The following is a 71,558-nucleotide window of genomic DNA, read 5'->3' as shown; positions in this document are numbered from 1 at the left end:
GGCCATCAAGGCTCGACCCCTTGATTGACACAACGATCAGTCAGATTGACAGTGGTCAGTTATCTGGGGGATGCAAAGGATTCAGCTCGCAGACTCTCAGCAAGTAATGAATTCCAGAAGTAAATTCCATTGGATATTATGGTGGCATCCCAGACTCAGGTGAATCCAGGTGCCTAACTTTATATAAGATGGAGGAGGATATAAAAGTTAATCACAAAAAAGGAGCTTGATTCATTCCCACCCAAAATGAACAAAGGGAGTGGACTGATACCAGGAAGGACCTGGTCATTGAAGATTTTAAAGGAAACGAACCATGAGATGTAGCGTTGTGCAACAACATGATGAAGCAGGGAACACCACAGTAATTAGGATAAGCCAGAAAAATTTTTGCATCATCAAAGTTTGCTGAATACGCAACAGATATCAGTTGGTAAAGCAGCAGGTCCTCGTGGAGTTTAAGACAGTGGAAAACAAGGAGTTTAAGAAAGTGGAAAATAGTGTTCAATTGTCAAATCTTTTCTGGACACTCCTCTTGCTATATGATCCCTGTAACCTGGCAAAGATTAAATTTAGTCACTGGTTTCCCGAGTATTGAAATGCAGACAGAAGGGCAGCTTTACTTGCTAACTATATATTCTGTTAAAACCGTGATTCTTGTAAGAGTTTGGCATGAATCTATCTCCGAGGAAGCCTTTTTGACTTAAGACAGTCTGAAAAGTTGTTTGTAAATTATTGGTCAAGGACTTCTAGGACAGCAGAAGGTTGTTTAGGGTCCCCTGTTGCTCTGATTTTCACATGGGTTAATCTTTACACATAATTTTAAAATAGTTTTCTAATTCCTTAATCTGAAAATATTTTGCTGTAAGCAACTTTTGTTTTGTACATTCAGCTTTGCTATGAAGTTGTGAGTATCCTCAGCAAGACTTTCCCAGTTGGCTGACAACTCACAGCATCCCAGAATTTTCTACGTGTGTGGGGATGGAAGGTTTCTGTACAGCCATTTTGGAGTGTATCACCAGACTTTTTGTTTAAACTTGAATTTAAAATCCATACTCCGGTCATCTGAGGCAATTCAGGGGTGTGAGGTGGGTGTAAGCAGTTTGTAACCATTCAGGCTTTGTCTAGGTAACGAAGAAAATCGCAGAGATGAGTTGTTTGACCCACACCATGGACTTGTAACAGCTCCACTTGCAGATCTTTAACTGATGCTGAGAGATGAGCAAGGGAAAACTGTATCAAAATGTGCATCTAAGCGCTATTTCTACAGAGGTTTCATGGAAAGACAGCTAAGGATTACACAGCAGGAAATATTCTTTACATCTTCAAGGTGCTGAGATGGTTGGCTGGTGGTGGGGAAATCTAAGCAGGGAGCCAGTGGCCACAGTCCTGTCCCTGCCCTCTACTGAGCTGTAGTTTTGTGAAGAAAAATGGATATCCTTGCACAAATACCCCATGTTTTCTGTTTATTTTTCTTAATCCCAGTGTGTTTATTTTTTTTCTCGCTGATTTCATCAAAATATTTGAAGGAGAAGCGAGGTAGAAAAATAAACCATGAATAAGAAAACATAAACAGAATTAGCACAAGGCAGGAAGATGATGCAGGTGCAGGCTGTTGGGATTCTGAATGGTCTGATTTGTTTTTTTCTTACTTCTGGCTTCATCCTGACAGAATTTCTTGCTCTCTTAAGTGATCCTTGAGGACTTAATGGTGACAGATCATCTCCCCTGAGGGAGGTCTGGTGCATGCAATGTTTGGCTGCATCAGTAGCTTCTCCTTGCCCTTTGTGACCCTTCTGTAAAATTGTATGACCCACTATTTTTCCTTCCATGTTTATTTTATGTCTTCAGGATGGAGATGGGTTTTCTGCCTTTCTTCTGGCCTGGGAGGGCAGGACCTGCTGTAGAAAATCAAACCCACCCAAATTCTAACTGTAGTGCTGGCAGGAATTGGCACACCTGTAATTTCCTTCCCAGCTCTCCCTCTGAATCAGAAACTGATGTGAAGACAAACACTTCGCCCTGATGTCTCAATTGCCTTTCCTGTTACAACCGCACAGACCACAGGGGTGTTGTGAAAACGCCATCTTTTCAAGCGAGGGCTGCATTCCTAACCGCATAGTCCCCGGCCGGCAAGACACACCTGCACCCGCCCAGCAGCTGGCTTTGTGCAGGGCGAGGTCCCCGCGGGGCTGTGCTCCCAGCACTTCCCAGTGGGATTTGTTCCATGGCTGGTGTCCAAAAGGCAGGCAGATGTGCATGTCACCTGCATGTGTTTGGCTACCCATTGCCATGGCACGGATACCCCAGGAGGGTGCCCTGGGTGTGTTTGGGCCTCCAGGACTTTTAGGACATCACCAAACATCACCCATGGGCTAGGATGTAGAGGGAACAGAGCAGGTCTGACAAACCTGTTGGAGAGGTTGGAGAAGGTGCTGGAATTGTAGCCCTGTATCCATGATCTGTGCAGTGCACTGTGCTTGGCATTGCTGCCCTGGGTCTCTGACCCCTCAAAACAAGGCTGCAGCTTATGGTTTTGTCTTCGTTCATAAGCACGGCCACAATGTGGTTAGTTAAGTCCAGCTACACCAGGAGTTCAGGCACTTCAGCAGGTGGAAAACAATGTTTTCAAGGCTGCACAAGTCAGACCATCAGTGATTTTGACTGTTGTTTTGGGAGAGGAAGAAGCTAGTAAACCTCACCAGGCTTATTGTCCCAGGATGCATTTATTTCTCAGTTCAGGGGGAAATGCCTCTGTGATCTTGTGGCAAAGAGTGAATAGACATCCTTTTGCCGTACACTGAATCCTGAAGTATGCCCGTACCTTCCAGGCTCCCCTCACCCTTAATTTTTCAGTAGTGGTGCCTGACCTTCATTTCTTTCTCTTTCCAATGTCCTATTGGGATGTGCTGGGAGGAATGGTACGGTGGCTTGGATGTAATTGTTGCAAGGAAGGCTAAGGAAGAGCTCCACAGGTACCTCACTGGTTTGTAAGGTATTGGGGCTCACCATGCTCACAGGGACAGTAGCATTTACACCACCGGAATGCAGGAAATAAGGGGTGGAGGTAGTGTTCACCGTGAATGTGCCTGCATCAGATTTTTCCTTTGGATTCCAAGGCTGCCAAACACAGCAAAACCATAGTACTTGTGTCAAGTCCCTGGCTGTGAAACATCTAGGATCTACGTCAAGGTCTGGGATTTCTTTTGAACAGCTTAAGTAATGCAAAAGACTAGTCATCAGGGATTATTTTAGCATCAGTAGGTTGCAGATTTTGAAACCATACAAATAAAAGCAGAAAACATGGTATTGCAATGCAGAAAGGATTTTATTGGAACTGACAAATGGGATTGATCAGACTACAGCAATACTACAGGGAACAATCCAGAGGAATTAAGTTAAATTTGCATGAAGGGGTTGAGCGCAGAGACAGAATGTTGTGAGCAGAGATCTGATACAAGTGTGAAATACAGTATCTGGGCTTGTTTCCCAGGATGTATGAGCGTGCCTGCCTAGTGAGGACTCCACTGCCCCTCTGAAAGCCGTGCTCCTCCCATCACTCACAGATTTTCAGTTTGCTTTTGTTTCTTCTGGGTTTTGCCATCCAGGGAATCCTTGCAGGGCTTAGCAGGGCGGTATATCCCACAGCTGCGGGAATAGCAGGGGTAGGAGTACCTGCCACCCAGGGAGGCACCCGACCCAAAGGAGCTCTGGGCATCCCAGGAGCCCCCGTAGCCAAAGGAGCTGCCCAGCTCCACTGGGGCTGAGGTGCCCACGAAGCTCTCCTGTGGGCAGGAGCTGAGGATGGGGCCTGGGAAGGTGATGGTCACGGGTGGCGGGTAGACCACGGCACGGGAGTCCCCGCAGGAGGTGACGCAGGGCTGGCTCCAGGCGTTGGCATATGGCGCGGGGCAGCTCACGTCGCAGGGCGAGTAGCTGCTGGAGTTGCAGACCTGCCTGTAGGAAGACATCCTTCTGGCTGGAAGCAAGCCTGGAACACACACGGGGGGAGAGCGCGGGTCAGGGGCAACGGTGCAAGTGCGTTAGCAAAAGGGAGCCCTCATTTATTCACACCAGAGACAGTGAAGGAATACATTCAGTGAGCAAATCTGTTTCAAATTAAAGGTGAGAATGACAAAATGCATTTTACTCTATTTCCTATTACTCTGTTTCACATCTCGAAGTAGTTCTTGCAATACCCATCTGAATTTCTTAGAATTGAACTGACCTTTAGCTCAAAGCTTCCCCTGCCCCGCAAAGAACACGACTTACTTGGTTGAACAGCAGAAGAGAACTGAGTCTTCCAGAGAAGCAGTTTGAAGACTCTGGGCTACAGGTGCTTTTATACAGTTTCTCAGTTTGCCTGGGGGAAGTGAACCACTCTTGTCCTCATGTGTCCTCATTGTCCCTCAAATACACTTTTTTGCTTGTGTCACTCAAGGTAATTGTTGGGCTTAATTGTTTCTCCTAACTGAATCCACCGTAGATGGTTTTACATCTACATCATAGCCTGTAGACTTCTTGCATGTCAAATGTGAATCTATGAATCTGCAAATTAATTTTTCAGATTAATTTGCTGTCTTACAACTTAACCAATATTTCTGTCTGAGTTGGCCACATATTGGTGTTTGCTTATTTTTCACAGTGTTATAAATACTGTGTCAGAGATGGAGATCTCAGACCTTTGTCCAAAGCCACAGTAGTCTGTTTGATCCTTCTGTTACTATTTCAGCTTAACTTTTTTGCTTTTGCTAGCAATTCGTTTAGAGAGAAAGAGAAGTTGAGTTTTGGAAGCACTAATCGTAAATCCTTCTTTTTAAACTCAAAATCCATCTTCAGCATTGAACTGTTAGCTACAAGTTGTCATCATGGGACAGACTTTTGCAACACTCAGAAGTGAGCCCTGCAAAACAATGTAGTAGATTGTAGATTGTGCCCTGTTTAATGACAGGTCTTAACTTTTACGTATGAGACACAGAAATTAATATCCAGCTCTCCACGGATGTAACTGGGCTTAGAACTGAGGCAGAAGCATTGTCACGATGCTTAGCCTTGATTTAGGGAATACCCTTCGCTAATCCTAACAATTTCATACATCAACATGCATTGCTTACTGTATTTGGAAACAGAAGTGCGTGATTAAATCTCAGCAACTTGTATTAGCCACCATGTCCTCGTCCTATTATTTTCTTGGACTGAGACATGCCAGAAAGTCTGTGTCGGTTCTGTTGAGGGTACTGATTGTACAGCCTTGATTTCCCATAAATGAGCTTTTCTTCTGTGTTGTGCAGACAGGAATTTTTCTTCCCCTTATGTCTTGGAGGTGGACAATGTCCTCTTTTGTTTCCTGCAGTTCTCCAAATGGTGGTCCCTGACTTGGCGTGACAGAGCAGGAGATGAAAGAATGAGGACTTGATGTGCTGAGCGCTCCTCCCAGCTCTCCCAGTAATCCCCAAGTGTGGCTGAGAGCGCTGGTTAGCCTCAGCCTTTTAATAATCCCATCAAGAAATCAGCAATAAAATTTAGCCAATTCAGCTGGGTGTTGTACAAGTGAGTGGTTGTGTAGAAAGCGGTGAAAAAACGAGATTTTACATTCTCATCTGGCTTTTTAAGGATTTCATTCCAAGGCTTTTTCACAGAACCAAGGGGAATGTGTCACAAGACTTGAAGAGTCCGGTGTGAGGACACCCTGCCTTCCAGGTCTGACAGATCCCCAGGTTTGGGGTTTTGCCCAGGAAACTAATTTCATTTAAACCCATCTCATGGATCACTGCATGCTTTGGGTGCACACCACAGCCAAATTTTCATCTGATTTCTTCTGCCTCCAAGTTAACCTTTTCCTCTTGCAGTTTTGTGCTATATGATGCATTTTTTCCTAGCAGGTAAAATACTGCTCTGTGCCAGCCTGTGTAACACCCACGTGAAATGGGGAATCACTACTGATGATTTCTAGAAGAGATGACTAAGACAGAGGGCAAATAATTTACCAAACGTCTCTTGGCAATTAAGCGAGCCTCTGGGAGGAGATCTCGGGCATGTCTTGTACTTGTTAGTGTTATTATTTATAATTATCATTCTATCATCTCTTAGCTTATGTAAACGAGGTTGGCGCCCAGATACCATGAAAATAGAGAGCTCAGTCACTGCTGTCAGGAATCAATAAACGAAACCAACTAGTTTTAGGCATGGTGAAAGGAAGGATTACCATCCCTGCTGGTGAGAGCTTCCTGCAGTGAGCACAGAGGGCAGCTTCTCCTCGCCCCGATGCATGCAGGACAATGAGGGCATCTAAAAACCTCTCCCCAGACCCTTGGCGAAGGTTACGTTGGAAATCTGCCCCAGACCACTGGGTCTTAACTGGGAGATCTTTACCTTGCCTTGGGTCTGGACTTGATGCTATTTTCTATTTTCCATGTTGGAGTTTCCCTAGTAGGTTCAGGAGCAAGACCAGAGTAAAATCTCTGTTTATTATAAATAGCAAAGAAAACAATTTCCATCCCGCTTCATAAATCCAGAGGAGCATAGAATACAACTCAGAGTAGGGCAGGGACATGGTTCCTTAAATGAGTTTTGCTGCCCAGAGGGAATCATCATCCATAATCTAATTCAGCTCTCCAAGTACTGAATGGTACAAGTGATACTTATGACATATAAATCCTTTAGGATCATCAAATTTACACCTAGGTGCAGGAGGACCCCAACATCTGAGTGCTCACTTTCACCTGTGGCCTGTTACATCGGGGGAGGAGCTGGATACAATTTTCCAGTTGTAAATTTATTTATTGCAAACTCCTGTATGCAGCTAGACCTGTCTGAAAGGGTCCAAATGTCGTTTTTTAGAACAAAGTTGCTCAAAGCAGCACATTTTGGAGTGACTCATGTGTGAGGCTACTCCCTTCCTAGCATTTCGAAGCAAGGGTTTCCTTGCCCTTTTTAATATTTTTTTCAATTAGGGCAATATATAATTATACTCCCCAGGAATGGTGTGGGATCAGAAGGCACGTGCAGCACCTAAGTCCCGTTTCCCCTCTCTCCACCACCCTGACCCCTTCAAAACAGGCTGTAAAAAAACTTTAAAATAGGCTGTAAAAAAGGCCTTTGTCTCACAGAGCTGCTTCTCTGCAGCTGTCAGCAGGCTGATCACTAGACCGGAAGCACCAGAGGGCTGTGGGGTATAGATTTATTTCTTTTTTTTTCCCACCCCTTGAGGCAGAAGGGAGTGGGGATAGAAAGGGAGCAGCAAGGTACCCTGCGAAGGTGGTATAAAGGTCTCTAAGTTTCATCTCCCTTTGCAACTAAAAGGTTTGAAAACCTTCACACCAAGCCTGACAAAATCAATACATTGTTTAAAAAAATAAAGTCTATTTTGTGAAATCAGCAGTCCTCTGTTCTTCTGAGTTATGTTCTTTGAAGCTCGGACAAGTGGAAGAAGGAAGTTAACATCTGCAATGAGTAGAAAGGAACTAAGGGTGAATACTATCCCTATTTTGAGACGAAAGATTTCTTCAGGCTGCACTGTGGCTGTGATACCATTCGACTAATAATTGCTTAACAGCAAACAATATGCAAAGATTCCTCCACCCGTTGACGTGACAAATGCAGGAAAGTTTGTTTTGTAACTGGGAAGGACCGCATGCCCAAAGCGTGGCTCAGACCCTGGAGCTGCTCTGAGGAACCGTATAAAAGTCCTTGGAGCACATGGCTCTTCAACCTGCTCCTCCGGGCTTGCTTCTTGGCTTCTCCTCGGTGGCGAACTGAGTAAGTCTGACTTCAATTAATTCTGTTCTATGAGTTTAAGAGCCACTTAAATAAGAGTTTTAATGTACTTATGTCTGAGCACTTAATATGTCTTTGTCTATTATTGGAAGGATGTTCTTTTCATTAAAAAAGATCCTGTGACAACTTTCAGCTTGGCAAGCTTTGGAGGGATGGGATTTATGTGGAAAGCATGGGGCTTGGTGTTTCAGTGAAAGAAAGCTTAATGATTTTAACTATGCCTGGGAATGCTTTGCAAATGAAGAGAATAGGTTCAGGAACAGTTTTAAATAAATATTGCTTGATTAATCCTCGTCTTTCTTTAATGAAGCTTTGAGGACTACTAATGTTATCTAATCTTTGTTATTTCTGCGTATGAATTGCAATCACACGTTACACTTAGGTATGGAAGGGTAACTTTCTGGACGTTGTGTGGTGTGAATAAATGAGGGCTCCCTTTTGCTAACGCACCTGCACTGTCACCCCTGACCCATGCTCTCCCCCCGTGTGTGTTCCAGGCTTGCTTCCAGCCAGAAGGATGTCTTCCTACAGGCAGGTCTGCAACTCCAGCAGCTACTCGCCCTGCGACGTGAGCTGCCCCGCGCCATATGCCAACGCCTGGAGCCAGCCCTGCGTCACCTCCTGTGGGGACTCCCGTGCCGTGGTCTACCCACCACCCGTGACCATCACCTTCCCAGGCCCCATCCTCAGCTCCTGCCCACAGGAGAGCTTCGTGGGCACCTCAGCCCCAGTGGAGCTGGGCAGCTCCTTTGGCTACGGGGGCTCCTGGGATGCCCAGAGCTCCTTTGGGTCGGGTGCCTCCCTGGGTGGCAGGTACTCCTACCCCTGCTATTCCCGCAGATACACGACTTACAGTCGTGGGAGCTGTGGGCCCTGCTAAGCCCCACAGCAGCCATCCCCAGCAGGGACCAGAGTAAAGTCCCAGTCCATGAGGGAGCAGAGGGACATGGCTTTCAGAGGGGCAGCACACGGGGATGCAGTGGGGGTCCTCAGGAGCTGGGCACGCTCAGCCACCCTAAGAAACAAGCCCAGACACTGTCTTTCCCTTCTGTTGGATTAGGTACCTGGAAACAAGATCCCAGCTCTGTGGTTGAGGGGCTGTTTACTTGAGAAATATAGGAAAGACTTTAGTTTAAATTCAAGTGGTTTATTGAAGACTAAACATCACCGCAAATTAGATCCTGTATATTCTGGCCTCTCTCATGGACTGACGTTTCATGGCTTTTTGAGGTATAGTGGAAAATCTTCTCAAATTTCCAGTTTGGGAGCTACCCTGTTTCACATAGTCTGGGATTCAAAAAAAAAACAAAAAGTGAAAACCAAACTCTACTCTCAAATGCTGCAAATGCAACAAAGAAGATCCTCTTACAAACTGCAGCCCCAAAAGAAGACACATCCTTCCTCACCAAACCCTGCAAATATATTCTGTACTCTCCGGATTGCCATGTTCTGCTGTTATGAAGTCCTTGTCCCAATTCAATTAAAGTTTATATTGCATGACAGAATTTGCCTTCTGGTTTCCTTTTCTCCTCAGCTTAAAACTATTGGACAATGATGCTAAAATGATGCTTCATTTGAGGCCCAGGCTCCTCTGGGTGTTCACCAACAGAAAGGACAAGGTCTTGGCTGTTGTTTGTATATTGTCCACTCATCCATAAGACATGGCCATCCCCAAAATCTTTTGTAAGGATTTGTGGTCAAAGGCGTGTGATTAAACAATTGCACCAGCCTGTTTGGTCAGAGGATATCTTCATCCTCCCACCAGCTCACAGAGAGAGAGAGAGAGGAGTTGCCCTCAGTATCTCCACTAAATTTAAAAATGTATTTGCTGGTTAAAGTCTTCTGCTAATTGCAAATGCCATGCAAGGAACAGATTTCCATTTTTATCCTGGGGAAGCCCTGGCTACATCTGGACCCAAACAGCACAGAAGCAGCGGGGACACATGCAGCCTGATTTTCTCTGGCTACTAAGAGCATCTCTTTCTGCTAAAACTGAAGGGCCAAAGCCCTTGTTTCCAAAGTCACCACGTACTTGTGACAGGAAGAAAACTGCCTTTTGGCGACTACTGGAAACAAAAAGAAGGACAAAAAGTCTTTTCATTGACGCAGAGGTAAGTGGAAAACTGAAGTGGAATGAACACCAGGTCAGTGCTATGTAATATGGCTTTTAATAGGCGTGAGAAGCAGGGCTAACAGTTGCAATGACACAGGGAATAAAGAGAAACACTTCAGGACTCTTTCTACCACAAACTTTGTGATATCAAGTCAAGCATTTGGTAAGAGAATTGCTGCTTTCCTCATTACAGCTGTAAAACTTGAGTTGTGTCTCCTATTTTACCCCTTCGCAATATATTCATTTTAAAGCAGACATACCAAGAAATAAGTTTCCCAGTGCTCTTGTACCTGTGGAAAGCCACAAAACAATGTACAAACTCTTACAACACATTATACTGATCATTGTTTAACCTCAGGAGTATGGAGGATCCCTCAATATTTGCAGTGCAGATATTTTTTTGTTTTGTAACTGAGCACCAAACCTCTCCCCCAGAAACAGTGCAATAAATGCAGAGGCAGGAATGTATAAACAGAAGATGCCAAAAGCCTAAAGTGTAAAATATGCTTATAGGTTGAGCTCCTTATATTTTTCAAATAAATAACAAGTTTTCTCCAAGATGGAGCTTTAGGGCAATGAAAATCTTCAACCTAAATGGGTAGAAAATAAGACTTTTGAAAAGTGGTTAAAAACATTCTGAACTAATTTGGACAAACACCTTCTGCTTTTAATTTTAAAAGTTAAAGTTTCTTTCAAAAACTGTTTTCTAATGTGGATTTTTTTTTTTCTTCTTCCTTGAAAGATTTTCTTTAATGGACCTTGACTAGATTTTTTCAACCCCCATCTGTGTGTGTATTTATACAGTTTGCCCAGCTCTACCTATGTACCTGTTTTTCTGGGCACTGCTGAGAGCTCCCAGCTCCTGCAGGTTTCAGCCAGAGCTGTGAGCTCCCAGCTCCGCTCATGTTCAGACTCAGTTTCCCATCCATTATTTGCTGCCACGTTTTTCACACCCTGATTGCTCCGTGCAATGAGGTCTCAGGAATATTTAGCATGGCCCACAGCTTCCTTGGCTGTAGGTGCTGTCCTGGTGTTAGGAGTATGGGCTACAATTTCCCCTTCCCTATGATGAGCATCCAGAATTGTAAGACCCGCTGTCATTGCATACACCCCCATAACCACTGGAGCCCCCAAGAAGGGTGAAGCCCCTTAAGCCAACAACATCTCCAAAGCCCCTTTAGCCATGACAGCACCCAGCACCAAATGGGTGGTCAAAGCCAAGTGGTCCAGAGCTGCCCACAGGAAAGCGTTGTGGGCAAGAGCTGAGAACCAGTCCTGGAAAAGTCAGGACAATGGGTGGTGGGTGAACGACAGCTCTGGAGCCATCACAGGATGTCGTGCACAGCTTGTTGCAGGTGTTGGCCTAGGGCTGAGGGCAGGGCACCCCACATGGGCTGCTGTAGGGGATGCACAGGTCTCTGCAGAAAGGCATCATGCAGGGAAGCCAGTGAACCTGAAACACAGAGAGAGCAGAATAATGCTTTGATCCCTTGCAACTGGTGCGCAGCTCCTTGCAGTGAAGTCGCCCACCAGTCCCCTTCTACACCTGGGATGAACATGACATGAGTGACAGAGAAGCTTGGAGGGCAGCCGGGTGCTCCAAGGCTTGTGCCTAGATTGCTTTCAGTAAGTAGCCAGCTCCCCTCCAAAAAAAAACCCGAACACAAAACGGCAAGTTGCATCCCAATTCCAAGCTAGACCTGATTCTTTTCATTTTAAAGCATTGTTAGAAACCCTGGTTACTTCAGAGTTGGGCAGAAGCATTAACTGAGCACAACTGTATGACATTCCCGTGGTGACGCCTGGAGCCAGCGCCAAAGCAGCAGCTCTCTAATGGGATGCCCTGTAGGCATTAGACGAGTTCCTGTATCCCTTAGGGCACTGACTGCAGCATCCTCTTGCCTCCAGGCATAGACAAAATTAAGAATAAGAAGCTCCTTTCACAGAAATATTTACAGTCAAGGAGCCTACTACAGCAAAACTTAGCACAAACATGATGGTAAATGGCATCAGACAGGGTCTGGAGCTAAAAAGGCTTGTTCTGGAAAGGAGAGAGCTACTGTTTGAGGTTAGACCTGGGCTCAGCCTAGCCTACTGTTTCTCACAGATATTCTAGTTTCTTTTAGTTTTCTGTAAGAAATATTTAGTATTTGATTATGGAGTTATTTCTGTAGGAGAAAGTTGCGCCCTACCCCGAAACCTGAGTCTTTCTATATGTTTCCACGTGGCCAGGAGATGTGAATTTGTGTATGCATGAAAAAAAGAAAAAAAAAAAAAAGAAAAAAAGAAAGGTTAAAATTTTAAGTTTCCACAGTTGCGTATGAAAGCACAAACATTTGATTAAATGAGAGCCTGGCTAAATAACTATCCTAAAAAATAATCTCCCATATCAGAGTATTTCTATAGTGAAATTGTATAAAGCAAAAGGGAGAATTTAGACCCCTACATACTTAGTGGAAAGTATCTAAAGCTCACGTTGGTCTCTAAGTCCCACATTAGCTCCCCAAACCTGTGTCATCAAAGCCACCACAGATGACTTGCAGTAGGAGACTTGTTTCTAGCAGACAGCTATAACCATTCTGAGAGTAACAAAGCTTAACACTAAAATTAAAGATGTAACAGTCAAAAGAATAAGCCAGATCAGACTTACTTGATCACTAAAGAAAGAGTAGCAGGTAAACAGCCTTGAGCTGCAAGTGCTTTTATACAATTTCTCCAACTGCCTGGAGGCTAGAAGACCTGTTTGTTGGTGATTATCTCATTTACTTGCAAATCAGATGTTGTTGCTCAGATCATTGCTTCAGCTGCTGTAATTATCTTTCTTAGGGCTAGCTGTTCCTTCTGAGCCCCATGCTGTGTGATGCCCATCTGACAACGGGGGGGGGGGGGGGGCGGGGCGCGGGGAAGAGGCGGGAGGCTTCTGTTCTGTCACCATCACCAGTAGTAGCTGAGAACACAGAACCTTTATTTGCAAAGAAAGCCTGTGAAATTCCTCATTAGATTTTGAAAAAATTGGCTTCAATTCCCTGGTCAATGTGCTGAAGAAATCCAAATCTTCCAGTTGGAAGCAGAGCTGGAAACTAAATAAACCTGTGGACTCTCCATTTCCATGGAGAATTATAATTTCTTTACACAATGAAATAGCAAGCAAAGTCATCACTGGAGAAGGAGGGCTTCTGTCGTTTGTGCTGCATATGCTTAATCAGGAGAGTTTAATTTAGCACACTGTAAAGGCCAGTTTTCAAACGTTTTTTAAACAGCATAAGCCCAGATTTTATGTAGAGTAATCCTTTTAGGTATCTTTGCAATTGATAGGGCAAATTTATACCATACAAAGACCAGAAGGTTCCTAAATTTAAAGCTGAGGTTTTAGTACAGCAGAGGAAAAATTGTCTTCTGTGGCAAAGAAAATAACCTTGACCTGCAGAGCTATGAAGGGTCTCCTTAGGAGAAGGATGAGGTCATGTTCTAAAGTGAAACTATTACTCATTATCAAGACCTAAAACTGCAACAACATGTCATTAATTTTATTACAGTAGAACTCCATATCTACAATGTGTTAATCACACAGAGGTGCTTTGAAGTCCTTTATTCCGTAGAAAAACATTAGAACAACCCAGATAAGTGCTGCCTAGAGCTTCCTCATAACGATCCCACATAACCTAAGTATAATCTATACCGTAAAGGACAGGGCTTGAATTTTGAAGGATGTAAACAAGCACGAGAGAGGAATGAAATGCAGCAAGGCATGCTTCTGCTGCCCAGCCTACACAAGCGGCACTCCGTTTCATCCTGCCAAGCCAAACAGCAAAATGCCAACGCAGAAAGCTGCATTATCCCACCCATCGGGGTCAGCAGTGCAGCTCGCAGCCACCACAGCAATGGACCTTATCCAAAGGCTGGGAGAAACAGACAGGAGAGTTTGTGCCTGGAGAATGGAAAGTCTCTGCCCAGACCTTCATAACCACGGTTAGCACAACCAAAGCCTCTGTAAGCACCATTTTTGCAAACCAAGACAACTGTGTGTTTGTTGTCACTCTTTATCCTTACCTCAAGGGGATGTTGCCTTCAGCCAGCCCCACAGCAGAGGAGGATGGTGAGGTACCATGTGCCGCACCAGGAGTGTAACATCATCAATTACATTCCCAATTACAAGCACCTGAGCTGCTGCCCTGGGCTCATTCCTATGGTGATCACCTGAGAAATTAAAAGAAAAGTAAACAAATCATCTACCACAGCAGGCAGAGATCTTCCCAAGGGCAGAAGCTTTGAGGGTCCTGTGACATGTTGACCTAAAACCTGCAAAGCTGGTTAAAAACTGGGCATTGTAGTCAGTGGGGAGAGTGGGACATTCCTCCAAAAATGCAGAAGAGGAGCCAGAGACTGGAGGTTTCAAAATCTCCTTTTCTATGGACAACAGAGGGAATCTAGCTGGTTGGCTTATCCCCAGGGTGGGTACCTAAAGCAAATCCCTCCTACATTTTGTCTCATTTTGCACAGAAAGGCTTCTCTGGGGGAGGGTGAGTTGAGTCGCTGCAAGCCTGAAACATGCAGCAAGGAGCTGTAACGATAAATCAGTAAAAGCAATGGACAGGAGAGAGTGAATCCCTGGCCGCTCTTCAACGTGGCTGATATCCTTCTGGGGAATCAGCAGAAAATTCCAGATTAGTGCTTATGGGCTCATTATCTTGTTACGTAGCCTGTAAATTCCAGTAATTGTTAGATGCTCCAGTTATATTGGACACCCTAAAGGGATAGATACTGCACAAGCGCAGGCCATGAGACGTTGCCTCCCCTGAGGGTCTTACCATATAAGCAGAAAATAATAGCGTGCAAAATTGCAGGAGATGGATTTATAGAACTAGTAGTGGTAGTTATATTTAACAATCAATGAGTGCAAGAACAGCAGTGGCTGCTAAGAAACGATGCCCAGACTAATCCTTTTAAAGCTGACTTTAGCATTAGCAGTGCCTTTACTAACATTTACCTTCAACAGTCCTGCTTCCTCTGGTCAGTTTTTTGGTCTCAAGAACTTGTGAGTCAGCAGCAATAACAAATGAACGATTTATAGCATGAAAATACAACTTTAGGGATGAGCTTCCAGTAGCTTTGATGACAGTTTGCTGGCTGCTGCCAGGGGAAACATGTTGGTTTTATAATGGGGAACATGTGCATTGTCCTGCCAGTCAGACCAAGCCAGCTGCCCCTCCTTGACTCCCTGCGTGCCTTTGGAAAGGACAGGATGGGCACACTGGTGCTCAGGCTCTAGCTCAGGACCTCAGGAGTGTCCTGGCACATGCTCATAGCTCAAGTTAGACATTGCAATTGCGTGTGGAATCAAAAGCTTCTAAAGAAAGCCAGAGCCAGAACCGATGAACTGTGTAATAAGATATTTTTTGGCCTCCAAACACCCATCAATTAGAATCGAATTGAGTCACCCAAGCTGTCGTTATGGGGAGCCTTCAGCCTCTGACTGTCTCTCAGCCTCTTTCCCATTCCTCATTCCATTCCTGGGAAGCCAAATGGGTTTCCCAGCCCACCTTTAGGAACACCACGGCATCAGAGAAGCAAACACCCTGGCACAACCCTCCCACACGTGCCAGACCAAAACCAAGTATGATATTGGAGCATCTCACAGGCAGCAGCTATCCACAGGGCAGCTTCTTTCACACCAGCACTAGCTGGTGCCACACGCTCAGCTGCATCCCCAGGTGAGGGCTTGGCCCATGGTGATGAAAAAAAGCCCTCAAAAAAAACCAAAAGTAAAAACATTTTGGTTTAATTAACAACGTGACCATCAATTCTAAGGCTTTCAGTCATGACCTCCTTGGGGAAAGATCACCAGAGTTATGTTTTAGAGAGGAACGATTAGTCAACACTGGGGCGTCTCACTCCAACAATTACTAGGATGGTAATAACCCCGCACACCACTGCAGTCAGAGAACCATCGCTGTTAACATCTCCCAAAATGCCTGTTCTGAGCAAGCAAGACTTTCCCAGGCTGTTGCTCCAGGGATTTCCATAGTGACTCACCATAATCTACCAATCATTTTGACACACTGGCATCAAGCTGGTCAACAAAGAGAAAAACATGAGCAGATTAAGGGCAGAAACACAAATATTTTTTACGGTGAGGAGTGATGAGTAATTCCAGGGCACAGAGCTCCATTCTAACCTTTTCTGATGAAGCGCAGCCACCATCACCACAAGCTTTGTCACCATCCTGGCTTCTCCATATAAAGGACACCATGCCTTTTTCTCTGTCCATATGATCTGCATGTATGGGATGTGTTGTGGTTATCTATGCTTTTGGACGGTGTTGAGCTCCAGATCTGTATGTTCAAAAGAGTATTTTCAAGTTAGGTCTGTCTGGCTTGCTTATTCGGCATCTATTGCTTATGCCACTTCGGCGCCTGCCGATTGTTGTAGTCTGGCACAGAATTGTTACAGGGAGGGAATGGTGACTTGCACCATGGGAGGATCTACCTCTTCTGCATTACCTTTGCAAAATAATATCTTGTGGTATATTAGCATGTCTTACTGACTCAAGTTTTGGAAACTGAAGGGTATTGCCTGGAAGATTTGCAGGGCTGATTCATGGGCAAAGATTAAATCTTGATGAGGGTTACAGCACTGTGAGCACTATGCTTGCCCAAATGTGTGGTGAAACATTCCTAACTGCTTTGAAAATGTTGCTTGCTCAGAATGGAATAATTGTTGATACTTGTCAGTTTTTTTAATACCTTCAGAGTATTTGCCTTTGTATTGCATTTTATTACAGTTGTTCTAAAGAATAACCATAGGCATGGGTGACCAGATGCATTGCTCAGAGCAAGGTAACCCTGAAGAGGAGTGACAGGAAGATGAAGACTTCTGCCCTCACCCCATGGGGTTTTTGTGGGGCCCCACACAGATCCACGGGGCCCAGACTTTCCAAAGATTTCATACTGAATAAGCTGGTTTGAAAGTTTGCTCCTTACTGAGTGTCCCTCAACTGTAAATACAAATCAATTCTCCTCCCAATGATATTTTTTTATTTCCTTCTCTATTTTTTTCTAGCTACCAGGCCAAAACTGTCTGGTATTTCATTTATATCAGGGTTGCCAAACATTAAAACTTAGCTGTAGTGTTTAGGAAATACTATAATTCATGTTAGATCTTTCAAAAGATAGCAATAGCTGAGCCTAATCCAAGCTTCTCTGTGGAAGCAAGTCATTTAGCTTTAGGGCAGTGATTATCTTTTTTATAAAAAGTGACATCATAACTACCTACATCCTATAAAAAATTAGCGATGGCAAAAAGTGATGAAAAGCAGAGCAGCTGGGAAAGTGACAGGCAGCAGACTCGGAGCTGTCTCACAGTGTAAACAGAAAAAGAGATTAAGGGAATGGACTGGGGCAGGCTTATCACTGGGCTGATCTTCATTGACAGGCATTGATGAAGACTTTGCAGAGGCCGTGGCATAACAGCAGCTCTCCTGGGCATGTGATCAGCAGCAAGCGCTCTGGAGACCAACCCAGGTCACTTGCATGGCTGGTTCATGATAACCCTGTCTGGGCCCATGCACTTAGCCCTGCCTGGAGCACCCACCTAGACCTGCCTGGAGCACCCACCTAGACTTGCCTGGAGCACCCACCTAGACCTGCCTGGAGCACCCACCTAGACTTGCCTGGAGCACCCACCTAGACCTGCCTGGAGCACCCACCTAGACTTGCCTGGAGCACCCACCTAGACCTGCCTGGAGCACCCACCTAGACTTGCCTGGAGCACCCACCTAGACTTGCCTGGAGCACCCACCTAGACCTGCCTGGAGCACCCACCTAGACTTGCCTGGAGCACCCACCTAGACCTGCCTGGAGCACCCACCTAGACTTGCCTGGAGCACCCACCTAGACCTGCCTGGAGCACCCACCTAGACCTGCCTGGAGCACCCACCTAGACTTGCCTGGAGCACCCACCTAGACTTGCCTGGAGCACCCACCTAGACCCGTCCATAGGTTTTGCGGTCCCTGCTGAGCTGCCTTCCCATCACGGTCTGAGTCAGCCCAAGCTGGTTCCACAGGAGGGCAGCAGCATGGAGCTGGGCAACAGCACCTGCATCCCTGCTGCACCCTGCAGCCCCATCAACCTCACCTTGTCCCCTCAGGAGGGACCAGCCTCCCCCAGAGCACATTTCCCCGGCTGGGAAGGGAACTGGGAATAAAGAGAATCTTCAGATCCTGTGATGGTGACATGCATTAATTGCCCCATCAGACCTTGCCAGCCTTGGGAAGACAGATTCCTGGCTGTTGCCCAGCATCTTTGCAATGGTAGCTTGGGTGGTTTATCTGGAGCTGCTTTATTGCTCAGGTTTCCCTGTTTTCCTGTGTTTCCATCTCTTCTCATACATCTGATTTGTTTAACCTCTAGGATTAGTTGGGATTGTGTTGGGGAGCTGGGGGGACAATGTTGCTAGCTGTGAATGTGCAGCATTACGATTTTTCTAGCCTGATAGCCTGGGGCTTGGCAGGGTTGCTATTTAGTGCTTTGCATGATAAAAACACTTAGGCTGCTGGGCCAAAGTAGCCCTTTGAACTAACAAACTACTCAATGGAGGGATTAAAACTGCTTCTTTTTTTTTTTTTTAATGTTAAAAAAACCTGATTGTTTTAAAATATGATCACCTGGACAGTGAACTGAGGGGTCCAAAAGTATTTTGTCAGCCCCTCTCTTAAACTTGGGCTGAGTGGAAACAGCCCTATGTTTTGATCATTGACATGAAAGGTATCATCATGAAACAAAAGAAAAGCAACTTCATAGTGAAAATCATCAGTTTACTAGAAAAAAAAATATCCTGAGAAGATATGGAGATAAACACGTGTGAAATCATGACCTTTTTTTTCCAAATCAGTTATTACAGAGTCTTGGGGAATGTAACCCAAGTAATATACTATTAACATTCTATTAACATACCACTTTACATGTGTAATACATCAGAATGTGTTTGTGAAGCACCCTGACTCCCTTTGTTCTGTGGAAGTCTTGGGTTATTTCTGGGTGGGTATAATTGCAAGAATGACATGGTATTTCCTAGGCACCAAAAGACCGTGACTTAAATAAGCAAACACATGTACGTAGCCATTATGGAAGAATGAAATTAACGTAATCTTTAGTATAAAAACAGCATCTCAAATTGCTTGTCATGAGCAGGACATACGTGATGTCCTAAACGGCGTCTGCCTAAAGGGATTCACTGCTGGCACCAGCCAGGCAGATGTAGATACCTGGGGCTTTGACCAGAGCATCCAGGAGCATGTAAGGAACTGGTACTCCAGCTCCACACGTGGCTGTTAACACTTACATGTGAAAAAGAATTCTTTGCAAAAGCAAGCTGCGAAAGTTTTGATGCAGGAATACGAAGAGTATCTTGAATCTTGCTCAGTTCGGTTTGTTTATGGAAAAGAAGGCTTCCAAATAGAACTGGTTACAAGTTACAACAGGACATTTTAAATATATACATTTTGGTATAATCTAGAAGTGTATACTTAGAAAGTGCAGAACCACATTTCTCTATGAATAGGACTTCTGCTCACTGGTTTCCAGACGGCAGCCTGCATTATACAACTGACATCTCATTTTTGCACAGGGGCCTGGAGAGCAAAACCAAATCCTTCATTTTACCTGGACATCAAGTTATGAGTGGTCCAGCAAGAGTCTCTTCTGTTCCTCTATACAAGGCTGAGTGTCACCAAGAGAGCATGGCAAATAAGTAGCAGAGGAAAAAGAGGATTCAGAAGGCCAACGGTTTGATGCAGAAGCATTTTAATGTAAACGCAAAGTGGAGTAAACATTTGCAGAAAGAATAATGCAGACTAGAAAGAGTATATTTCTAGAGACAAGAAAAGCTAAAACCAATCACCCACTCCAGTGTGATGCACTTCATCAAGGTGTTCACTTTCCTTATTCTTGCTGAGTCTGACATTCAAATCCCTATGTGTGCTTTGTTTTATAACCGTGGTCAATGTCAAATTGGGTAGAGAAAGTTAAAAGCGCAGACATAAGATGCAAAGCCACAAGAATAAAGAAAGCATTAATCTAAGCTAAAGCACTCTATAGGAATTAAACATAAGGGTCCTGGGTTTCAGGGGTGGTTCCCTTTCCAGTAGCCATGCCTGTAAATCACGTGCCATATTCTTTCACTTCTTTGCTTGTTCTTTTTCCGTGCCTGTTCTTTGTTTTAAGCTGATTAGACCTTCTTGCAAAAGCCCCTCTGGCAAGGATGCTTCCAGCGGGTGGAATAGGTGTAGGAGCGCTCGGGCACGCACTGGGGAGTGCACTGGGGAGCGCACGGGGGAGCGCATGGAGGAGCGCATGGAGGAGCACACTGAGCAACGCACTGCGGAGCGCATGTGGGGGCGCATGTGGGAGCGCACGGGGCAGCGCATGGAGGAGCACATGGAGGAGCACACTGAGTAATGCACTGGGGCTCACACTTCGTAGCTAACTGTGGGGCACACCGATCGATGCAAGGCTCCAAGCACTCGATGCCCTTCTGCCCTGAAGCGATCCCCACAGCCGACTCCAAAGTGCCGGCCAGCTCAGCTGACTCCGTGGAGCCCACGATAGTTTCCTGTGGGTAGGTGGTGAGGATGGGTCCTGGGAGGGTCACGACCACAGGAGGTGGGAATATAATCACGCGGGAGTCCGGGCAGGCGATGACGCAGGGCTCGTTGCAGGCAGCGGCACGGGGCTCAGGGCATTTTGCATCGCATGGGACAGAGCATGGCTCGGTGCACAGAGTTTTCTCGCAGGACATCTTTTAGCTGTGCTGTAGACCTGCAAGGTATGGGAAGGAGCAAATATAAACCCAAAGGACCCAGAAGAACAGGGTCAACACTTGAGCTAAACTAAGATGAGCCCTGAAGAGACACAAGTTGGCAGATAGGTTGGTACCCATTGCTCTGATCTTCTCCGTGGCCTTTCAGAGCCCAGTTCCTTCCTGCAGACAGCAAACAACCTCTTTGGGGCTGCTGATTCAATAACAACTGCTTTCTTCTATGTAATTTGGGCTCCAGAGGTGGAGTTCAGTAAAATTAGGGTAACACATCACCAAGCATTGCAGAAATGGAAAATACGTGAGAGGTTCTACTGTAGCAAATTTACATATTCTCTGGGCTAAGCAGACAAAAAGCAGAGAGAGGTATATAATCCCTATATTATACGTGATGAGGCAATCCCACAAGGGCACCAAGTACGATGTTTTTAGCGCAGTGAATTTGTAACAGGTGGCTTTGATACAGCATATTTAGTACCAAACTCGCTTGGAAAATCAAAGAGCCTTTTGCAAGGTTGCAAGGAAAAAGCTGAAACCAGGTCTCCTGAATTTAAATTTCAGAGAGAATAAAACTGTTCACAAACCTGGACTGAATTCTACACCTTCTTTCTTTCTTTCTTTTGAAAAAAAGTGAAGGGCGGGGAGGTAATTTGAAAAAACAAAACTCCATTTCAGGATGTCATTTCAAACTTATCCACATTCCAAACCAAAGCACCAAATGAAGGACCTAGTTAATCTGTTGTTTCAGATTAAATGGAATATTTTGGTTTCAGCCAAGGCAATTACTTATTTTCTGTCTAACTGAGCGGCATATTAGAAAAGCCTGGGTGGGGCCACAGTTTGACTCAAGCAATTTTTTTCCAGTTTTTTTTTTTCTTTTGTTGTTTTAGACACAATGACAAAATACCCATTACTCACCTAAACTTCTCCTGACCTTAAACCCTAATCCAGACACTCTCTTCAGGTTCCCACCCCTTCATTCTACTACATCTATTAACTCTGTGTTCTTGACTTGACCTGCAAATCCCTCAGCAGAAAGCAAGCCAGAGAAAATAGCTGTAAAACAGACCCAAACACATAATACAAAACTTTTATAGTGGATAATATATTCTTACACAGCCTGTTGAATGCTGGCCTAAGATTACTGCTTTGCATAAACAGAATGAAAACACCCAAAGCAACTTCCCAAGGAATATGCACCTTAAGTAGACATTTTCTGGGTTCCCATTTCTTCTGCATAGCTGTATGGACAGATGATTTAGCAAAGCCCTGGCCGTTCAGACTGAGAATGAGTGCCCAAGATGTCCCAAAATTAGATAAAAATTGGAAGCCACAAGGTCAGAACAACAGTGCCAGATGTATACTCCCAGCTAAGATATTTCAAGGCTACTTAAAGCCTATATGTGCTAAATTCCATAATGTAATGGAAGTAGACATCTTTAATACCATCTAGATTTCAAATGTATTTTTAAACCTCAATCCATTAGTGCCTCTGAATGAATAATTAGCAAATGAGTCTTTCATGAAAATAAACTCCTGAACATTGTACGGAATTGCAGAATATTAATCCAAAACTCATCCCTGAAGTAAATGCAAAATTTCAAAAGTGATACTTTTTTTTTTTTTCCTAGGAAGAAGTTATATCAGAATCCAACTTACTCAGTTCACCGAGGAGAAGCCAAGCGAACCTGCTGAAAGGTTTCTGAATCATGAATGGTTTTATATACCTTCCTGGACCACCAGGCTGATGCAAGAAAATAACGTCATATTTGTGCATTAGGTTCCATTACTCCCCAAACAAAATTTGACGTGTAATTACAGTAATTGTTTTGCTTACTGTTTGTGTTGATTATCCTATTCTCACCAGCATGTGACTTGCACAGTCCCATTCCCGGATTCCTTTCATTTCATGATTTTAAGCACCAAACTTGTTCTTGCAGCTGTGACGGTGTGAAAGCAGCTGGCAGGATGGAGCTCTGGCCACCGGAGCCCTGACACTGCTGCAGCTGGCCAGAGGCTCTGCAGGACATATCCTCGCAGGTCCTTAGAAAACAGGGCTTTGTTTTCCTTGCCTAACATCATAACCTCCAAGAACACATAAGAGCCTAACCTAGTATTAGTAGTAAATGTGCTTGCTAGTTTAAAGCTTGTTAGGACATGTTTACAGAAACTGTAGTCATGGCATGACTGTAGTGTCAGAACTGTCTCGGAGAGACACTCCTAGCAGAGTGCAGCATTGCCCATGGTGGCTCCTCATTTGATGTTTGAGCCTTTTCCATGGCAAGAACTTAGAACAGAGCAAGCATATATGCAGCAGTCGTAGCTCCAGTTTAGCATGAGAGGTCTCCTCCTCTGGAATACGTTTCCTAGCCAAGCCCAGGAAGAAACAAAAGAAGAGAAAGCTCATTTTGGTTAAAGTGGGATGGTGAGAGGGATGTAGGCATTGCTCAGTCTGGTTTGGAATAAATCACTCTACCCCCAGTCCCTTTCCCAGTGGTTATGGTCACAGCTGCATCCAAAAAATGCTTTTGAGTGTGAAGAAGGTGCTGCGGGGAACTCCAGGTAAGTGAGCAACGTCTGGCAGAACAAATGAAGCTCAACATTCCCCATGCAGGTGGGCCAAGGAAAAGAGGAGCAACTGATTTCCATAAGATTGCTCTGGAGGGGTTCAGTGATACAGAGGACCATGAGTTACAGCATTGCTTTGTGCCCAACTTGACCTGCTGTGATGAAGCAGCAATTCATGCCATGTTTGAAACACAGACCCAGCCCCCTCAGGTGATACAAATATAATACTATTTAAATCAGCAAATATACCCTGATTTGGAAAGGTGAATATTTGGCCAACTTATTTTAAATAGTATGATTAGGATAACAAATGCATAGCTGGCTTTTAATCAAAAAAAAAAACCAAAAAACAAAGGGCTCCAAATTCCTCATTGCCTGATTCAGAGAATCACGTGGGTGGCCCTGACATATATATTTTAAAGTGACGCTATGATTCAATACTGTGGAGTTTAATACTGGCAGCCTGTTATTAACATCATAGCACCACAGTACTTTGCATATATAAAACATTAGTGGCTGTTTGCAAAACTATCTGAAAGCATTTCCTCGGAACATTTCCAGTAAATGTTCTTGCCTAGAGGATCCTCCAAAATCACTCTGCTTCCAAGAGATAATTGATAGCATGGATGTTGCGACAATAATAAGCAAAAATGTTGTATATGCACAGAAATGAGGGAGGGGGAAAGAACCCAGAAACTGTTCAATGTGTGTATGTACACTTTGCCTGGGCTGGCAGGTCCCAGGATCATGGTGACAAGCGAACCGCTCCCTGGCTGGCGTGACACAACTAACTTTTACCCACTGCTCTGGAGGTACGCAGGGGATTTGAATAGCATCTCTCAGGAGCTGTTCTTCCAGATGCAACCCTAACGCATCAGCTTCTGGGAGCTTTGGAAAATCATGGAGTGACTGGCATTCATCCCCAGCTCCACTGATCAATGCTGACCCTGCCAGGCAATTTTTGCTGCGACTCCTCCTGCACTCTGGCTAACGCTCAGCTCACGTGGCAGCAGCCTCCCGTAGCTTTTGCCTTGTATTTGGCATTTCCAGCCTCAGAGGTTCATCCTTCGCTATGTTTCTGATGCAGGCGTTTCCCACCAAGCCCCATAGCAAGAGCAGGGCTGCAGGAATATCCACGCTCACCTTTCTGGCAGGAGTTCACTCACCCAAAGCAGCTCCAGAGGGAGCTTTTGAGGGAGCCCAACTTTCCCATGCATACATGCATTTATTCTCTTACATACATCTATTTATTCACACGTATAAAATCAGTGATAAGGAAGTAATTGTACAATCACTGTTGGTAAAAGGATTTCAGACTCCAAACTGCTGAAGCAGCAAATACTGTTGTGAACAGGTAAATTAAATGAATAAGAATTGCTTGAGGAGGTGAGCATTCTTCTAAAATAGTGCTGAGCAATGCCAAGGCATTTTTGCATTTAAAAATGCAATTAAAAAATCATTTGAGTAAAAACAGAATTATGGGAAATCATTGTGGAAGAGAACTGGTGAGGTTGCCCAAAGCCCTCCTGAATTATTGCTGGAAAAGCTTTGTCTAAGCTGCTAAAAATTTTCAGTACCGGGATTCCATCACCTCACTTGTAAATCTGTCAACACCTAGCTGCTCCAGCAGCTGGAAAGTGGAGTGTTTGGGGGTTTTTTCCCCTAAAAGTAATCTGTCTTCTTTGTTGTAATATAAAATGACTCCATCTCCTGTTTTCCACTGAATAATGAGGATTTTATTGCTTTTCTTCTTGAAGTAATGCTTTACTATTTTACATCCCTTCTTATGAGCCTCTCTAAAATAAATAAATCAAATGTGCTGGAGAGGTTCTGTGAAATAAGACCAAGAAGAGAATTAAACAAATGCAAGTAACTGCAAGGGAGGGGGAGATTTCTCTAATTAGGAAAGACAGTAATTAGAGAAGGAAGAACATGCAAGCATTTAATTATAAGTATAATTAAGCATTGGAATAATTTGGCTGAGATGAGTGATTCCGTACTGACTTTAAATCAAGTCGGCGTTCAGTCAAAAGGCGTACGAGAGTTTAAAGAGAAATTATTGAATAGAGAAAAAGAACTGAGTAATATTTTCTGGTTTGTATTGTCCAGAATATCCCTCCTGGCCAAAAAATCTGTAGGCACAAGAATACAAAATATCTGTTGTGCCTTAAGGTATGGTACAGAACCAGCACCTAGCCTCAAAACCTGTCGCTTCCCTGTTTTTCTTCCAATTGATAGAACAGCACAAATAGCAGAGAAGGAAAACCCATGCGGACACATGCCAGAAGAAAATAAGGTTTTGCAAGATTTCTGGTTAGATTTTAAAAAAAATAATAGAGCTATACAATTACATAATAAATTGTACAGTTATGTCTGTATTGACATTAAAACTGCCTACAGTTCATATAAATGCAGTAGACCTAGCTTCAACTTAGCTAGTGTAGCTACTTCTGGCAACAAAAGAGTTTCTTCCTATGATCATAAAATCTGGGTAGAGACCTGTGATTCATTTTCCACTGTTGCTTTCACTGGGCAAGTGAAGCCTGTGGGCTCAGTGCTTTTGCCTTCCTCTCCGTTGCTTTTCCAGACCTTTGGAGACATGGATGAGACAGCAGCAAATCATATTTATTATTTCTGTATCTCTGGTTTTGTCTTTTCTATTATTCAGATTTGGGTCTCATAGGCACACATATCTATGTCCTTCACGTTAGTCAGCAGAGCCGTCCAACCAGATTCTTAAGGATGAGTCATTTCCTTACAGCATAGTATCTTCATAAAAATTAAAAGGAGCGGGGAGCACTAAGTCAAGAGAGAGCTAAAGGACGTGTGTGCACGCAGATCTAAATACTCAGTGTTTCTTTAAGAAAAATCTAAAAACCAGAGCCCTTCACGTGAAAGATTTATTACATTACAATTACTTAAAACTGATAATGTATGCTCCTGCTTTCAAGAGGAGCATGTCTGCCGCTAGGTTGTATTTCTAGGAAGGCATCAGCGGATTTACTAGTTTGGTGCTATGCTACGTGACAGCACGAACAAAAGCTAAAGGATGTGGGGAAAAATTTATGTCCCCCCACATACACACAATGTTACAGTGCAGTAAAGGGGCCTGATTCTTCCCCAGGACACTCACAGGTTTCTCAAGGTTATTGCAGAATTACCCAAAAGATCACTTGAAAACGTGAGTTAAAATGAAAAAAAAAAAAAACCAAAACATAGGTTAAGTATGAATGCAGCATAGCTTTAATGACAGGGAAGCACAGGGTACATTTGTTGAAGACAGTCCCGCAGAACACGGAGGATGTTTCCCAGGGTTTGGGAAGCAATGCAGCTCCATGTGTGCCAGCAAAGTCAATCGCTTGGCCATCACCAGGTTGCAGCTTCCCCCGCGAGCTCAGCACACACCAGGGATGCTGGAGCCGGACACGTTGCCCCTTCAGAAATAACCGGAGCTACAGCTTCCTCCACCAAACCTCCTGGAAGAAGAATAGCTCCCACCGCTCAGGCAGCTCCCCCCACCAAAGGAACGGCCTCCTCCATAGGAGCCCCCACCATACGAGCTGCCTCCTCCACAGGAACCCCCAAAGCCACCGCCGTAGGAGCCGGAGCCAAAGGACCTTCCGCCTCTGTACGAGCTCCCAAATGACCTGCCTCCAGAGCCCCCAGAGCCAAACGAACTACCCCCTCCATACGAGCCCCCCATCCCCATGGAACTGCTGCCCCCATATGAGCCCCCCATCCCCATGGAACTGCTTCCTCCATAGGAACCCCCTGCACCAAACGAGCCCCCTGATTCAATAGAGCCCATTGGCCCTGAAGACCCCCCAATGGGTGATGGGAACGAGGTGCCCACAAAGCTCTCCTGCGGGCAGGAGGTGAGGATGGGGCCTGGGAAGGTGATGACCACAGGCGGCGGGTAGACCACGGCACGGGAGTCCCCGCAGGAGGTGACGCAGGGCTGGCTCCAGGCGTTGGCGCACGGCTCTGGGCAGGTCACCTCGCAGGGTGAGGAGCATCCACTGCTCATGAGCTGTCCTCCTGAAGACATCCTCTGTGGTGTAGGTAAACCTGCATCACAGGTTAAGGAGTAAAAATAAAATATACATGCAGCTCCGATCCTTTACGCAATCACCATAACAATACAAGCTGTTTCTTTCCTGACAGAAGGGATTATTTTCTTATAAATGTGAGTAGTCGTCTTGTGGAGATATCTTGCTTTACTCCAGACTGAAATATCATGGTTAAAGCTAAATAATTCAAAAAAAAAAATGCAGCTTCTCTTGCAGACCGGTGTAGCTGCCAGTAAGGCATATCCCTTTCTAAAGCATCTTTAGCCTGCCTTCCTTCTGAGCGTGTATCTTATTGTCTTCCACCAACAACCTCTAGTTCTACCAAGGACAAATCACTAATTTATTTCTCTCAGCTATTGGGTTCTTTGGGCAACAGGTTTGACAGACCCTGTATTTGTAAATGGAAATCATCAGTGGTTCTTGCCATATGCATACATGTTTCTCTGTGCGTATAATGATAATAATAATAATAATAAATACCTAGCTGTAAGTTATTAAGTTGTAACCTCCTTATCAAATTAACAGGATTTAATTGACACTTTCCCTTTGTGGTTTGGAAGAACGCAGCCTCATATGCTAAGACCTGCATCTACCAATGGTTACCACTGAATGCTACAAAAATCTTCTCTGCCTAAGAAATAAACCAAAACTCTTATTGATGACCATTGCGGTGGACTGGCATCGAATTCATTCCCAAATTTAACATGGATGGCAACACCCCAGTTAATGCAAAGGAACTTAAAGAAAGGGTACTCACCAGGCTCACAGAGAACACTAGACTGAAGAGAAGTTGTTGGTGAAGCCGCAGGAACGCAGGGCTTTTATATTCCCCTTCAGACCGCTGCCACAACATGCAGTGCACTTTTGTACACGGAGCATAATAGTTACCCAGCAAAACATTCTGCTGTATAAGCTACTTCTAATTGTAATAATTGTTTTGATCACTGATAATGATTAGTAAATCAGCTGCACATCATACAATATCCGCAACACACCCTTGATCTTATTTTAATCCTTAAATAGTTTTTATATCCATTTTATGACTAGTGCCATCTCCTGACCTCATTTGAATTGCAATGGTGGTGAACTGAGCTCTTTTTGCTTAGCAAGGTAAAGGCATCAGTCTTTTCCTTAAGCAAGATAAAAACAGCAGTTTGGCTGTGTCGGGAGAAATATTTTCTGTTCTGCAGAAGACTCCATTTAAATTCAGAATTGCACAGAGTTGGGAAAACTGCAAATTTAATCTTTAGAGCTCCTCAGGTGGGAGGGGTAATTTTTTCTGCCTGTTTAACATCCACCCAAGTAACTGCTTACAGAAGTGCTTAATCACATGGCCACTGTCGTCCAAGTACAAGGAAGTACCGTGCGATAACATGTGATAAGCCAAAATACAAGCATCTTAAGAATGGCAAAGACTATTTTTTTCAAGAAAGCCACAGCAGCATTCCTGGACTAGTACTTAGAAATCTCATACATTAGGAGACAGAAATACAAGTGCATAAATAGGAAGAGATATTTGCAAGTAAAATTTCCTTTATCAATAACCAGAAATACAGTGAGAACATTAGATGGGATCAGTATTTTTGTGGGGTTATAACAGAGAAACATCATGTGCATTAGTGCCAGCAATATCAAACACCCAACTTAAATGTTTTGAACCAAAGTAAACTAAAGTAATTGTAGATTTTGACCCCCAGTCATAGCTGTGGGAGGAAAGCAGCTGCAGCCTATCTGTATCTAAATGGTTGGGGTTTCATCCTGTTCCGCTTACCATTCTACGTTTAAAGTTTGTATCATTATAACGTTTATGCTTAATGTTTATATCATTATAACATTTATGCTTAATGTTTATGTCATTTCTATCAGCAGATTTCTGGTGTTTTCAAGCCCAATTAGAGAACAGAGCACAGGGAGCTTAGATGGTTAAGATCTTGCATCAGAATGCGAACGAGTCCTGTCAGGCATCAGTGGGCAGCCTTTGATGTGACGATTTTGCTAGTCAGCAATTCTTCGTTAACTCCTCAGGTAACGTGAATCTTTTTGGTTTCCTACAGTTGGGTTGGGGAATATCAATTTAAATGAAGAACCCTGGGCACTGCTGCTGTTTCTCCTATTTCAGCGTGACTGGCAAGCGATAGTACTTCTATTAACCACCCAGTCATTTGCAATCCAGATTTTGAAGGAGAAAAGTGGAATATTGTGTACTAAATCCATTTATCAGTTCAATATGACCCTCACATGCATCTATACTCATTCCAGTTTTAACTCCAGAGAGGGCCAAGGACAATATCAGCTGTTAGGTGACTTTGTCAGGGTCGGAGTATAAAATAAAATGTAAGGTGTGTAATGCTTGTAACGTGATTTGGAATGAAGAATAAAGTTGTGATCACATCACTTAAGGGAACAATTAGAACAATTAAAGAAATAATCCATACAGCAAAACATAGTTTGGCAACACGTAGGAAGCTCTTGCACAAAGCGCGGCTCACATTCCACTGGTGGTCTGAAGAGGTATATAAAAGCGCTCTGAACGCTTCAGTTTCATCAGCGGCAGCTCTGCATCTGCACTTCTCCAGACCTGGTGAGTTCGATCTCCTTCATTCTCTATACAAACCATTAGGAAAATATTTTCAGTATTTAACTGTGGACTTAGTCTTCTGCAGAAAGTGTGGTGTTAAGCAATGCTGTTTGCCTTTTGTCTTACATTAATTTTTATAGTCATTTAAACGTATGCCATTGTAGACACGGTTGATGAGTTATGAGACTGGATTTTCTCAGGCACTTGGAAGAATTCAATAATGTCAGTTAGCTCCAAAGCTGTTATATATATGTTATACTATATATATATATGTATGTTATAATCCAACAAAATCCTGAAAATGAACTAATTCCAAAGACACATGGAGTCTGGCTTTGCTCTTGGTGATTACCAGTATTTCTAGAGCAGCAGAAAGTGCTTTGGGAAGTACTAGGTGTTAGCACACATGCGTTCAGACAAATGCCTAAGAGAGAGAAACCTGAATCTTCCTAAACACTTTTTCTGCCCTTTTTCATGCTTGCAAAAGATAGCAGAGCAAGCTTTTTTCCATCCTGGATTTGAGCATGGTACTTCACTTTATCTCCTGCTGCAGGTTTACCTACACCACAGAGGATGTCTTCAGGAGGACAGCTCATGAGCAGTGGATGCTACTCGCCCTGCGAGGTGACCTGCCCAGAGCCGTGCGCCAACGCCTGGAGCCAGCCCTGCGTCACCTCCTGCGGGGACTCCCGTGCCGTGGTCTACCCGCCGCCCGTGGTCATCACCTTCCCAGGCCCCATCCTCACCTCCTGCCCGCAGGAGAGCTTTGTGGGCACCTCGTTCCCATCACCCATTGGGGGGTCTTCAGGGCCAATGGGCTCTATTGAATCAGGGGGCTCGTTTGGTGCAGGGGGTTCCTATGGAGGAAGCAGTTCCATGGGGATGGGGGGCTCGTATGGAGGGGGTAGTTCGTTTGGCTCTGGGGGCTCTGGAGGCAGGTCATTTGGGAGCTCGTACAGAGGCGGAAGGTCCTTTGGCTCCGGCTCCTACGGCGGTGGCTTTGGGGGTTCCTGTGGAGGAGGCAGCTCGTATGGTGGGGGCTCCTATGGAGGAGGCCGTTCCTTTGGTGGGGGGAGCTGCCTGAGCGGTGGGAGCTATTCTTCTTCCAGGAGGTTTGGCGGAGGAAGCTGTAGCTCCGGTTATTTCTGAAGGGGCAACGTGTCCGGCTCCAGCATCCCTGGTGTGTGCTGAGCTCGCGGGGGAAGCTGCAACCTGGTGATGGCCAAGCGATTGACTTTGCTGGCACACATGGAGCTGCATTGCTTCCCAAAGCCCTGGGAAACATCCTCCGTGTTCTGCGGGACTGTCTTCACCAAATGTACCCTGTGCTTCCCTGTCATTAAAGCTACGCTGCATCACTACGTTTGCCCAATGTTTTCTCCTTCACCCTTTCACCTGCAAACCACTTTGATTATGAAACACATCCATAAAGCCAGATGACAGATGAAAACCTTCCATCTTAAGCCTTTAAAAGGCCCCTTTAGCTAAGAGCAGGAATTTGGGCAGTGCAAAACTTTTTACCCTGTGACATATTCCAGGATTCATGCTACTGAACTGGAATTCTGCTCCCTGATGATGTGTGATGATTACCTTAGCTCCTAACTGCGAAGCGATGTAATAATTGCAAACAAATTAGCTAACTGTTTTCAAATTGAGCCTGTTTCTTCAGTCATATTAACATTTTGCTTGGAGCTGATGAGTTTCTTGCCTGCAATCATTAAAGACAAATTTCTTTAAACATGGGAAACTTAAGCAATTACTTGATTGTGTGAGTACCCTCTAAATGCATTTTTTGTCTATCTCCAGAAAAGCTGTCCATTAAAATTTTTCTTATTACCATTTTCACTTCAGTTTTAGCAAAGAGATAAAAGTTAGATTTTTCAAAATGGGACCAGGAATCTATGACAGGGACATTCTGTATGCTGGCTCTTCTAATAGTCCCTGTGGTTCAGTTCATCCTTATTGACTTTCCAAACATGAACAATTCTGTAGTTCAACATGAAATATAAAAAAAAAAATTACAAATCTTTCTTTGGTTCCTGGTCTCCCTCGTATGTTTTCCAACACCGAATGGAGCAAAGCCAGGTTTTAATACATCTTTAGCGTTCAAGAGACTTCTGGAGACTCATCCATCAGTCTCTGCATTCCTACTCCCAGCACTGACTATGGAAAACAGCAACACAAAACGTTATTTCTGGTGTGGTGTCACTCACAAGTTATGAAAGTCTCTCTTGCACACCCTTGCGATATGAAAGCGCATTATGCTGTCATATAAACACAGCCCTTTGATGGGGCCATAGTCAAAAGCATTTTCTAAATATCTTCAGGTATTTAATGCTGCAAGTTCAAGGTGACAAATCTGAGGAATCAAGTAGGGATTATTTGGATGATTTTCTTTGGTTACCATTCACAGTCCCCAGAGAACTGTATTTTTATGCTGGTTTGCATTCTTCAGGCACTCTCACCAACATATTTAAGTTGTCTAAACCTCAGACATCTCCAGGGAACAATGATAATTCCTCATAAACCTTATAAATTTCCAATCTTCAACTGACCATGTCTCATCCCTTACACTTTGGGGGTTTTCCTACACTTTTCCCCATCAGGCAGGGAGAGATAATATTCAGTCTGACCTCTTCTGAAAAGGTCTTGTATATATGACATTTTAAACCTCAGCCCTCATTTGACACCTAACAGCTGCACGGATGAAAAATGACTGATCTGAGCATTGTTTGTGGTAGGTGACTTCTGTTTGTTACCTGTTCATACACCAGCACAAAGTACTGGGTCATCAGCTTCGGAAACCTCTGTGCCCTATGGAGAAGCAATGCTGAACCTTGTGTGCTTAAATTTTGAATGTTTCATTCAACCATCCTTCTCACAGCAGCTTTATTACTTAAGCGATTATTATTATATGACCTTAAAAACACATTGGCGCTCACAGGCTGTGTAACCAGCTCTAAGGAGCCTAATGAGTGGAAAGGATAGGACCAAAACTATCTTGTGGAGAAAGAAAAGCTGAACAAAATTTGATGATGCAGGAGGATTTTAATACAAATGGGAGACAGGATACACTGCAGAATGAGGTGGCACACACAAAGAGGACACTTCCTCAGTGCCAGAAAAGGGCACAGCATTCAATGCCTGTGAAGAGTCCATTTCCCACTAGTTGTTCTTCTCCACAGCTTTGTTGACAATCTTGGTGTCAGGCCTTGCAAATTACTTTTTTTTTCTTTCATTGGCACAGTGAAAATAGGGATCTAGCATTGTGAGATGATTAACAGAAGCTGTCGCTAATAATACAGACAAAGAGAGACATGTGAGAGGTGTGGGCCCGGTTTTCAGAGGTGCTGAGCCAGGGTGGCTCCCGTTGATGCAATGGGTTTCACCATCTCTGAAAGCCAGCCCCAGCTGCGCGTCAGGATCTTGCCTCTTCACCTCCAAAACTGTTGTGCGGCTCTTCGGGCTGCCTTAGAATGAGCCACAGTTTCCAAGGCGGGAGCCACGGCTGCTGCTGTAGGACCGCCTGCTGTAACAGCCCCCCACCCCTGAGGAGCCACCATACCCAAAGGAACCCCCAGATCCAAAGGAGCCTCCCATCCCTGACATGCCCCCAGATCCAAAGGAACCCCCAGATCCAAAGGAGCCTCCCGTCCCTGACATGCCCCCAGATCCAAAGGAACCCCCAGATCCAAAGGAGCCCTCCATCCTCGACATGCCCCCAGATCCAAAGGAGCCCCCCATCCCGTAAGAGTTCCCAGAGCTGTATGAGGTCAAGGCACCATACGGCTGGGGAAATGATGTTCCCACGATGCTCTCCTGAGGGAAGCTGTTGAGATTTGGTCCCGGTAATGTGAGGACAACTGGTGGGGCATACACCACAGCTCTGGAGTCCCCACACGATACCACACAGGGCTCAAGGCTGCTGGTGTAGACGTATGGCTGCGGGGCTGTCACCTCACTGGGGGGCAAGCACCGGGAGCTGACGTTGCAGTACATTGTTGTCAGGGCTTGGGCTGAGGCTGGAAAAGACAACGTGCAGTCAGGACACCATCACAGCCGGTGTTGATGGGTGCCCATCACACACATGACAGCAATGGGGTTAGGTAGGCAAATTAGATCCTTGTTCATGCTTTCTAGTCCTCCCTCAACCCTTTCTCTCCTGTGATCCCTTTTCTTCCTCCCTTCTTGCCCCTGTGGAGATGCCTAGGACTTTGTTTATTTAGTAGGGTTTAGCTTTATAGTCACATCTCAAGTTTTGAAAGGCATAAGAAAAAATAAAGTAATTCTTAAAATTCTGTCTTTAAACATAAAAATGATTCTTACCACTGTCTACAGGTTACTGTAGTGAGTCTCCTGTCAAAAATACAATTTCACTGTGACATCTTACCTTGCTAATATCACAGAAGAGACCTAGGAAAGATTCCTCATTTTAAACTATCACTACAGAGACATGACAGATATAAAATTATTAGCTTAAGTCAAACTCACCTAGAGCACCACGAAAGGTAAGTCAGGAGAAGTTTTCAGGAGACTCCCAAGATGTTCCTGCTTTTATACCTTTTTGCAGGCAACTCTAGGGATGCTTCACATCCCATAAAATATCTAGCACTTACCAAACTATTGGGTTTCTTTTCTGGGTGACTCCTTTAATACCTGTAATTATTTTCATAGTTTCCAATTAGTAAACCATCCAGAGACCTACACAATATGACTCTCATAAAATAAATTTGGGCTTTCTATTGTGTTGAAATTGCACAGCCGATGCAATAACATTCTGGTGACTCCACTGGTTTTACAATGGCAATCAATTGACTGCTGTTAATGATTTACCAAGAAAGGGCCCCCAGAAAGATCAGGTCTGCAAGTCTGCTTTCAGGAATGGCCTGACCCTGCTGCTGAGCGACATAATTTTGAAGTTCAACCTCACTTCTTAAGTTTGAGATCCACCTTGCAGCAAAAAGACCTGGTGATCTTTGGGTATGTCCTTTCAGTGGCTCCACCAGCATCCTCAGCACAAGGCTCTAAGCATAACATAGCAAAATGAATTTTGATACGTACTTGGGTAAAATTACTCAGAAGGCTCAGAGCTTAAAGAGGATGTCATGTGTGACTTCAACCCCATTTATCTGTGTTTTGAAAGACTTTTTGCAGGGCCTTGTCCTGCCCAGGGCTCAAGAGCTTGTGAGCTGTCATCATGCTGTATCATCCATTTGGTCAATAGATGCAGGTGGGGTTGCAAAGAATGCTGACCCCACATCCAAGGTGGGGTTGGACAATTCCATTTGGGAGGCATTATACCTAAATCTAAGGCCTACAAATGAATTGTGAGACTGACACATCAGTAAGCCACCTTCCTTAAAGCCATTAAAGAGAAGCAAATGGAGAGATCAACTCCTGTTTCAGCTAGGACCTGAATGATGCCAAAAGGATTTTTTCCATTAAGTTTGAGACACAAGGAAACTGCTGGGTTTGGGGCACACATCAGTCAAAGTAAGTCTGTAAATGGATCGCTAATTATGACTTGAAATGAGAACAATTACAAGGCTTAGAAGAGTATCTTCTTCTTAGTAAGTGACAAAAAATTAGTGAACAATGGATGACCTCATGATCTTCCTATTGTCTAAGAAAGCGTATAAAAGGGTAGAGATCCAAGAAATCTTCTATTCTTCCAGCTCCACTGACTTATTCCTCCAGGACAACAGGGTAAGTCTAACTTCATTGCACTTCTTTGCAGCTATAGAATACTTAAAACTTTTTTATTTTTTATCTTACAAAATGCTAGCGATTTTAGAGAAGCTGAGGTACAGAGAAGAGTATATTTAGCAACAATTCTTAGAAAAGCTGGGGAAAAGGGAAGAATAGAGTAAGAAGATTCTATTCCTTTCCTCTGGAAACTATCTGAAGTTACAGGCAAATCTTCCTGGAGGTCTACTTTGAAAAGAGAATGAATGAGACTTTTCTGAGCAAGTAATTGTATAAGGAACAAGTAATTTAGTCCCAGAGAAAAGAGCAATATTTTTTGAGAGATTCAGAAGAATAAGAGATGTGGATGGTACACAAAAGAAGAACTGAGAAGCCTTAGAAGGGGTCAATCAGGAGTGAAATAGCAGGGAAAATGGAGAGTGTGAGGGAGGGTTGAACTGGGGGTTGATGAGCAGCTGGAGGAAAAGGACGAGGAGCACCTGGATCATACTGGGAACCTCTTGGTTCCTGACTGCACATTGTCTTTCCCAGCTTCATCTCTGCTCCCCAAGAATGATGTTGAACGACATTAGCTCTGACTGCTTGCCTGCCGGTGAGGTGACATGCACACAGCCATGTGCCTACAGCAGAAGCCTTGAGCCCTGTGTGGTATCGTGTGGGGACTCCAGAGCTGTGGTGTACGCCCCACCAGTTGTCCTCACTTTCCCAGGCCCAACTCTTAGCAGCTGCTCTCAGGAGAGCATCGTGGGAACATCATTTCCCCAGCCGTATGGTGCCTTGACCTCATACAGCTCTGGGAACTCTTACGGGATGGGGGGCTCCTTTGGATCTGGGGGCATGTCGAGGATGGAGGGCTCCTTTGGATCTGGGGGTTCCTTTGGATCTGGGGGCATGTCAGGGATGGGGGGCTCCTTTGGATCTGGGGGTTCCTTTGGGTATGGTGGCTCCTCAGGGATGGGGGGCTGTTACAGCAGGCGGTCCTACAGCAGCAGCCGTGGCTCCCGCCTTGGAAACTGTGGCTCATTCTAAGGCAGCCCGAAGAGCCACACAACAGCTTTGGAGGTGAAGAGGCAAGATCCTGACGCGCAGCTGGGGCTGGCTTTCAGAGATGGTGAAACCCATTGCATCAACGGGAGCCACCCTTGCTCAGCATCTCTGAAAACTGGGCCCACACCTCTTTCTTCCATGTTATGCCTCATCTTCTAGCAATAGCAGTTTCATATGATTGATTCTCTCCTTAAATTCTTATTAGTTTTTTACTACGTCCTTTCCGGTGGAGTGGAAATGCTTCAGAATTTGCAAACGGGACTCTGCTACAAAGATTTTAGTTTTACCTTGTAACATGCAGTGCCTTTCATCATTGGCACAGTTGGTCTGGCTGCCTTTTGACCACAGAATGGACCATTCATGAACTGCACCATTCTATTCTGTCACAATTATTTCATGTGCTATTAAAAGTCTTGTTGAATTATATTACTTGCTTCCTGGTGTTTCTTTCCTTCCATTCTGCTTTACAAAGTAATTTAGTGAAACTGAACTCAGACAGAGTCAAAATAAGAGGTGGAGCTCCACATAGGCAAAGGAAAATAGAACTCAATACCCTGATGAGTGGGTGCATAGAAGCACCAATCTTGCTGTTCTTTCTGTGTAGGGAAGTATTTCTACACATTTTAGTGGCTGAGCCTGGAAGGAATCATTCCCGAATACTCATTTCAATTTGAGTAATTTGCTAATGGGCTTTGCAGAGGAGGAGTGGTAATTGCACCGACTTTCAGCTTCACGCAGTTGCACTCGCACAGAACTAAGAGGATCAGAGTCAGCGATTTTGAGGCTGAGCCAGGAATGCCTGTATAAACTGCTGTACACGTGACTTCAGTGAAGGTGATGCCTCACAATTTACAAAAGAGAATTACACCCCCACACAGTTCTTACTCAGTAGGGCTGAGGAATGAAACATTGAGTAACAAGAGTGAAAATTTCTGGAGCATTGCTGCCACAACCTTATCTGTCGTACATTAGAGCAAGGTCAGACGTTCCTGAGCTGAGAGTAAAACTGGAGTTACAACAGCTGAGTACCTCCTTCATTACCGTGGGACCCCAGTGTGTACACACACATCTCTGCACCTGTCTTCAAGCAGCTGAGAATACCAAATTTGCACTAGGAGGAAGGTTTTATACCCAAATAAAAGCAATCCTGCTTTTTCAACAATCGAAATATGTATTATTACTTAAGGCTGTGGATTATGAGCCAGCTAGCAGAACATCATTACTTTGCTTGATAGGCTTCTCATAAAGGAATGCCATTACCACTGGGTGATATAATTCAAGCAATATTCTGTTAATGTTATGGTGCAACACATGGCATGCATCAGCCCACAATATGAGCAGAGCTATTGGAATATTTCTCTTAAGATTTTCTGATTGAAATTCCTCTTCCCTCAAAAAGCTTGCAGGCATATTGTCTTTGAGAGCTGTGTAATAGATATCAATGGGGGGAAAAAATTAAAGTTGTGGTGGAAGAATTTGTTTCTTGGGCAGTTCTGGCAATGTTTGCACATGAGGCACTTTGTGATCCTGAATTCTGAGAGAGCACAAGGGCATCCATGTAGCTGTTGCCTGAGGGATCCCATGGTGATGCTTAACAAGCTCAGATCATTTACTGCATAAATGCTTCAATTAAGTTAACAAACCACAAGGATTAAGACAATCAAAGGAAGGAAATGAATGTTATGCTTGGCACAGCAGCGCTCGCTCAGCCTACGCAGGAGCCCTCTCTTGTCACATAGAGCAGCACAATGGAAATGGTTCCTAAAGAAAAAATATTGATACAGCTGCTGGGGTGAATTCCTCGGCTTACTTCAAGGCAAAGCACAAGACTTGTGGTCTGATTCTCAGCTGCATACAAACAACTCCTGCCCATTCCCTTCGGCCCTGCCTCCCCACAATACCCCGATCCAGGCTAACCTGCTTCCCTTTGCAGTCTGTAATCAGATAAACTATTTTAGCATCAAGCCTAGATAAATCAGAGCACGGCACCGCCTTCTGATGGAGTCAGGAAGCATGCAGTCATTTCAGCCCCTGCTGAGCGTTAGAACAATTTCCTTAGGGATAGTCACAGAATGAGTGGTAATGACCCTGAGTAACTGACCTAACTTCAGAGTTATCTTGGGTTTGAGTTGGAGTTGTACCAGACAACTTTTTCTGCTCTATTTATTAGTATGTATACCGTGGTAAATATCAGAAAGGGAAAAAATACTTTATTGAAAAATTTCTAACAAATTACGTTGGCCACACAGAGGAATTAATTCTCTAATGAAAGTCCTCAATTAACGTGTAAGACTTGATGCCCAAAGTTAACTTCTTTCAGACTAGAAACTGCAGTGAAATGAAAGCCAGAAGACGGTGCTATGATGCAACAGGGCTTTAATACAAACAAAAAGTGGAATACATTCTTGCAGAATGAGGCAATGCAGAAACAAAGAATGTAATTTCCATTTCAACAAGGACTACAATCAATCAGTCATTCAGGGGAGCACAGGGCTCACAAGAGGTTCTTCTTTCAGCTGGACACTTTCACAGTCAAGTCCCATTACTTATTTTAGCCTCATCAGGTTCAGGAAGAACAAAACATAACATGAGCAAACGACAAAGTGAGACAACATTGGTGTTGTAAGCCTTAGATAAAGCGCAGAGATCCCAAGCAACCCCAGCTCCTATCGACATTGGCTGGAGCAGAGGCTGCTTGGCAAGTCTGATTTTCAGGTCTATATATCAACTGCTAGTTTTTATTTTATTGTTCTTTCAGTCATTACTCTCTCCTAAAGATTTAAAATGGCCCATAGTTTCCATAGCGATACCTATAATACCCTCTGGAAAAAAGGGGGAAATAATTTCTACCATATCCTGAATAAAATGAGTTTCGGTAAAAGCTTCCCAAACGGGAGATTCCACCACCACATGAGCCCTCCCCACCACTTGAACCCCCTCCCATGCCACCACAAGAACCGCCTGAACCATGGGAGCCCATCCCATAGGAGCTGCCTCCACCACAGGAACCACCAGAGCCCATTCCTCCACCTCCGGAGCCCATTCCTCCACCTCCGGAGCCCATTCCTCCACCTCCAGAGCCCATCCCACCCTCAATTTCAGGCATGGCAGTTCCTACAAAACTTTCCTGAGGGCAAGAGCTGATAATGGGTCCAGGGAATGTCACGACAACGGGTGGCGCATACACGATTGCTCTTGAATCGCCGCATGAGCTGATACATGGTTCATTCCAACAGTTGACGTAGGGTTGTGGGCATGTCGGTTCACACGGCGCACCACAGCGGGAGCTAAGCATCTGTCCATAGGAAGACATCTTTCCAGAAGGCAAGCCAACCTGCAAGGCAGAGAGTACACTAGCCCGGTAAAATTACAGCCAGAGGAGTGAAAGAACAAACTGTGTTATCAGAACGTGGGTTGTGCAGGTGTGTTGAGTGGCATTCCCCTGAACAGATGCAGATACACATGTCCCAGTTGTCTACACTAAACTTAAGAGTTTGTGATTTAAAAGAAAAAAAAAATAAAAATAATCACCATTTCTAAGGGAACAATCCCTTCTACTCTGAAATAGAGTTGTGCATTACAGATCTCACCAACCAAGTGAGATGAATTGCTGAGTAGAGGCTTCGAAGTCTACTCCCACTCCTCTCTAGTGCTCCATTGCCCCGTAGCTTACTCCTAAAATGACCTCTGGAAAAATGCCTCTCTGGCCTTTTCTCACATCATTGCCTGTGCTGGTCTTTTTGTCTGGGAGTCAGTCCCATCCCAATAATGTTTTTGGAGTGTCCTGTCTCCACAGATAGATGTTCAATTCCTAGGCATTGCTACCATCCACGTTTTTGAAACTCCCAATCTGTTTTCTTTTGCCGACATGTGGCAATGCCTATATCCACCCTATTTGCAAGTTACAGTTTTCAAGATATATACATATATCTCAATGTTTATAGATAATAAGGTCCTACCCTAAAATAGGGTAGGATATATAACCTCGTATTAACACTACCTATAAATCCATGTCTATAATTATAAACTGATTCAGTTAAATCGGACTTACCCAGTCACCAAGAAGAGTAAGTCAGCAGAGGCAGCTACAGAGACCTGAGTTACGAGCACTTTTATATGCTGTCATAGATTATAGAAATTGGGAGATACCTTTACGCAACCGTTCTCTGCATCTTGTGAAACAAATGTTTTCCCCTGGTGATGCCTTCCTTTGTTGCAACTGTTTTGATAACAGCTTATGATATTAGATCATGATTATTAGATCATTTACAATCCCACACAACATGCTGCGTCCATTTCACCCACCTTGTCTTTTTGTTGAAAATATCACAATAAATTGAGTTTGGGTTTCTCTTAAATACTTGCTAATACTCTTGAAGGTAGCTCGGAGATGGATAAACTACATGCTGCTAGTAAGCACAGGATTCCAGTTTATCATTTGTCATCTCAGACAATAATAATCAGTGGTCTTCTGGATTTTTCCTCTTTAAAGCTAGGAAGTTTTTTTAAATTAAATAGCCACTAGCGTCCATGGCCCTTGTGTACTTGCTCCAGGGGCTTTGGGAAGGAAGTTTATGGCTTGGGACTGTCCTTTGGAGAGATGTTCTCCTACATGACTATGCCACATCCCAGGTAAGTAGAAAGTAAGAGATACCAAAGCAGTTCATGCATTCTCCTGTGAGCACTAGGGTCAGGCACAATAATCCAGTTATCAGTTCAGCCAAAGACAGCACCTGCCCAAGCTTTTACGGTTTATCATCAGTTCCTCATCTCAAGGAATCATCCCCTTCCAAGGTGCCTTCAGAATAAAAACAAAAAAATACTAATAACTATGAATAAATTGAATTTTCCTTTCTGTGTATGCTTGTTGAAGGCCAATATGAGGAGAGGAATAATATGTTACCTGTGGGACTAGAGGATCCAGAGGAAACATTACCTAAAGTACAGGTGTGTAACACAGAACATATTCACAAACGCCAATTCTGTGATTCACATAATCACCTATACATTAAAAAAAACCAAACCAACCGCAAACTAAAAAAAAAAACCAAAAAAACCTCTTAAGTACATTTTTATGGTAAATTATTAAAATTAAAGCTAAAAAAACCCCACAAAAACTAAAACCCCAAACCAAATAATTTTATTTACATTTCATGACCATTAAATCAATATAATGACCAGAGGAATGTACATGTATGCAGCCAATAGAGATGTGACAGCAAGCTGCACAGAATAATGAGTCACGTAATTTGTGGGAATGAGAAGCAACTAATAATTAGAGCGATTGACAGCTGAAGCAATCAAAGGAGTTGCCAAACCAAATATTTTATAAAAGTTAATAAGGTTCTCATTGTTTTTGAGGTTTTTCCAATGTATAGAAAATTTGTTCAAAACACAGCTTCTTAACACACCCCACAGAAAATCACACTGGCTTCACCATCCATGCAGTTTGCTTTCCACAACCGATGCTTTTCCCTTGGCAGCTTTAAGTAAGGGGAAATCTTGTTTTACAGAAGGTAGAAAGCCAGAAGAGCAGATATCAGACTTTCAAGCTCAAACTGTAGTCGGCCCTCATATTCTCCAGATACCCTTTTAAAAATATAGCATGCAAAAAAGTTAATTGGCAATAAGCCAACATCCCCTTTCACAATGCCTGAACCCCAGCTGCCTTACATCAAAGAATTCTTTTAAAGATAAAGAGATATCCTCCCTCACCAGGTTAGAAAGCTAAATGCTTCTGAAAAGATGAAGGAAAAAAACATCAGGGATTCTGTATTTTTCTCTACGAAGAATTTGTTGCTTCGTATACAGAGCAACAAACTCACGTAAAGCAGCAGCCTGAGGAACCCCAGACTTACAGCTTTAGGTATAAACTCACCCCACATAAAGCAATTTTGAAGCATTATCTGAAAGATTCCTCATCTTGTTTTTTCCTAGCATGTTGTTGTTGTTGTTGTTGTTGTTGTCGGCAGACTTTTTTGATTTTCTGGTTTTAGAAATGCCAGTACTGTGCTCTGATTCTTACCCAGCTGCTTTGCATATGAAGATTAAATCTGAAAGAGGAAGCTGGTTTAATTGCTATTGCTCTCACCTGTGCCATGCTATAATTTTCTAAATTGGTCTGAACACTCGCTTGTCTTAAAGGAAAGAGCCTATATTATTATCGCAGGTTGTAGCAAAACATTATCCTTAACCTTCATTTTTCCACAGATTTTATCATAGCAATTCCAGCGCTCCTAAGGGAATAACAAACAACACCATGCAGCAAAGTAAATAGGCTAAAACTGGGAATCATTGTGCAAGAGGCCAAAGGTAAGGCTGCTTTGCATCCTGGACGTCCATATTTTGGCGTAGGTTTCCAGGGTGGTCTAAGAGCTGTCACCTGGAAAACGATTTCCAAAACTGCTCAAAGTGAAGGGTCAATATTAATGAGTGCTTTTTCGTTGCCTAATTGGAAGACTGAAGATGAAATAAGGAACTAAGGGACTTGATCACCACTGTCTGCTTTTTCATTATCTGCATATTTGATGCTATTATATTGCTCAGACCAGAGCAGTATCTCAGTTTTGTATTTTGATGTTCATTTAAAGTTGTGCATTACATTTACTTGATTCCCTTTGTTCATCCCTATTTAAAAAAAAATAAATCTTTTTTTGTCGGCTACCTACTCCTTTCCCTGTGTTTAGAGCTGTTGGAGATGACTTAGACTATACTGTTGTAAGTATAGGAAACCTCATGCCCGTGGTCTGAGCAGAGCACAAGAAAACAGATAACAATAAGGAAAAAAGTTTAGATTGATGATGGAATTTATAGTTGTCCAGAAAAACTAATGCTTCCCCCGGTTCCCAAAACCAAAGGAACTTCATTTCTTCTTAAAATTGCACCCATAGCCTCCTTCTGTATCTCAGGCTTTATTTACAACAATTTTCTCCATTTCTTAGAACCGAGATCCACTGCTTGCTTGCCCTGTCAGTCACTCAGTAAAGCACAAGGTGCCATTGTGCCTGAAAGCTGGACTTGGCCGTGTAACTGCGTGGTTGCCACAGGAGAAAGGAGGACGTAGGGGTTAGAGCCAGCTCCAGACTGAGACAGCTACACTTGGGTGTCTGAAAATAAATATCTGAGTTTCTCTTACAGTCAGCAGACATGTTTGGTGGACCCTGGAGATCTACCCATGCATTCCCCTTTCCCTAAGAGCTTGTGTTTCAACTGAGCAGTTCTGCCACCTCTTCAAAGCACCACCTTTGTGTCCTTTGAGGGACCTGGAAGTGTAGAAGCCCCACAGATATGGAGACCCCGTATTCCGCCACCATTGTGTGTTCCAGTTTCCACTGGCACTACGATGACTTCCTTCTGTTTTTTGTCTTTTCCATACTTCATCCCCTTTCAGAAGCAAAATTCACCCTGGTCCCAGGGGGAATTTGGAGTCAGTGACCTCAGTCTACTCATCTCCCATTTGCATCCTGAATACCTAGGCTCTAGCAAAGATGAATACCTCATCTTTAAGTATTAATGGCAAAATGCAGCTCTCTTGTTATGTGGATTTCCTCTTGTATGGCTAGGTTGGATCACATTTTCTAGCTAGGTGCAACAAAAGGTAGTGATTAAATAATTATACATACAAATAATTCTGAAGCTGAAGAATTCTTCCCCACCACTAAATGAGATTTGTTTGGAGCTCAGGAATAATTATACTACTGCGATCTTACCGGGTATCTTTCATCTTAGAAACAAAACAGAACTAATGCTCTTTAATATATGAGCGCTGCTTTCCTCAATAAAACCCGAGGGGATGTGAAATTGCAGCCCAAGGTGTAACTACAGCTTACGCGTCTGTGTATGCTTTAGTTTTGTATAAGAGCTGACCGATGTACACCTCTCCAGCTGTACACAACGTACCCATCACCCAAGCCTGTTTTCCAGGTCAGAGCCACCTTACTTGACCAGCAACAGAGCTGTAGCGCTCTGAGGGCTACTGGGTCACCTGCAGTCCCCAGGTGTGGGAAGAGCTGATGCAGCAGCATTGATAAGGCTGCTGGGTTGCTCCACCAATCAGCCCAGCCCTGCCTCACACCCCTCCACCAGACCCAGACTCTGAGGAGGAGACTTGAACCTTCTTCTCTGTGCCTGGGATGCTTCAAAGAGGTGAAGGACCTCAGTAAGACCCAAGAGGTTTGTAGAGGTGAGAAGGTCTTAGTGTGCTCGCTGGAGTAGTAATGGTGTATTTTGACAAAGACAGCCTGGAATAACACTTTTGTCCCCTGACCAAGGGGGATGAAGGGGTGTGGGGTTAGCTGGGCCTTCTTAAAATGCATATGTGGTGGAGATGTGGATAGGTGTGTTTCTTAGTAAAGTCGGTGCTCATGAGTCCAAGTTTTGGGGTTTTGGAGTGGAGCACCCTGGAAGTCCCACCCTTGCAAATAATCCATTTTTAATACTTTGTTGGTGCTCATAGTATGTGCTGATGCTGCCAGAGTGGATTTGTATTCCTGTATCACCTCATGGCTCACAGAGGTGTGGTGCTAATATCCAATTTAATAATATATTAATTCTAAAGCTGTTAATTAAATCTTCATTCTGGTTCATTACCTAATTAAGCATGCTAATCTCAGCAAGAAAAGCTGGCAGCTAATTTTCAGTTCCTTCAAGGCTATTAAGCTAAAACAGTACTGATCTGGTGTACAGAACCTTGTTAAAGGGATTTATAGTTGAGCTTAGAGACAGAGAAGACCCTTCTCACAAAATGGAAAGCAGAGCTCTGCTACCCGGAGAAAACATCTGAATTATGGTGCCGGTTCCTCTTCTGCTCCAAATACCTGTGTAGCACTTTGTCTTTCCACTCGGGTCAAAGGTAAAACTTCAGCCTAAGTAGGAAGCTCAGTGCACTTCTATGTTGCTTCTGGTAACTCATGTCACAGCTTGAAAAGGGATTTAAACAGTAAAAGCCGCCCTGCACCAGCACCTTTTCTGGGCATCCCATACAGGATTCCTTCTGCCCCTTTCCCCCATGTCTGTCCCAGGCCTTGGTCTCCCTGGTCCCCATTGTAAATCTGGCTGGTGTGCAATATTGGCATTGTAATGACAGGTTATAAGTAATAAGACTAATAATAATTAGGTGTGTCTAAGTCTTAGATCCACCCTTCTGTATAGAGTGTCCTTAGACGGGTTAGGTGGCTTTTGGGCATCGGTTATCCCGTAATAAGATGATAATTGTCTGTGCCATACAGGTGCAAAGAGAAAGAAGGTTTGCAAGAAGCAGCAAGAAGATGATGTGGGATGTTATATAATGACAATGAAATGCGGCATCCTTTATAATGACTGAAACAGCCGGGCTCCTGCATGCAATGCAGTACAGGTGGAAAGCATTGAAACCAGCAGAGGAAGAGAAAGAGGTGGAAAGTGTTTATGGGAGGCTGTTTAAATGGTAGGCAGAGGAGGAAAGGCCAAGAGACCAAGGCAAAATTGGCAGAAAGATGCAGTATTATCAGAAATACTTTTTTTTTTTCTTTTTCCTAGCCTGTTAATCAAAATGTCTCGACATATGGCTTAGGCAGATGAGTAGAGAATATTGAGGGTTCTTTGAAAATGCAACGTGTCAGCACACACTGAATGGACCCAAACGACGTGCCTGTATTTCAGACAGCAAAGCACTATGGTGAATTCTACACAAAATTCACGAAAGGATCAAGCTCTAAGTTCCTAGGTTGAAGGGCTAGTGACTCCTCTCTAAAAAGCCTCAGCAAGGCTCTTGGAGGACAGATTATCTTGTGCAAGCTGCTCCATTCTCAAGAAGAACCAAGTTAGTGGTTTTCAGGTGTGTAATTTTGTTTTTTTGAAAAGGAATAATTTGCAAGACGTCTTTGGCAGGGGAAAATAATCTTCTGAATCCCCTGTGCAACTCAGTTATTGTTAAACTCCTTGAACTGCTGGATTGGATGGGGTGTAGATAATGAGTCAAGGCTGGGTCCTTCGGAGCAGAGGTTCCTGAGAGCTCCACCCTGCCTATGACCTCGTTACCAAATTTTTCACAACACTCTTTGCATGAGCCAGGCAATCAGCAGAGCTTATCTCTCTGACCTGCCTCCCAGCTTATCTAGGGCGTGACGCTGAGGCACCATTCACAAGCTCATCCTCCAAGATATAGTAATTACATCTTCATGTTGGATCAATAAAGTAGGGTACATGCTAATGTCTGCCAGATAAACAAGCAGATTGAGAGGAGTTCCCATCCTGTAAAGGGGAAAAATGATGTATACACCAAATATTGGAGGGGCTCGTTTTAGAGCAGATCTGCAGGGGGCACATATGGGCTGTTCCTCTCCCAGGCAGATGTCCAGGGGAGCCAGATGAGCAGACAGCAGTTCATAGTGAAGGTGAAAGCAGACGGATGGGCAAAACTGTCTTCTCAGTGGCTGGCAGCTTCCCAGGGAGACAGGGCAGGGTAAGCAGGGCGGCTGGCAGGGATCCAGGCTGCTTAGCATGTTATCATACAATGTTTTAACATTGCTGTAAAAAGGTTTCCGCAATCCCTTTTCTCTTTGAAGAAGTCTCTGGGAAAACAACTGTATCTGGATGTGGCTGCATGCAGAAGAAGGTGTGTGCCCTGATGTTCATGGGCACCTGCATCCGCAGGCGAGGGCAAATTGTTAAACAGCAGCTCTTGAGACTCACCAGCCCAACGACGATGGGGAACTAGAGTTCAGTCAGCTTTCACGTTTTGGTTTTGGGGACAAGTTTACCCACAAATTTTATTTTACTTCTGTTAAACCGGGCTCTTGGCTTGTGAAGACTGACAGAGGTGCCCAATCGTAATCACAGTAATGTTCTTCTTGGGACAAAAAGGACAATGCTTGCACTTAAAATGTGTGGGAATCTTTAGAGGAATAGAAGCTTAGAATTTGAGGGTAGGGAGAGGGGAGCAAGAGTAGCTGGGGCTTTTTCCTGAACCAAAGTAAATAAAAAGGAAAATGTCTCTGTATGTCGTTCCTTTTTATCTGCTTAGTGCTTTTCAGCCGACACATGGAGCCATGAACTCTAAAGCTGTACTTAACAGGGTGAGGAACAAGTGAAAGCTGTGAGATGAAAGTGAAAAATAAAGTCCTGTGCATGCGGACAGAGCTGAGGAGTGTGAGAGGCAGTTGATTGTTTTCTCACTTCATGGGTGAGCAGGAATGACAGATTTGGTTTTGATGTTTGCCATCTACATTTCACCAGTAGGTACCTGAAAATCAAGAGTAGGAGAGGGGGAAAAAAAGCTAGAAAACCACCATAATCATGCAAAATAATTTTAATGGGAAGTGAAAGAACAAGACTGCTAGAATAAAAGTAAAGGTAAAGGGCACAGTTCCAGATGCAGATTCTGCCACTCGTATACTCCATTAACTTACATATGCAACTGATACATTTAGTCAAATACTTTTTTCCTTTTTCTTACATAGAAATAAATATGAAGTGAGGATCAGTTTCTCCCCACACACACATTTCTTCCCTGAGGTGAAACTGAAAGCCAGAAATAAATTATGTGGTTGAGGGGTGTGTGTATATATATTTATCAAAAGAAAAAGTGAATTATCTGGTGACTACTTGTCTTAAATGCTAAGACCAGTCTAATTAGGTCTGGCAGTGAAAGGGTTTGTCACGTCTCAATTGATCACATTTGTGGTGTTCTTGAACCTGCTGGTGCCTTTGTTTTTCTGGAAAGCAATGGGAAAAAGAACAAATTGTTCCAGAGAATCAGGTACTGTATGTTTTAAAGGGCAGGTTAACACAGATTAGGATAGGGAGCATTTTATTATTCTAATCACCTGCCTGAGAATGTACCTGAGGAAAAAAAAAAAAAAAAAAGTCAAGTATCATTTAATTTAAAGAAGTCAAAGGTAAGTCCTCTTTAGGGAGGTAGTAGGAGCCTACGAGGCCTTTGGACTTGGTCGCCAGGGTTGGTGTCACTGTGTTATGCTTCTCAGGTCTCTTTGTCCTCACTTGCTGTATCAGTATTTTCAGTTTCTGGCTTTTTCTCTAGAGCACGCTCTTCGCCCTCGCTCTCAGATGGTTGGTAGCTGGGTCTACTGCAAGGATGCATCCAGCGGGAAGAAAACACATAGGAGCACCGTGGTGAGCACTGAGGGATGCGTTTTGGGATGAATCTTTCTGCAGGTGGCTCTGAGCACAGGACTTCAGCTCGCAGAGATGTCAGTGGGGCTGGTGCCCCTTCCTCCAGGACCGCAGAACTTCCCACTACCGTCTCCTGTGGGCACGTGCTAATGATGGGCCCTGGGAATGTCACAACTACAGGAGGGGGGTATATAATGACTCTGGAGGCACCACAGGATACAACACATGGGTCATTGCAGCTGGTAGCAAGAGGCTGTGGGCACTGCACATTGCAGGAGTAGAAACACTGTCCTGCATCCCACTCCCCACTGAGGGACATCTGGGAGAAATGGTGGTGAACCTGTGGGATGTAACAGAGACCATAGGTGTGTTTCTCAAAGCATTTGCAACCCACACCCTGCCCTTCACCGCACAGACCCCTGCCCCTCGCCGGGGGTCTCCTGCTCTTCTCTCCTGTTCTCCTTGCAGCGTCAAGGCAGATGCCACGGCGGGGCGTACGCTGTGGCGGAGAAGAAGGTGCAAGAGGATGAGAGTGCAGCTCAGGTATTTTAGTTATAGGGGCTGTGCAGGGAGCGTAGATGCTGCAGCAGAGATAACGTGAGCTGTGATTTCAGGAAATGAAGCTCAAAGGTCGGTACAGGTTTGCCCCCTTGCTCCGCTCACCCCATCACCTTGAGTCCTTCTCACACTGCCTCCACCCTCCCAAAAAGGACCCTTAGACCTCCAGGTTTAACCAACCTTCATCCCATTTTATCACTGCTATCCATCGCCAATGGGCCACTGCCCCTGTGCAGTGCTTCCTTTCACTCTCCCAGCTACAGATCCTGCCTGGGCAGCCACCAAGGGCAACTGGAGAGGTACTGCAGTGGTGGCCAGTGACTTCAGCATAGCTGCTGCTGCTGCCATAAAGCCACTGGTCATACAGGAATGGGGGTTTTATATCCCTCTACTGGAGAACGTCCTTACCTGGGATTATTTGTTTATCCCTGTAGTAGAGCACACCCAGCCCTCATTAGAGTAATTACGCACTGTAGTATTTCTGTGCCTCTGCTGAGATTGCACTGAGCACTATCAATGTCCTGGGAGGTTCGTGCAGACTAATGAGCCTGTGTCAGGCAGGACTGGGAGGAAAAGAACATCACTGCAGCCCTGCAAGCTGGGCACTGCTGTGCAGGAGATGGTAGGACCCAATTTTGGTGCCATTCTGCACGGCAGCCCCGAGCTCCTAGGAAAAATCTTGCCTCTGGGTACCTCCAGGTGGTTTGCAGAGACCATTCATGGCAGAGCCAAGAACCTGATAAGGATTTTTGGTGCCTAACTTTTTGCCTAGACCCTGAATCCATCTATTAGGTCATTCAACCTGAAAGAATTACAAAAATGTATTGTGGGGTTTATCTGTCAAAGTTAATAACTGCATGATGTAGCTGATTAAGTAGCCACTTTATTTTTTGTCCCTGGAGAAAAACAGGTACTTTGAGAGTGCAATCAAGCTCATTCAGAGGTAGGTGTTTAAATAAGTCATGATAAACATGATAAATGCTTGTTTCTGTTCACCAGTTATGATGGGAAGGTCAAGGGGGATGCCGTTACTTGTCTAGCTTTTCATGATCTGTCAACGCTCAGCGTCAGATGCTTTCATCAGAAAATGCCTGAAGTCGCTGAGTATGAAAACAATTGTCCTTGCAGAGTTTCTTCTTCCTAACAGTGCTACGATAAAGGTGTCTTACCCTGAAGAGCGAGGTGCCAGCCATGAAAAGACCTGCGTGGATGACCAACTGAAACCTGGGGAGACACAACTTCTTACTGAAATGAGCTCTGTGTTCTAGCTATGATTGGGGTGCCAACATGAAAGGAAGGAGGCGAGAAGATTGCAGTCCCTTTTTAACGCTTTGAGAACTGAATCTTCCCGATTTATGAACAAAAACTTTTGGAAAAGAGATTTGAACATCTCTGATCTTCTCCAATTATTTTATGAATAAATACTAATGTTACTGAGCAACCTGATCTTGTTGAAGATGTCCCTGCTCATGCAAGGAGGTTGGACTAGATGAGCTTTAAAGGTCCCTTCCAACCCAAACAATTCTATGATGCTATGACAACATTATCTAAACTCTACCTGAATAGAGCTTAAAATGCCTTTTATGTCGGATACCAGATAGCTATATACACTTAGTTGATAACAGAATTGCACTACCTTTTTTTAATAAGAATACTAGTCCAAATAGATATATTTTTAAGGCTGCACATGGTCCAAATATACAGCTAAATAATTCCTAGTAATTTTTTAAAGAGAGAATCTCATTTATATTTTTAGAAACCACAGACTGGCTTGCTGATAAACCGCAGCTCATGTTAAAGCAACATTTTACCCAATATAATTAGATTGAGGTGAATGGGACTTACCAGCTGTCCAGGAAGAAGTCAAGAGAAATGGCCAGAGGAGCCCTTAATCCTTTGAGTTTTATATGCTTTCTTGAACTTCCAGGAAGATGAGACAACCTTTGTGCGTGAGGTCGTAATTACTTTCCAAACAATTTTTCCCACGTGTGTAACGCTTATAATTACTATAATTATTTTAACACTGTTTACTGGCTTTATTCAAATTTCCATGGTACATACTGTTACATGCTGTGAGGTTCCCTTTTTGTGTTATTTTTTTTTATGGTCTAAATTAATTGCTGATGTGATTCTGCCACTTCTGGGGGTACAACTCACTCCAGTTTGTTCAATTTTGACTTAAACATCGACCTCATGAGCAGTGGTTTGCAGACAGCAGGTGATGTATTTTAGCCATACTGGTTGCACCTGCTGCTAGATGCGTGATTTTAATTCATTCCTCTAAATCCACCATAGCATTTAGTTGGAGGCACCACGGGCTTCGTCCCTATAAGTGGCTTGGAGGAGGGAGGAGTGGGGAACAGAATTTTGCTGCACGTACCCTGGGTTTGTTCACAACAAAGCTGATTTGCTTCATGTCCTTCGCTGACTGTTGCCACAGCTTCAGCCGGAGGACGTCATTCTGCTTGGGGATCCCTGTTCATACTCCAGGTACTGACCAGGTGCCGAGTGTCTGGCTCCAATCCCCGTGTGTGATCAGAAGGTTAAGAAACACAGTCTCCGAAGGATGCCCACTTACAGAAGAAAAGACTGGAAGGAGACAAGGTAATAATTTCTGCATATAAAAGGTAAATGCCCAGGTGAAATAATTTAGCTGCCTTTCGCACCTGCTGAGGAAGAGAGAAGTCATGGGCTAAAAGTGCATCGAGGGAGACTTCATGATGGGAGGAAAAAATTTGTAATCAATTGCAATCACATGGCTACTGATCTACAGGGATTGCTGAATTTTGCGGAGCCTCACTGATTTCCTAAGGATTCTGGTGGATTCTCAGAGTTGAGAGTCACCCGTTCAATTCTCAGAGGCTCAGCCAGATCTGCCTTTTAACCCGTTTCGCAATGATTCCTTTTGAATGCGAACAGAAACGCATGGTTTAATGAAAATGCAAAGTGTCCTTGTGTTGTCAGGGCTTGAAAACAACATCCTGTTTATGAGAGCAATGAAGGCACTTCCATCAAAAACTGCATATTCTAAAGCTGCTATTAGCCTGGAGGTGTTTGCCTCAGATAACATACTATTAATATTATAATGATAAAACACTTTGCATACATAAACCAGTGATGAATATTTTTAAAATGTTTTGACATTCCCTGTTGAGTGGAAACCTCACCTCACCAATCTCTAATTGCTGGGATTATTCTCCCCAGCCTCTCCCAAAAGACAATGAAAAGTGAACATAAGGTTATCCACAAAGTCAGCCCCACATCCATGGCTCATGATGGAGGCTAACCCTGCTGCGCTGCTGTTCTAGATCTCTGTTACTAGAGATAGCTGGCAATTCATGTGGAAAAATCATATTTCATATTCTTTGACAATTTCAAGTAGCTGGTGGATGTCTTGGTGACTTCTGAACCAATTTCTGACTGTACGCTTCTCCCTTAAAACAGACAGAAGTGTCTAGAAAAATGGAAATTCCTGTTTCTATGCCAGTTTACCTGCAGAGCATCCAATACCCCAAACTGGGAACTCATTTAAACCTCCCAGTCTTCTTTCTAGGAGCTGTTATGCCTTCTGCACAAAGACCTTTGGAAAGGGGAGTAGAAACACAACCTTAAAACATCTCAGGCCTCTCAATAAACATGGGCAATGTGGAGTTTGTCTGGCTGGGGGATGCTGCACTAGAATCACTTTGGGCAGTGGTGGCATGGGAAGGCTGTGCAAAATCCCCCCAGAAAAGCTGCTTTGTAGCCCACCCCATCACTGCCCACCTGGACTGGAGCCCGTCTTTGCTCTAAACACTCATTTGGTGGGTGAAGGTAGGAATAAACTGTCCCTTCAGTGTTTTCTTCTCCAGGGCAAAGACACCTTGCTCTCCCAGCCTCCCTTCCTGTGCCCTGAGCACCTGCAGCTTCCATCAGACCCGCTCCTGGCTGTCCATTGTTTTTGTGCTGAGCACTCAGAACCAGCCATGGGGGGTCTGGATGTGGCCCCTTGACTGCCAGCTTGGGGAGGAATCAAAACTTTTCTCCTGCTGCTGGCCACGCTCTGGTTCAGGCAGCCCAGCCTGCAGTTGGCTCTTGCTACCACAGGGATGCAGCATCGCCTCACGTCACCTTTTGGGCCACCAGGTCTGGGTGTTTGGCAGCACTGGTGACCTTTCCAGCAGCAGATCCCACCTGATAATCCGTTCGATGAGGGAGAGCAGGGTCTGCTGCCGGAGCAGATAGCAGGAGGAGAGAGGGAACAAGAGAGCACAAAAACCATCCTCTTGCAGAGAGCCAGTAGAAGTTCAGGCACCATTTCGCGGTTGCTTTGAGATTATTTCAAAGTGACCCCTTTATCAGGACCAAAACCACAGAAACAGAAGCTCAGAAGTTCCAGTTTCTACAAGGAAATGCTTTTCTGCTGGTTAATGTCATCTTCCCCATGCTCACTGAAGGGAAGTCAGGATCCTTTCGGGACCAGGAGTGACTGAGGCCAGCAGAGCCTTTTAAACCATGCAAGTGGGATAAATGCAGGTGGGAGAGCTTCCCCTGGGCTGTGCCACCCTTGTGCCTTAATTGTGAACCTCCGTCTCCCTCTAATGGCTGCAGACAACCAGGCCTCGCCGCCTGTCCTGAGCATGCTGGTGCCCAGGGTAAGCAAGGACAGAGAAGAGCCTGGTTTTTGATAGACCCACTGTAAGAAAGGGACTGATCTCTTGTGTGGTAGTCAGGAGGGAGCTCCTTGTTCAGGCCTTTCCTCTCTTTTTCATTTAATTTCCCACAGTTTGTGGTTTACTAGAAGTTAGAGTTAAATCTCTCTCAGGAGCAAGATTTCTCCGAATCCTGGAGGACTGCTGATAGCATTGGTCTCTGTTTCTACAGGCAAATCTATCACTTTATTAGAAAAAGAAGTCTCTAGAAATCCTGCTTGGTCTGTTTGGGGTGCTGCAAAGGAAGCCAAGGAGACAGGGGATGGTTTTCCCTCTGGGATTTGCCCAGGGAGCTGGCTGAGCAGAGCAAAGCAGTGATGAGAGGAGCTGCCAGGTCTCCCACTGCACCTTTAGATGGTGGCAGAGAGCTTCTGCTGCCCCAGGAGCACCTCCTGGGAGGGACTGTGGCAAAGACACCTGCTTTAGAACTTTGCCCCTTAGAGAGAGAGAGAGAGATACTAGGAAATCAAAATATTGACCAAGCACGGTAACTGTTTTGTGCTATCCAGGAAAATGTTACCATTAAGGAACAGCTGGAAAACTGAAAGTTCCAGGATGGAGTTGGGGATGATCTTGGACATGTAGGTGCCCTGGGGTGAGATGGACATGACAGGGCTGTTTGCAATTTTATAACCACAGATTATTGATGCTGATCACCCATCTTATGCAGACAGGGCCAGCCCAGGATCACAGCAGCAGAAGAAACCTTGTGCAGCATCCTCTCTCCCTCCTCCTGTGCCAGGGACTATCCCATACAACCTATTTTATAATCTGCTCAGCAGTGGATTGTGCAGGGACAAAACTGCAGCACAGGGGACACTAGGGGCAGCTTGCCCTGCTCCCAGGGTGCAGGAGTAAAAGCTCTCCTGCGTGACCCACATGCAGTTGGCCGTGCTCTGTGCGAGGCTGGTGCGACCGAGCTAAGGCTGGATAGACAATAAACTCCTGTCTGAGGTTTGAGTCTCATTACTTTAGCCAAGCTGCCTTCTAAATACCGCCCTGTGCTGCTTCTTTTCCTATGTCTCTGGGTAACTTTTGAACACAAAAGATTTACCCACAGATGGTAATTCTAGTCCTAAAAACATGATTACTGCTATTATTTTACCCAAAGGAGTGGTGTAACAACAGGGAATAGTTTTTTATATTAGTAGGTATTAGAAAGAGTTTTTAAAAATGGGAAAGAAGTCAGACAGAGAGCAGGAATCCAGCTGCAACCTGTTTAATACCACTGGTACAACCAGTGAATATAATTGATCCAGTAACAGTAAAAACCTCTCAGGGTGTGAACACCATAACAGAGTTACAGTCGGTTTGAAGTCAAAGCCTGAGCACCTGCTCAGAGTTACTTAACTTGTCACTAAATCTTTTCTGTTACAGGAATAAGTGTGGCAATGCACTCTATGAGTTTAATATGGGTACAATAAGGGGGTAAAATAAAGCCAAAGCTTCTCTGAGGGTTAGGAATGGGAATCGGGGGAGAAAAATAACCTCAGACCTCAGCTACATAGCTTGCTGCTCTCACAACTACTTCTTTATCTCCTTTAGCACAGACATTTTGAAACACAGCGGCTCTTCTTGGAGTGGCTCGAACGTTTCACTCCCCCTGAGTGATGCTGCGTCGAGTGCTGGGTGGCCCGTGGGTAGAGGCACTTGGACTTGCTTAGGTGCTGCGTGGATGAGCTCTTGTGCTTGGCTGCCTCCTGCGGCAGTGAGCATTTGACTGCGTGTTGCTGCGAGGAGCACTCCTTTATTGCCTGCCCAGGGGGGCACTTGGGCATGTGTGGCTGCGGCTGGCACTTGGTGACACGCTGCTGCGAGGTGTAGGTGGTGACGCACTCCTGCGTCGGGTAGCCCTTCATGCACTTCTGCTGGGGGAACCCGTTCACACACTCCTGCAGAAAAGACTGCGTTATGCACTGCTGCGGGGGGCACTCGGTGACTCCCCGCAGTGGTGGAGAATAGCCCGTCATCCCCTGCAAGGACCGGAGCTCAGCACCATACCGCTGCGATGAGCACTTGGATATCTTCTGTGACCTGCATTCATCCTTGCATGAGGACGAGTACTTGATCCCACATGGTGGGAACTTGAGTTTGCTCGGCTCCGGGCACCTGGGTGCGCATGGTGGGAGGCTCTTGGCCATGCGTTTTTTCTCAGGGTAGCTGGTGTCACAGGGCTGGAAACTCTGTCCCGGGCTTAGCTTCAGGCTGGGCTTTCTGCAGGGCAGAAGGCGAGTGGTCTCACAAGGCTCGGGGTACAGCAGGACACACCGCTGCACGTAGGGCTGACAGGACAGCAGAGGTGGCTGGGGCACGCTTGGCTGTGAGCACACGTAAGTGAGAGGTTGCGTGTAGCTTTGCCATCTTGGCATCGGGCTCTTGATCACGCTCACTGGGTGGCACGTGGTACTGTACCCATCAGACTGGGGCATGCATTGCTGGATGCTTTCGGTGACACAGCTCGATCCTGGCAGGTAGAGGTGTTTATACCGCTCCCCATAATAGTGCATGGTCACACAAGGCACTTATGCCTGAAAGAAGCAGGAAAAATACAGAGAGTTCACATAGGCATTGGCTATTTTTTTGTGATGCAGGACTCAGAGTTTCCCCCCAGGCACCTCAACATGAGGAGCCCACACCCTAGCTCTCTTGAAGGTCAGAGGCTCTCAGTGACTCAGGACCGGGCTGTGATTACCCAGGTGAGGAGAGGAGTCTGTTCTTAGCTTCTGCCCCCACACCCTTCTCTTAAGAGCCCAGAAATGATCAGGTATCGGAGCCAGGCAAACCGGGGAGCTTTCATCCTGCCCTTCAAATACCAGCTAAGTGTCCATCAAAGCATTTCACCAAGGAGAAGTGACATTACGACTCTCTGCCTTACTTCCCGGAAACGTCCTGTGTCCCCACTGGGATGTCCTTGCAAGCTTATGTCCTGCAACTCCCAAGCACCAGAGATGAAAGGCAAGCCAAAATTAAAGGTGTGTCCATGCTGTCATGCTCAGGTGTGGCTGCAGTTCATGCGGGCAAACCCAAGCTGAGGTTAAATTAACTATCTGAGGGTAAGGAGAGGTTTGTGGCAGCGCGGAGCTCAGCACGTACGACCTGCCTGCCTATTCATGGTCCCACAGGGACCTGCTGGGCTGGCAGTGTGCAATTAGGGGCTCTGAGCTTGCTACTGTAGCATCAGCTTTGTTGCCTCTACCAGCCTTGCAGTCCCAGCTTCCTACTGTTGTGTAGGCATCTTCAAGGAAAGAAAAGAGGAAATGCAACAGGATTGTTTCGAAGTATTTGGTGAAACCACAGCAGGAAAGGAGAAGCTATCAAGGCAAAATCTCAGCTGGTGTTAACTGGTCAAGTTTCATGGAGTTAGGAGAATTACACCCATTTAAAGCAGCCTCCAGTCTCATGCAACAGTCATACCGAGCCATAGTGTCCTGGTTTTGTTACAGTCGCTCAAAGATCTACTGACAAAACGCCTGGCAGGGCAGCTCTGAGAGTGAAACCTCATCCTGGCAGCCCCTGTGCACGCAGCACAAAAGCGAGTCTAGCCGAGACTGTATCCCTGGGGAAGGGACCAGGCGGCACCATCCGGAGGTCCACACTTTCCTCCTGAAACCACTGTGAAATGCCTTACTTTGCCTCACTGGCAAGAGTCGTAGGAGAAACCATCACGCTTCAGTGCTAGCTTAAGGGTTGGGCTTGAGGATCTTAAAGGTCTTTCCCAACTTAAATGATGCTATGATTCCCTGCTGCAGAGAACATCACTTTCAGGGAGTTTTCAGAGTTTTTAACAGGATTATTTTGAGCACAACAGGTACTGGAACCACTGACATATGAAAAGTACTCTGATCAAAAATGTTTTTTCATTTCAACATTGTTTGTAGATTAAGGCATATATTTAAATGACTGTAAAGAAACTGCATTTTCCTGACCACCCCTACTTCTGTCTATGATTGCAGTAAGGCATTTTATTCTTCCAAAAGCCCATCACTGGGTGACTATTAGCAATAACAATGCTGTGTGTTACTATCATTAGGAAAACTTATTATCACTACAATTATAATAATCATCAACTAATAAAAACAACCCACTGAAAAACAGTGATACCAATTGCTACTACTACATGTACAATGCCATAGAGCTGGTGATGCTCATCATGATAAAAATCTTCTAAATTAGGGGGGATTATTTGCTTCCAGGGGATTGTTTGCATCTCAGACGTATTTTTCTCATTGTTAGCCTAGATACAAATTTTAACCTGTTCAGGCTTAGCTACAGAGTCTCTCTGCTAACTTCCACATTGGCACTGAAGTTGGTCAGCTTCTTCCTACAACCTGAGAAGTTACTTTGTTTAAATTCCATAAAACAGCAGCAAATCTCTCCACGCCACTTCCTTTAGAGGAGTCACCTTTTCGCGTGCAAGCTCATATCTGACTCCTGCCAGCATCGAGCCCTTTATGTAGTCAACAGGCTCCTTTGGACTAGAACTAACAGAAAGCGTAGAAAAGCCCACAAATCCCACTCCTGACTTCACAGTCCATCTGGAAGTGCTCTCCCAATATTCTTCAGTTTAGCACAGAGGAGATGCTCCAGCTGTTAGAGCCACGCATGCCGGTGCTGAAGGCAGCATCCCCCAGAGGATGCTTCTTCGCAAGTACACAGGCAGGACCTCTGCCTGCTCCGGCCACCCAGGAATAAACAGCATTTCAGGAGCTCCGCTAAAAGCCAGACTTACCCACTTCATCAGTGAGAACAACCGGAGAGAAGTGCCTAGGAGAGCCCCACGATGGCAGAGCTTTTATACAGTGAATAAGTGCCCTAGGGGAGTTAGGTGGTTTGGCTGGGTGATGCTCTAATTGCCTCCCAGTCCTGGCCGAGCCACGTGCAGCTTCGTGCTGGTGGGAATGGCTGTCCTCGCTCTGCAGGGACCTGGCGCTGCTGGGACATCTGGCTTACCTGTGAGCTCTGTGAGGGGGAACCCCCTGATCCAACGTGTGAAGCCCCTGGCAGGTCAAGGACACCCTGTGCTGGGGCCACTCACCCCCCTCAGGCTGCGAACCCCTATCCACGCCGCCAAAGCATCCCTGCCTGCCCGTTGCAGATCCAGGCCAGCTAAAATGCTCCTTTACACCCAGAAAAAGATTTCAGTTGAGATCACCAAAGGGACTGCTCAAGGGACTCCTCATTTCCATGGGAGCTGCATGCAGAAGTCCCCTCAGTGCCTTTGAAAACGCCGTCCAGGAAGGACTCTCGGCGATTTTTGCAGACCATAATTACTGTGGCATGCAGACTTCCTTCTTACACAGGGCACCCAGGGAAGAGACGGATGATTGGGACTAAGAAAGCCTTGGGCTAAGGGCAAGACAGGTACTAAAAAGGATTTGCCACGAATAATATAACCTGCTGAAAGAGGTGACGCTTTTCCGGCACAACAAAGGGGAGAAGGGACAGCAGGAGCACTGAGGCAGCCCGGGGAAAGGCAGCTGAATCAAACCAAGCTCGTGTCCCGAAAACACAAATCACGTTTCCTGCTCTGCTGCACAGCCCCTGCACCAGTCATCCCTCCCTTTGTTCCCTGCTATGCCACGAATAAACCCAAGGGAAAATTAACAGTGGCATGAGCGTTAAGTGCTGACAAGGAATGCATTTTTTCGTAGTCATATTTGCGTAAGGGACGGCCCTGGCATTATTTTTTTTTTTCCTTTAATGGAAATCTGACACCTATGAATTGGATTCCAATATGCTGGGAATTCAGGTAAGGTCTCACACATTGAAATAAAAAGAAGTGAAATAGTTTAATGGAGTAGGTGGGAAATTTCTCACTGATACGAAGCACTGGGGATGCTGCTGCATTGCCATCTCTGGAGGTATTTAAAAAGCATGTGGACATGATGCTTAGGGACATGGTTTAGTGGTGGACTTGGCAGAGTTACATTTACGGTTGGACTTGGTGATCTGAAGGGTCTTTTCTAACCTAAATGATTCTATGATTTAAAGCAGAATATTAATCTCTGGCTTACGACCTGATGAATAAGTTGTCTATTTCTGTTTTCACTGGAAAATCCAGAAGCCTGAAGGTAGGTGTATTATTTACATTTCCAATTTTCTGACAAAAAAGTCTCCCTCCATATCACAGAAAAAAAATACAAAGTGCATGTTTTCCTGGTTGAGGCCAACATTTTAAGAGCTACAAAAATCGAAGGGAAGAATGCGTTCTTTAGGTTTATCTTCTTTTCCACAACTGAAGACAAAAACACTGATTCCAACCTGGATTTCTCCAACTTTCATTGTGTTTCACTCCCCTGGATTACAACACCCATTTTTATGTTAAATGATCTGACCCAATAGTTTAGGAGTTGAGCTGGCATCAGAGAGCAGGTAAGCAGATTAATCCGATTTCTATAAACTCCATAAACCCAATTCCTGGACAAGGGCCAGATCAAGTAGCCTTCAAGTAGTGCTAATATTCAGTTTAGTGTTTCCAGTGCAGGTAGCAAAATATTAACCTGATGATAACATCGTGCCCTGTCATCCGAATGTCCTTAATTAACATCTGTAAAGTCCTTTCATCTCAGAGAGACGCAGAGTGCCACATGGGACATGGTTGTGGGGGCTATTATTATTCCCAATTAAGCACAGGGGAAACTGAGGCGCATTGCACTGTGGTCACTTGGCAGCGCAGCGTGAGTCAGAGCCAGGGTCAGAACCTGACTCCATTGCTGCCACCTCCAAAACAAGTCCCGTGCTCCAGCGGCCCCTCCACCCCATGAGTGGGCACCCCTGTGCCACCCAGCCACCCACCACCCAGGAAGATTGTCCTAATGATCCCCTGGGCTCTGGCTCCTATGGGAAAGCCACAGTGATGGTGCAGCTCCTCAGAAGGCCCCAGAAGGCTCATGCCTTGGTTTTCAAGGGAAGGCAAAAACGTTAGGTTGTGAGAGCAACTCTGACTCTGCGAGGTGGAAGGAAGCCCACGGTCACTGCTGCTCTGCACGCTGCCAAAGCATCGTCGCTGGACATTCAGGAGAAGGTGTGAAAAGGTTCTGCTCCCCCATGACCCACTGAGCACCCGGGGGAAGCAACCAGATGCCACCTCGACATTGCTAGATGCTCAGGTCTCAGACACCTCCTTGCCTCCCAAGGGCAGCCCGTGGTGGCACCCCAAGGTCACCGAGCAAGGCAGAGCAGGGCAGGATGCAGGGCAGCGTCCCAGCCCCGGTCACACCCTCCTCTTCGTCTTGCGACACTTGTTTTTGCCCTCCAAATACACATGATCTACTTAGCGTGAGCTCTACTCATGTTCCTAATGATAGGGCATATTACAGGATTTTTATATTTTTCAGACAGGAGTTCACTATATTTAATAAAGAAGAACAACCAGAGGGCAAAAAGACAAGATATTTAATCTGAGGTCAGACAACTATATTTATTTAAGTATGTATATATATGTATAAGTATACATATATATTTATATGGTTTGTTTTCAGTACAGTGTAGCGTACACATCTTCAGGCAGCATAAAGAATATAGCTAACTGTTTTTATAGCTCAAGCACTTATAAAAGAGTCGTGCTACAACCTGCAGCATTATTCCAAACACTTTCTTCTGTTTCAAGTATTGTGTTTTCAATATTAATTAAAGCAACCAAGTGAATAAAACACTTTCATGCATAAAATTTCAGCAAGGACCAACTTCACCGAGCCAGAAATCCCATCTTGTTGGGGAACTCTACTGAAGAAAGCGCAGAGTCTGTGTTTAGAAGCAGCAGGGATTTCTGGCCACCTTCCGAAATGAAGGCTGTTGGCGTGAGATTCGTATACCGTTTGCTTAGCAAATTTATCTTTGGCTTCCAAATCTGAGAGCGAAAACAGCTGTTGGGAGAACTTGCAGCTTCGTGGAATCCAAGTTAACGTTGTCTCCCAAGGCATGGACCAGCCCCCGGCACTGCCAGCCCTATTGATGCTGTTGTGACCTGGACTCCTTAAATATTTTCTTAAAAAAAATTTTGTTTTTTAATCGCTACTCATTTCAATTAAGTGAGAATTGAATAGCATCCCACTAAACTATGCCTTGTAGCAGATCAAGGTACAAGCCACAGGCACCTGGAGTGCAGCCATGGAAATAGTATCACACCTTGCCTTGAAATAGAGCTGAGCTACAGGGGAAGTACTGGAAAATGGAGATAAAGCAGAGTTCAGCAATAGCAACTAGTTGGCAGGTGGGACGAGGAGAAAAAGAACCCCTGCCCCAAAGCTGTACCTCACTCTCTTCCCGTGGACCTTCCTTTCTCCTGCTCCTTCTTACCAGGGCCATTTGGACGCAGAGCAGTACTTCTTAGAGTGACTTGAAATTTTTACTCCACCCGACTGACTTTGCTGTGGGACACACTTGGTGGCACACTGCTGCTGTGGGACACCTTTGGTGGCACACTGCTGTGGGACAGCTTTGGTCACACACTGCTGTGGGACACACTTGGTGGCACACTGCTGCTGTGGGACACCCTTGGTCACACACTGCTGTGGGACACACTTGGTGGCACACTGCTGTGGGACACCTTTGGTCACACACTGCTGTGGGACACACTTGGTGGCACACTGCTGCTGTGGGACACCCTTGGTCACACACTGCTGTGGGACACACTTGGTGGCACACTGCTGCTGTGGGACACACTTGGTCACACACTGCTGTGGGACACCTTTGGTCGCACACTGCTGCTGTGAGACACCCTTGGTCACACACTGCTGTGGGACACACTTGGTGGCACACTGCTGCTGTGGGACGCCCTTGGTCATACACTGCTGTGGGACACACTTGGTGGCACACTGCTGCTGTGGGACACCCTTGGTCATACACTGCTGTGGGACACCCTTGGTGGCACACTGCTGCTGTGGGACACCCTTGGTCACACACTGCTGTGGGACACACTTGGTGGGACACTGCTGTGGGACACCTTTGGTAGCACACTGCTGCTGTGGGACACCCTTGGTCACACACTGCTGAGAGACACCCTTGGTCACACACTGCTGCTGCAGGACACAAGTTGTCCCACACTGCTGTGAGTCACACTTGGTGGCACACTGCTGTGGGATACAAATGCTAGCACCCTGGGTGGCACACTGCTGTGGGACACACTTGGTCACGCACCTGGTGGCACACTGCTGCGGGACATACATGGTGGCACACTGCTGCGGGGCACAAGAGGTCACAAACCGGTGTGAGACACCCTTGGTCGCACGCTGCTGCGGGACGCATGTGGTGATGCACCTGGTCGCGCACTGCTGCTGTGGGAAGTACATGGTCACACGCTGCTGTGGGATGCACTTGGTGGCACACTGCTGCTGTGGGACACTCTTGGTCAGGTACGGCTGCTGTGGCACACACGTGGTGATGCACCTGGTCGCACACGGCTGCTGCGGGATGCACTCTGTCACACGCTGCTGCGGCACGCTGGTGGTCTCACGCTGCTGCTGCGGCACACACTTGGTCACACAAGGCTGCTGCAACACCCCCTCAGTCGCACACTGCTGCTGTGGCACGCAAGTTGTCACACACCGGGTGACACGTGGCTGCTGGAGGATGCGCTGCGGCATGCAGTGCTGCTGCGGCACACACTGGGTTGCGTATTGCTGCCGTGGCACGCACTGGGTCACACACTGCTGTTGGGAGAAGCTGGAGGACATGATCCGCTGCCGGGGGATGCAGGGGGTCACATACTGTGGGCTGCACAGCGCTGAGTGCCAGGTAGGCACTGACAGCTGTCTGGCAGCATAGGTTGGTGGGCACTGGATGGGGACGGGGTTCTGGTAGACTGGAGGGAGGCACTGGTGTAGGTAGCACGACATCTCTGTGAGGTTTTGGCAGGACTGGAATGACACGTGAGAAAGCAGAGCCTTTAGACAGGCACCCGCTTGGGTTTCTCATGGTCCTGCTACTGCCCACACTGCAGGACTGGCTCGCTTCACAGGGTGCTGGAGACACGTCCCGCCTATGCCACGGTCTCAAAACCAGCAGCCAAGGACCCAACCCATCATTTTAAATTCTGAAACATGGCACTAAGTCAAAGAGTAGAGAAATCCAGAGACAGGCAGCATTAAATACCTCCCCCAACTGCAACTCCTTCCCCACCACCTGGACCTCCTCCACAGGGGAAAGCTCATCCTGGGCGTCAGCAGAGGAATGGCTGATCTCAGCACTGCCTTTCAATCATTAAATCCAGTTTTCTCCTCCTGCTTTTGGTTGGCGACCGCTTCTGACCTCTTGCCGATGCATTGAGAAAAAAAAACCAACCCAGAAACAAGCTCTGAACCTCTGGCCACATCTGCCATGGCAGGAGAGGTGAAGAGCACCCAAGGTGCTGCTGCTTGGTGAGCCTGTCACACCACAGGCGGGCAGAGGTTCACAGCTCAGTCCCAGTATCACTAAGCTCATGCTCATTAGGGAACTGAAGCCTATTAAAGGGTAGCGATACCACAATGGGACACAAACCTGTGTACTGCTCTTCAGGCATAATGTTCCCAGCTACACCAAAGCACCCCAAAAGCACACCACGGTAGCAGCACCCCGATTACTGCTAACAACCTTTCCTCACATTTTTCAGGAGTGGCTCTTGGACTCAGATGCCCAGCTGCGGGCACTGAGAGCACGCTCCCACTCCAACCCAGCAATTCAAACCCACTAGTTTTAAAAATAAAATTCCATCAAGCATTATTTTTTATATGTAAGAAAGCAGAAATAAATCTGCATTTCAGCAGCTATGGAGGCTCAGCACAAACCAGACTTACCCAGCTCCCTGGTGAGAACAGCTTTGTGATGTGACCAGCGAGCCCTAATAGAAGGAGAGCTTTTATATAGCTGCTAAACATGCCTTGAAGGTATGAGGTACCCACGACATATCCCATTAGCTCCAGTGCAAAAGCTGTCCTGTGTGCAATACTCGTAGTGACTAGCATCATCGTACTCATCCCTGAGGATGAGTAGTTGAGTGTCAGCTCCCCATAGTAAGAGTAATTATCTTTTGTGTAATTGTCCCTGGCATGGTAAGACTGCATGGTATTTGGAGAGGCAGCAGCAGTGGCATCCCCTGCCTCAGGGGTTCTGCAAGGCAGCAGGGCACCCAGTAACAGGCAGCAATGGCTTTTCTCATGGAGCCAGGCTTCATAGACCCTGGAGAAATGTCCTGGTGGTCCCCCAGACATGGGGCCATCCCATCACTCAACCTCCTTCCACACACGCACAGCATTGGCTTCATACCATGAAGCTGCGCTGACCGCTCCACGTCCTTCTCTAACATTAGCGCCTGGTTAGAGCCAGCGCACTTCTCACCTGCCCGATAACGCCCAGCAGCCAGGGGTGGTGGTGTGTACAGGCTGGGCATGGGCACTGGCTCCTTTGAGGAAAACCAGGAGCTCTGAGAAAAGCTCCAGTCACCCCCTTGGGTGGGTGCAGTTCATCATCCATAACTTCATTTTTAGCTCACATAGCTCTGGAGAGCACCTGGCTGCTGGTGTCCCGATGCTCCCGTGATCCCGATGCAATCAACCTGTCACCGGAGCAGTGGGAATACACCATCCAGTGACTCTCAGATGAGTGGAAAAGATGAGCTACAGTCACGTTTGATTGCAAGCCCTTGCACAACAACCTCAGCTGTCAAAACTGTGACCGGCAGCAGGACCAGGCACGAAAAGCACCAGGAGCAGATAAACTTCCTCCAGTCCTGCGGGTGACTTTCTCGGTGAGTCAGCTTCTTATCGCACGCTGCGCCCAGATTAAAAAAAAATAGTTAGAAAGCCAGAAGATTACTTTTTTGAAGTCACTGAAGGTCTAACCAATGCCTTCGTGTGTATGCTGTCACATAAAATAATCCCCCAAAATTACAGTTTCTTCCTGCTGCCTACAAGGAGAGCTGAGAGGGACCAGCACAGAGGAGTGCTTGGCTGCACTGATATCTAGAACTGGCTGAGATGAAACCCACCCCAAGGGGATCAGTTCCTGAGGATGTATATGAAAAAAATGTAGTTTCTTGTGAACCAGAGAAATGGCTCTGCCCAGGTGGTTTTTGAGGCGAAGAAAAAGGCCCATCAATAATTTTGCAATGAAACTGAACAGCAAGGAACTCCTGGACAACTCTGTCCCACACCAGAATCACAGAGAGTTAAATGCTCCTTTTGGCATAGGCTTCTCCAGCAAGAATGAATCCTGACCCTTGCTGGTCAGCACTGAGTGTGTTTGTCTTCACCTGAACCACAAGAAATGCGGCTTTGTTGTGGCAACTCTCCTGGAGAAATAGGTTCTTTGATCCACAGCTGTAACTCTTCATTGCTTTTTAGCTCCGAAGGTTGTAGGTGTGATCCTCCCTGTTAACCAAAGTGAGCATTCAGATGTTTTGGTGGGTTTTTTTTTTTCTAGTCTGCATGCAGGCACTGCCCCAACCTTCAAAAAAACCCTTATTTCAGTCCATACTTGACTGAACCCTATGTGTACCTGTGTAACTTACTGAAAGCCCAGGAGGACTTTAATTTTTTGATCACAACGATGACTTGTCTTTCATGTTAATACCCAGTAATGCCTGTAAAGCTACGTATCTAAACCCTCAGTATGCTCCAAAACTACAGAATCAAAGAAAGAAAACCCCCAGAAATCCAATTTGGCTCTATTTTAACTTTGGCAACAGCGCAACTTTGGAGACTTTCACTATTTAACAATTGAATAAGTGTTTCACTTTCACACGACAATGCCTGTCAAAAATGTGTGCTTCTGTTGTCATCACCTGTGCATATCCTGGTAGTACCCACCTTCTGCCCACGAGCCAGTCCTGCCCTGCAGTGGTTGGCACCTAAGAAAATCTGTGTTGTTTTTCAGCGTGCCTGACTCAACCTGGAAAACATCACGAGATGATGGTGGGAAAAAGAAGTTAAAACAGGGCTGAGGCACTGAGAAGTCCAAAAAGGGAAGCTGAAAAACATCCTGGAGGAGATGCCAGGTAAAGGCATTAGGGACACCTTCCCTTTAATAAGTCAGGAATGCAAAAGGAGCACCGTCACAGCGCAGCAATTTTGGAGCATGAGCCAATGCACCAGGAATGCAAAACTCCCTGCCTGCTCCAAATATAGAAATTTGGCAGGAGAACAAGCCAGTCAAAAAAGAAGATAGAAGAAACAAGGTAAATTGGCTAGGTGTGATCTGGGATATTGGGTTGAAACCTCAAGTGGTGAAAATTAGCCTTTCTCCATTAACGGTAACAAAAGAATACCAATAAACTAGGCAAAGAGCCGTAAAGCAGGAGGGAGCTACAGCAGGGAGCTGTTAGGTTTTAAAACTAGCGCTCAGTGAAGGACACTACACACATTGGACTACAAAAGCAAAGCCAAGGAAGAAAGTCTTCCACTGAAGAAACAGATCTGCCTTGGAGAAGTACTTGCATGGGGCTGGGATGAGCATTTCCTCCAGTCTCTTCCAGACACAGACATTTCCTCCAGCCTCACCAAGGCATGCCCATGGCCATTTGCTCCAGCCTCACCAGGGCATGGCCATTTCCTCCAGCTTTTCCAAGGCATTGACATTTCCTCCAGTCTTGCCAAGGAATGGCCATTTCCTCTAGCCTCACCATGGCACTACCGTTTCCTCCAACCTCACCAAGGCATGGCCATTTCCTCTGGTCTCACCAAGGCATGGCCATTTCCTCCAGCCCCGCCAAGGCATGGCCATGTCTTCCAGCCTCACTAAGGTATGGTCATTTCCTCTGGTCTCACCAAGGCATGGCCATTTCCTCCAGCCCCGCCAAAGCATGGCAATGTTTTCTAGCCTCACCAAGGCATGGCCATTTCCTCTGGTCTCACCAAGACATGGCCATTTCCTCCAGCCCCACCAAGGCATGGCCATGTCTTCCAGCCTCACTAAGGTATGGTCATTTCCTCTGGTCTCACCAGGGCATGGCCATTTCCTCCAGCTTTGCCAAGGCATTGACATTTCCTCCAGTCTTGCCAAGGAATGGCCATTTCCTCCAGCCTCACCATGGCATGGCCATTTCGTCTGGTCTCACCTAGGCACAGCCACTTCCTCCAGCCTCACTAAGGCATGGAAATTTCCTCCAGTCTCTCCAAGGCATGACCATGGCCTCCAGCCTCACCAAGACATGGCCATGCCCTACAAACTCGCAAGCCGTGGACGTTTCCTCCAAGCTGTACAAACCACTAGAGCGCAGCATGCACACACGCAACCACCCCCAGCAACAGCCTGGTAGAACCAGATCCTGGTAGCTGCGAAACTGCCTTCAGACAAGCTCTCTCTCCAGGAAAATAGTTTAAACTGGCAGCCTGTGACCTAGACCGAGCCCAGTGCCTCTGTGCCATAGCACCCTAATGTCTGAATGCTCCTTATTGTACCAACGCACCAGTGCGAAGCTAAATGTGAGTTGCCAATGCTCCCTGCAGCGCAACCACAGCCTCCTGTTCCCATCGCCGTAAAAGCCAGGGTGCTTTATCCCAGCTGCTGGAATTATTCTGGGCATTGAGAACACACACTGACACGGTAGTGGGGCTGCTCTTCATGTTCTTCACAGGAGAGTCTGTTCAGTTGATGGCTGCGGGGCAGTAAGGTGCATGCAGGGAGAGGAGGGAGGAGGATAAAGGAAACACAAAGGAGCAAGCAGAGATAGCCTTTTTGTTGTATCAGACTCGTAATTAGAAAGCAGCATACAGGCTGTAGATAATAGAACTTAACATATTATTAGCCCAGCAAGCAGTAAACCTGCAGTCTCACTATTTCAATGATTTAAGAGCACTGAAGGCAAAATACTAACCCCATTATGCATTAGAATGAAATGCTCCTCACTTGGACTCCTTCTTGCTTCATTTTAAAAATGTTTTATTACTTAATGAACTCTTGCTGTTCTGCAATTAGTAGCCCCACACACCTCTTTGTTCTCATTGCTACCAGGCTCAGTGGAGGTTAGACTCTGCTGAAAATCTGACTACATGATCATAATAGCCCTGGTGGCTTTTAAAATACTTAAGCTGAGTTGTGGAGTTTCAACACAACTTTCTCTCTCCCCAGTACCCATATCCATCAGCTCCATCCATTAGCTGGGCTTCCAATGGGAGAGAAACCGGGGTGCTGAGGTTTGAACCCAAACCTTGATCTCAGCCACAGCTGTCCCCTCTGCCAAGGGACATTGATGCAAAGGCACAAAGCCCCCAGGAGCACAGCCCCAGGGTCTGCCAGCACCTCTGCTCTCACTGAGGAAGCAGCACGTGGTCGCCCAGGCACCCAGCTGCAGAAGATGAAGCTGTAAAATAGATCTAGCGGAGCCTCTATCACAGCAGCAATGACAGCATGAAGTTACTGTGGCATGCCCCACGTTTTGTTCCTCTGCCATCGCTTTTAATACGCAGGAGCTACTTTGGCTTGGGAGGCTTCTGGTTTTGCTGTTGTTCCAGGTTTGGCACAGATATGAGAGCTTGCGGTGCCTTGGCTGGTGGCGGCCATTTCTTGGTGCTTGGTTTTGATATAAAAAGCTCCTCAGGTTTCTTTTCTTTTTGGCTGTTACTGTGTCCAGCTCTGCCACTGCTGGGTGCCTGGTGCTGGCTCTGGCATGGCTTTGCTTACTGCAGGTGGCAGAAGGGCTGCTTGCTTGCTATGCTGCTGGCTTAGCTGGGAAGACATCCTTCTTGCCAGCCAGGGAGAGAGAAAAGCATTACAGGAAAAAAAAGAAGATCCAATGTTTCTAAGGAAATGAAAACCTGCACTTTGTTTTTCTTCTTATTAAACAACAAAATAAAAAATTGCACTTTGTTTTTCTTTTTCTAAAACAATGAAATAGAAAATTGCACTTTGTTTTTCATTTTGTAAAACAACAAACGGAGAGAGGAAAGAAAAGCAGCAGCAAAATCACCATTTTTCTGTCAGAAACACTGGTAGCTTCGCCTCCATCCGCATACAGGTGATAGAATGAAGCAAACTGTGAGAGCCCAGGATTGTTATGATTTTAATGACTAACTCGGAGCAATGGAAAGGAGAAGATCCAAGATAAGTCTCTCTCTTCATCTTGAAGACCAATAATTGCCTCTCCCAAGCTATCTTCCTGCTGTATATTAATCTGCTTAATGTCCCTTTCATTACTTACACCTTGTCAGATGATCTTTTTTCCAGCACTCAGCTGGGTATTGGTATGCAGCCCAAACACCTCTGCGGACACCAAGGCTGGGTCAGAGTCTGTTTTGTCAGACGCAGCATTTGTGCAAGGCTGTGAGGCTCCTCCAAATCTTCCTTGCTGCTCTGGGATTCACCCTTCCCTTTTCCTCCCCAGCGAGTTTGTTCTATCAGCCAGAACATGTTAATAAATGAGATGCTCGGGACATACTAAGCTTTTAAAATTTCCTTTTTCCATAGCAATTCAGCTAATAGAGCAGTTTTAGGATTATAATGCATATATGTTTGTATAATCTCCAAGTCCTCTGGGCTTGATTCTCTTCCTATAATCACCTTGTGCAATGGTATGATGCCATCAAAGTCACAAGAACGGCATAGGTATAACCAAGATTATCTCAATTAATCCGTGGCATTACACAGATGCAGAAACAGTTGGAGAAGAAACAGTTTAATTCCTAGAGCCTGCAGCTTCTGAAATTTAATCTCAATTAATTCCATTTGCAAACGGAAGAGCCTGAATTTCCCATCGCCAAACTCGAATCCTACCATAAGTCATATTATGGCAAGTCTAACTAATGGTATTTAACAGATTCATTGGAATCAAATGTACTCAGCCCACCAGTGAAGCAATGAATCTCTGCAAAGCCAGTGTAACAGACTTGGGAGACGGAGAGCTCCTTCCACACGTCAGGAGCCTGACCTCCCAGGGAGAAGGGCCTCTGCTCCCTGTGGTGTACATTTTTTCACAGCTCCAGAACTGCCCAATTGCAGAAACAGGTGTTTTATCCTGACCTTTAGGAGAGAAAACGCCCCATTCTTAGGCATTTTCTGTTTTGGCAGCAGAAGGCTGTTGTGTTGGCCACACCTGAAGCCTGAAAGCTTGTTCTTTTTCAGATGTTTTCCAAATGCTCTGCTCTAAAGCCCCATGGCTTCAGTCCCGCCAGAAACAACAACAAAAATAACCCAGGCAGCAAATTCACACAGAAATTCAAAATGTGGGGTCTGAACCTCGGGGATATTCAAGGTCTTTTCTGACTTCTTTAGAAGCAGAAAGCAACACTAACTCAAAGGCAAGCGGTGCCCCGAGACCCTCCCTGTTGCACTAGCACCTGCCTGACCACTGTGCAGCTGACCCTCCAGCACACTGCTATTTTGTCCCCTTCCAAGAGGGAAGAGAAGCCTGAAACGTGGCACTGCACCCCAGCTCAATGCTTTCCAGCAGCAGCAGCGTGGCAAAGATGAGCACGACGCTAAGGTGACCCTCAGGCTGCTCTACTTTACAATGGCACGTCCTGGCTTATGGAGCAGAAAAGGCTGATGACAGGCTAAACTCCAACAAGTTCATTCCTGAGCTGGAGTGCATGAATGAAGCAATTGAGGATTAGGCTCT

At 45.4% G+C, this 71,558-nt stretch overlaps 4 protein-coding genes across 4 annotated transcripts; 1 reads left to right on the top strand and 3 right to left on the bottom strand.

Moving 5' to 3' along the window:
* Positions 1 to 8,290: 8,290 nt before the first annotated feature.
* On the top strand, positions 8,291 to 8,653 carry LOC102057506 (scale keratin-like). The gene has a single exon (XM_005434781.2). It carries the CDS (start codon positions 8,291 to 8,293, stop codon positions 8,651 to 8,653), a length of 363 nt encoding a protein of 120 aa, XP_005434838.2.
* A 30,374-nt stretch (positions 8,654 to 39,027) lies between these two features.
* Positions 39,028 to 42,969, bottom strand: LOC106630847 (feather beta keratin-like). The gene is made up of 2 exons (XM_014276447.3): positions 42,547 to 42,969; positions 39,028 to 40,002 (listed from the first exon to the last, which is right to left on the bottom strand). Exon 2 carries the CDS (start codon positions 39,979 to 39,981, stop codon positions 39,448 to 39,450), a length of 534 nt encoding a protein of 177 aa, XP_014131922.2. The 5' UTR covers positions 39,982 to 40,002; positions 42,547 to 42,969; the 3' UTR covers positions 39,028 to 39,447.
* Positions 42,970 to 55,569: 12,600 nt separating this feature from the next.
* LOC106630841 (uncharacterized) lies at positions 55,570 to 56,535 on the bottom strand. The gene has a single exon (XM_014276424.2). It carries the CDS (start codon positions 56,533 to 56,535, stop codon positions 55,570 to 55,572), a length of 966 nt encoding a protein of 321 aa, XP_014131899.1.
* Positions 56,536 to 62,322: 5,787 nt separating this feature from the next.
* LOC106630842 (keratin-associated protein 10-4-like) lies at positions 62,323 to 63,864 on the bottom strand. The gene has a single exon (XM_014276425.2). The coding sequence runs from the start codon at positions 63,862 to 63,864 to the stop codon at positions 62,323 to 62,325; it is 1,542 nt and encodes a 513-aa protein (XP_014131900.2).
* Positions 63,865 to 71,558: the final 7,694 nt, after the last annotated feature.

This window comes from Falco cherrug, chromosome 19, assembly GCF_023634085.1.
Source record: "Falco cherrug isolate bFalChe1 chromosome 19, bFalChe1.pri, whole genome shotgun sequence".
NCBI classification, from domain to species: Eukaryota; Metazoa; Chordata; class Aves; order Falconiformes; family Falconidae; genus Falco; species Falco cherrug.
Note: the sequence above shows the minus strand (reverse complement) of the source record. Positions and strands in the feature narration are given on the sequence as shown.

Bases quoted from the DNA above. Each gene is read 5' to 3' on its own strand.
- LOC106630847 (XM_014276447.3), bottom strand. From the start codon at position 39,981: ATGTCTTCCTATGGACAGATGCTTAGCTCCCGCTGTGGTGCGCCGTGT.
- LOC102057506 (XM_005434781.2), top strand. From the start codon at position 8,291: ATGTCTTCCTACAGGCAGGTCTGCAACTCCAGCAGCTACTCGCCCTGC.
- LOC106630842 (XM_014276425.2), bottom strand. From the start codon at position 63,864: ATGTCGTGCTACCTACACCAGTGCCTCCCTCCAGTCTACCAGAACCCC.
- LOC106630841 (XM_014276424.2), bottom strand. From the start codon at position 56,535: ATGCACTATTATGGGGAGCGGTATAAACACCTCTACCTGCCAGGATCG.